The sequence below is a fragment of the Nicotiana tabacum genome, chromosome 11 (genome assembly GCF_000715075.1).
Source record: "Nicotiana tabacum cultivar K326 chromosome 11, ASM71507v2, whole genome shotgun sequence".
NCBI classification, from domain to species: domain Eukaryota; kingdom Viridiplantae; phylum Streptophyta; class Magnoliopsida; order Solanales; family Solanaceae; genus Nicotiana; species Nicotiana tabacum.
In genome coordinates this window covers 137,948,337-138,020,425 of record NC_134090.1, presented here as the reverse complement: position 1 = coordinate 138,020,425, position 72,089 = coordinate 137,948,337, and the positions used below count along the sequence as shown (strand labels likewise).

Here is a 72,089-nt window from a genome sequence, read left to right as displayed (position 1 = left end):
AGTGGAATTCCTATGCGTTATTTTGAGCTGCTCGCAGACATCTCCCATCAAGTGACTATTCAGGTTCGCTGCGTTATCTGTGATGATAGTTGTAGGAATACCGAAACGACAGATAAGATTTGAATGTACAAAATCCACTACAGCTTTTTTAGTGACCGACTTGAGAGTGACAGCCTCTACCCATTTTGTGAAGTAGTCGATAGCAACCAATATAAATCTGTGTCCGTTTGAGGCCTTCGGCTCGATCGGACCAATGACGTCCATACCCCAAGCAACGAATGGCCAAGGTGCAGACATGGGATGCAGTTCTGTGGGGGGCGCATGAATCAAATCACCGTGCACCTGACACTGATGACACTTTCGAACGAAGCTAAAACAGTCCTTTTCCATGGTCATCCAGTAATAACCTGCTCGAAGGATTTTCTTTGCCAAAACATACCCGTTCATGTGGGGCCCGCACACTCCTGCGTGTACTTCATGCATGATCCTTCTCGCCTCCTCGGCGTCAACACATCTTAGTAGATTGAGGTCCGGGGTCCTCTTATACAACAACTCGCCGCTCAAAAAGAAACCACTTGCATGCCGCCTAATGGTTCTCTTTTGATCTCCAGTAGCATGCTCGGGGTATTCTTGTGTCTTCAAGAACCTCTTGATATCATGGTACCATGGCTGTGTACACGATCCTGCCTCAATTACGTTACAGTAACCGTGTCTCTCCCTGATTTGGATTTCCAAGGGATCGACGTGGGCGTTGCCTTGGTAGGGTAGCATTGAAGCCAAGGTAGCAAGTGCATCCGCTAGTTCATTGTGACACCGCGGGATATACCTGAACTCTATTGATTTAAAACGCTTGCCGAGGTCCTCCACGTGCTGTCGGTAAGGAATAAGCTTGATATCCCGAGTTTCCCATTCACCTTGGGCTTGCCGGATAATCAGGTCGAAATCTCCCATAATCAATAAATCTTCGACATCCTGATCGATCGCCATATGCATGCCCATGATGCAGGCTTCATACTCAGTTGTATTGTTCATGCAAAAGAAACACAGTCTGGCTGTAGCAGGATAATGCTGACCAGAGGGCGAGATCAAAATTGCCCCGATTCCTACACCTTTGGCATTTACGGCCCCATCAAAGAACATCTTCCAAACATGAGCGTTTTCCGAGACTACTTCTACGGTGTTTATTTCTTCGTCCGAAAAATAAGTACTCAATGGTTGGTATTCTTCATCAACCGGGTTTTCGGCCAAATGATCGGCTAACGCCTGGGCTTTCATTGCCGTGCGGGTGACATAGACTATGTCAAATTCAGTAAGCAAGATTTGCCACTTGGCCAGTCTTCCAGTAGGCATTGGTTTCTGAAATATATACTTCAAAGGATCCAGCCTGCTTATGAGGTAAGTAGTGTGAGCTTGGAGATAATGTCTCAACTTTTGAGCAACCCACGTCAAAGCACAACACGTTCTTTCTAGCAGAGTGTACTTGGCCTCGTAGCTTGTGAATTTCTTGCTCAAGTAGTAGATCGCTTGTTCCTTCTTTCCGATTATGTCATGTTGCCCGAGGACGCAACCGAAAGAATTTTCCAAGACTGTCAGATACAAGAACAGTGGTCTCTCTGGCTCTGGCGGGACCAAAACTGGGGGATTTGAAAGATATTCTTTGATTTTGTCAAAAGCTTCTTGACACTCAGCCGTCTATTTGATCGTCGCGTCTTTCCTCAATAGCTTAAATATGGGCTCACACGTGCTCGTCAGCTGGGCAATGAATCGACTAATATAGTTTAACCTGCCCAACAAACTCATCACGTCTTTCTTCATTCTTGGGGGAGGTAGATCTCTGATGGATTTTATCTTTGTTGGATCTAATTCGATGCCTCTCCTGCTTACTATGAAGCCCAAAAGCTTACTTGATGGGACTCCGAAAGCGCATTTGGCTGGGTTTAGCTTCAAGTCGTACTTCCTCAGTCTCTCGAAGAACTTCCTCAAGTCTTGGATGTGATTATCCTGCGTCCTGGACTTGACTATCACGTCGTCCACATACACCTCTATTTCTTGATGCATCATGTCATAAAAAATGGCAGTCATGGCCCTCGTGTAAGTTGCCCCAGCATTCTTCAGACCAAATGGCATAACCCGATAATAGTAAGTGCCCCAAGGTGTAGTGAAGGCAGTCTTCTCGGCGTCTTCTTCATCCATCACACCTGATGATACCCAGCGTAACAATCTACGAAAGACTGTATCTCATGTTTGGCGCAATTATCAACAAGGATGTGGATGTTGAGCAATGGGAAATTGTCTTTGGGACTTGCCCTATTCAAGTCTCGATAATCCACACATACCCGAGTCTTTCCATCTTTTTTCGGCACTGGAACTACATTCGCCAACCATGTGGTATACTGGACTACCCGAATCACTCCCGTTTTTAGCTGCTTGGTGATCTCTTCTTTGATTTTGTCACTGACATCAGTTTTGAACTTTCTTTGCTTTTGTTGAACTGGAGGACAGTCAGGGTGAATTGACAATTTATGAACCACTAGATCAACACCTAGTCCTGGCATGTCATCGTATGACCAAGCAAACACATCTTTAAATTCAAAAAGGAGTTGAATTATCGCGTCTCGCGTTTTCTCGTCTGTGTGAATGCTTATTTTGGTCTCTCGGATTTCTTCAGGAGTTCCTAAATTAACCGGTTCGGTGTCATTCAGATTCGGATTAGGTTTATTCTCAAAGTGTTCCAATTCTCGATTTATTTCCCTAAAAGCCTCTTCTTCATCATATTCTGGTTCTTGGTTCATTATTTCACAATTGAATAGCTCGTTGTGATCTGGGCATGAAGTCCGCAAGCATGTCATATTATTTAAAGTCGCATTATTATAACTGAAAGAAAAGATAAAGGAAAAAAATAACAAAAATCAGAACAAAGGAAAAATGAGAAAACAATGATTTTTATTTTCTTGGAATTTGGAAGATAACAATGTTTATAACTCAGGAATTCAAAACAACAATTGAAGGGAAAAACATCCAAGTTATATCCTGGGGATAACTCGTGATGCAGGAAAGGTGGCAAGGCAGGTCTACCCGGACTCCTGTCTAGTCGGGAATGGCGTGGCCTCCCAGTTTCGAAGCTTGGCGTTTGGCCCCACATATAGCATCTCAGCGGTGTTTGTGCCTTATCCTGGTTGAACCATGTGAGCTTCGTAGAGCATTTCTCTCATTGCCCCACATATCTCCTCGATCTCTTTGGCCGTGAAAACCTCATCGTCTTCTTCTTCGGTGTATTTTGGTCCGACGAAAGTTTCATATAAATCTGACAATGGCCGAGGCAGTTTCCAACCCTCATTTTTCTTCTTCTTTGCCCACTCATCATCTTTTGGAGTGGGTTAAAAACCTATCCCAAAAAGTTTCTTGGTGGAAGGCAAGGTGATGGGTTCCGTTATTCCTTGCAGTGTTCGTCTGAGCCCTTCTCCTGGCCTGAATCCATGTCGGATCATTTCTTTAGCCACCATGATCGAAGCGTTAGACAAGAAAGGTTGGGGGCAAGGTCTTCCCTCTTCATACTGCTTTGCTAGCACAACTTCGAAAGCCTGATAAACTGTGTGCTCGCTCCCTTCCCTTGGTTCAAGATATGGGATGGATGGGTCCCGATAAATAGATTGTTCGTCTTCTCCATGGACTACAATTTCCCGGTCTTCGTACTCAAACTTCACCATTTGGTGAAGAGTGGAAGGTACAGCCCCTACCGCATGAATCCAAGGTCTGCCGAGGAGAAAATTGTAGGACGTATCCATGTCAAGCACCTGGAAAGTTATTTCAAACTCCACTGGTCCTATAGTCAACACCAAGTCTATTTCCCCGAGGGTGTCCCTCTTAACACCATCAAAAGCCCTTACGCAAACATTATTGGGGCGGATTCTTCCGGTCCCAATCTCCATTCTCTGTAGCGTAGAGAGCAGACAGATGTCAACACCTGAACCTCCATCCAACATTACCCGCTTGACGTAGTAGTCTTCGCATTTAACTGTCAGATGCAAGGCTTTGTTGTGAGCCGCTCCCTCTGGGGGTAAGTCGTTCTTGCTGAAAGAAACCTGGTTAACGGCGAAAAACCTCTCCATCATTCGTTCCAGTTGTTCGACTGAGGTTTCAACTGGTACGTATGCTTCGTTCAGGGTCTTGAGCAAGATCTTTTGGTGTTCGGCCGACCTCATCAGCAGAGATAGCATGGACACTTGCTCGGGGCACTTGCGTAGTTCATCTACCACTTCGTAGTCTGGCATTTTCATCCTTTGGAAGAAAACTTCCGCTTCTTCAACGCTTACAGGCTTCTTTGGTGGGAAGCGTCTCCGTGTGGCGTTGTTTAACTCTTGTGTGTTCGAATACCTTCCAATGAAAGTATTTTCCGGAAGTTCTCCCGATACTTCTCTACCTTTGTACGTAACCAACGTTCTTTGATAGTTCCACGACATTGTGGATGGGTTGGTCATCGGTTTCTGTGGCACACGTCCGATAACCACTGGCTCATTCAGCCGAGGTGATTGAATCGTTCCCCGGACCACATAGGCCCCTTTTGGTACGTACATTGGTTTTGCCCTTCTGACTTCGAAACTCTGCGGTTTCTCTGCTCTACCTCGTGGAACGTAAAGAACTTCATTCCTTACGGGCACCATCGTTACTGTCTTTTTCTCCACCTTTTCTTCGGGCTTTCCCTCGACAGTACTGACCTTCTTTTCCCCTTTCTCTAGCTTCGGGGTGGTTTTGGACCTTTTCCCTGCATCGACGATGGCGATTATAGCTTTTAAAGCAGGATCAAATTCTTTGTCCTTGTAGATCATTCCAATCAGCGGTCCGTTATTGTGAGCAGGCAACAGATTGTTAGTCACATTTGGGACCTCCTCGTCCCTTAGTACTATTTTCCCCTGCTCTATTAAATTCTCGACTACCCTTCTCAAAGCCCAGCAGTCATTTGTATCGTGCCCTTCCGCTCCTGAATGATAGGCGCATCTAACACCGGCTTTGTAAGTAGGTGATGCCGGATTGTGCCTTGTCTGAGGGACTGGCTGCAGGAAACCCAACTGGACTAGCTTCGGGAACAAAGTAGAGTATGGTTCACCGATGGGTGTGAAAGTCCGTCTTCTAGGTGGTTCTTGAGGGCGGAAGTTATTTTGAGGAGGCTGGGGATTATAGTGGTTGCGGTAGGGAGGCTGATTTCTGGGAGGTGGAGCTTGGCCTCGATTGGCTTGCTGCGGCGGATGAATATAAGGCTGGGTGTTCATGACCATGTAGGGTTGAGGAACATATGTCACATTTTTGTGGGGGTAGTAGTGTTGTGGGGTTCTTTCTGAAAAATGGGGCCTGGGATTACGATATTCCCTTGCTTCTGATGCTGCCATGGCCGTTTCTTCCTTTTTCTTTCCTCTTGCCATTCCTCCGGACCCGCTTTGGATGGCTTGGGAGATTGCCCTTATGGCTGCCTGACTTAAGATTCTACCCGTTTTCAAACCGTTCTCCACCATCTCCCCGATCTTGATTGCTTCTGCGAAAGGCTTTCCCATGGCTGACATCATATTCTGGAAATAGTCTGATTCTTGAGCCTGGAGAAAAGTAGTGACCATTTCTATCTCGTCCATGGGAGGTTTTACCCTCGATGCCTGCTCGCGCCACTTAATAGCATATTCTCTGAAGCTTTCTGAAGGTTTCTTCTTCAAGTTTGACAGAGAATTTCGGTCTGGTGCAATGTCGATGTTATACTGGAATTGTCTCACAAAATCTCTGGCGAGATCATCCCATATATGCCATCGAGATATATCTTGGTCCATATACCATTCTGAGGCTATTCCTACCAGACTTTCCCCGAAATATGCCATTAGCAATTCCTCTTTGCCGCCGGCTCCCGGCAGTTGGTTGCAATATTTCTTGAGATGAGCAATGGGGTCACCGTGCCCGTCGTACACCTACGGGTAGGTGCACGTGAGGGAACATGCATAGATCGGTATAGGAGATGCTCTTCTGTCCGCTCAAACCTTGCATGTTTTTCAAACTCTGCTCAAGGCTTCTCATTCTTTTGGCCATCTCATCTTGTTCAGCAATTTTGGGGTTCTGATCCTTCCCAGGTGCAAACTCGCATTGAGGCTGTGGAGGATGAGTGCTGGTGGCGAACCGAGTTGGTTCCAATGAGAAAGATGGTGCTTGGAATGTGAATGAGGATGAGCCAAAATTTGGCTTGTGTGTAGCGGGTTGTGCCACAATTGGATAGGGAGGTGCAGTAAAGATGTTTGTAGCTACATCTGTTGTTGACGTTCGGGGATAAGAATCAGAGGGCGATCCAGCGGAGAAGGCCGAAATGGCTGGGTACCCGAATGGGGCAGCCGGATAGCTTATGGGGACGTTAGAAGTCCCGCTTGTCCTGGAGAACAACTCAGGTAATCCAGGGATAACACTTGGTGGCTCTTTTCCATTATTCCAGTCATCCAGCATTTCCAACATGCGGAGCCGCAGGTATTTTCCTCTGCAGTTGTGGACTCGGGCGTGAGGACGGCCGAGATCGAACTCTCCTCGGAAACAGGAACTGTCGGCAAAGGAATTTCTGAAGACATTTCTATGCTTCCCTTTGATCTTGTGAAGTAAGTGTGAGTACCACCTCTTGACTTAACAACAGGTAATTGAACACTCCCTTTCGACCTCGTGAAGTATGAATGTGAGGCCAGACTTTCACCAAACCAACCGCCTTTTCTAAAACCTGGAAGGACTCAACGACAAACGAACGGTTAGTTCGAAACAAATAACAGATAGGCAATCATCACGTTGGGGCATGATACACCTACACAGTTAAGTGAATTCCTACATGTTTGCAACGAAAGCATGCGTCATTCCGGCTTCCTTTTAGGCTTCCCTTTTATTTTATTTTTTTTATATATTTTATTTTTTTTTCTTTTTATTACTGTCTTCAATTTTTGCAGTTAAAATGAGACCGGATCCGATGAGGATTGCCTACGTATCACGATGTTGCGTGAATCAGATCATTACGTAGTTCAAAACAGATGAGTGTAAAAGAAGCACACATTTTATTACTGAAACGATCTATTACAACCAACATTTTTGAAAAAGGAAAAACAAACCTTGAAAATAAACATAGACTCAAACAGACTAATGCACCCTGATGCGAAAAGACGGACAGAAGATGCTAAGATACAGACTCGACCTATGAATACATTAAGGTTTCGAAAATTGGTGCCCGCGGGGCATCGTTCGGCCTCGCCGCGGTCCTAGGTGTGAGATCCCTTTCAAGTTGTTCCAGCTCATGCATGGTCTGCTTGACATAACCCATCACTGCCGAGAGAACGGTAATGCTGGTCATGTTCTCACACCGTAGACACCGTCTGATGATGGCATGGGCAATGGTCCTGATCTTATCTCTGGTTTGCTTCTTCTCTATGAGCAGGTGTTTTATCTGATCATTGCACGTCTTTAAAACCTGAGAATCCTGCATATGCTGATTCTTCAGTTGCCGCACTTCTACCTTCATCTGGGCTAACAAGTCGTAACAGTATCTTCTCTCAATTTGGAAATCCTCGGCCTGATTAACTGCTTTAACCTCAAGTGTAGTCATCTCTCTCTTCATTTTGGCAAGAGTTTTCTCGTGGTCGCCTCTTAATTGATTCAAGTATCGGCGATGCTTATCTGCTCTTGTACCCCACTGTACCCTGAGCTCTGCCATGACGTTTTCAGACTTTTCTAAACCATCTCGCCATTCCCTGACTTCACTTTTCAGCCTTTTTATCAACTGCTCGTCTGATCGACTCCTTGGTTGTTTATCAGCATCTATCCTCATCTGTTTGATCTGGGCCCTGAGCATCTCGTTTTCCTGAGTCAACCTGTTTTGTTCTCCCAGATCGGTAGCAACTTGCACGTTGTGCTCATATTTCAGGCCTTCCACTTGTTGCTTCAACTTGCTGATTTCGGTACGATAGCCTCTTTCTTTTGCCAACCAATCCCACTGCTTTTGCGATGACTCGGTGAAATTCAGGATGTGGGGTCTTTTAGCCGGCCTTTCATGTTCGAGTTCTCTTCTGTACCATGCAAGGTAACCTGGTGCCATCTCACTTTTGGCCCGATCTTGCACGCAAGTATCTGCTTTCAAATATTGACATTCATTCCAGATCTAGCGGATTTTTGCTTCAGGAAATTGTTCGTCAGGGCTTATCTCAATTGTTTGAGCACTAAGATCCTCGTGTGGTACTATCTGGTATCTTCCGAGTTGTCTCAAGACTCGGCAGGGCGCGTAAGGTTGAATGCTCTTAAGTCCCATCAGTAGGAAATGAGTTTTAGTTGCTGGCATATATATGACCTCATCAACAGGCAGCCATCCCAGTGTCCACTGTATTTGGCTGGCAGTAAGAGCTTGAAAGAATGAGGTCCATGCCATAACTCCTTTGGGCAGACTGATCTCTTTGGTTCTCGTGTAAAATTCTTCTATGCAAGTTTTCTCCGAGGAACCATGGCTCAAAAGCTCGGAACGATGGCAGAGATGTTCAGTCATCCACATTTGTAGCAGCAAGTTACAACCTTCAAAGAAATTCCCCCCGGCTTTGCAAGCTGTGAGAGCTCGAAAGATATCGAATACCACCATAGGCGCGAGAGTACTATCATTTTGAGTGAGTAAAGTACTGACGACCCCGGATATCTTCAGATCAATATTTCCATCTTTCCTCGGAAATACCAGAAGGCCCAAAAACGTTATCATGAAAGCCACCCGTCTGTGCTTGTCCCACTTCTGACGACTACCTTTGCTGCACAGCTTGTTAATCGGATTGTTGAATCCTCCTACATGACCGTACCTATCGTATATGAAGCATGGAGTACAAAAACCGGCTGCCAAATCTGGGTTGTGGACCGTCCTGGTATTTTTAGTGAGTCTAGAAACCGATGCACCGTGACAGCCCTTGGGGCGACCAGGTATCTTTGCCTTAATGGAAGTTCAGCAATTCTGATGTACCCAGCCATTTCCTCCAGAGTCGGGGTGAGTTCAAAATCGGAAAAATGGAAAACATTGTGCGCTGGGTCCCAGTAGGTGACCAAAGCTCTTATGATATCTCCCCGAGGCTGGATTTCCAGTAAACCCGTGAGACCTTTCAGATATTTCTTGACCTCATCTTGCCCCTCAGCACCTAGATCATTCCACCATAGCCGTAACTTGACAGGGATTTTAGTCATTATCGAAAAGTGTTCATTTTGCATCGTGCTCATCCTGCACATTTATTAAGGTGACTTTAAAAAAAATATTTTGACTATTTTTCTAAAAAAAAAGAAGATCAGATTTTCGAACACAGCCTTTCAGCACTTCGGGGATGAAGATTTTAAGGTTGTGCGGGTCAACTGGACAAAAATCCTAAACATGACCCAAAAGGTGGCTGTTTATGCAAAGTCAGCCTTCCGGCGTCCCTTTCGGGAACATTCGGCTATTTATGATAAAACAGCATCACCTGACTTATTTATTAAAATTTGACATTTTGGCTATTTCTGAAAAAGGGGAGGTTGGACCCGATGAGGGTTGCCTACGTATCTCATACCCTGTGAGAATCAAACCGGCGTAGTTCGGGCCGATCAGGCGTAGAGGAAATAAACTAAACCCCTTCTGAATACAATCTTTTAAAGAAAAGGAGAAAATATTTTTTCTGGATTTTTATATTTTTTTTTGTTTTTTTTTATTTTTGAAAAGAGATGAAGACTAAAGAAATATTTTTTCTTTGAACCCTTTTTTTTTACTTTTTTTTTTTGAAATTTCGAAAAATCTTTTAAGGAAGTATTTGGACTATTAGTCTGAATTTATAAAAGAGATACTACAAAAGAAACAACATTTTTTGAATTTTGAATTTTCCCCCTTTTTTTACTTTTAAATAAATATATATTTTTTGGATTTTGAAAGTGAAATAAATCAAACTAAAAGACAAATTTTGTTTTCATTTTTTTTTCTTTTTTGTTTTTTTTAAAGAAAGTTCCCGCCAGATTTTGACACTACTTGGAAATTGGTTTTATTTTTCCAAAAATAAGTAATTATCTCCCTACGCTGCTATTTTTTTTTTTAAGTTTTTTTTTTTAGAAACCGGTCAGCATGCAGAACTGAAGCAAATAAATGCGCAAAACAAACGGGATGCAGCAGGATGGTCTTTTCATTTCAGGTTGTCTGTCCTAGACGGACCCAACCCCTGTGTTGAGTCCCCTATGTCAAATGCAACATGATGCAAATAAGCGTTCCTACTAGGGATCCGGCATGAGGTTTTGTTATACTAGGTTTATAACCTGGGTATATGTTCTAGACTGTGTACCCGAGCGGACAACTCGAGTCGAGGAGGGGGCTACGTACCGGGGACCCGCGAGATCGTCCGGTTTTGTAACTTGTCCGGCCTCTTTCTTATTTCAGGTATTGACACTAACAGAATAGGGAGTCTCGACCAGCGAGCTTCTCCCCGGAGGTAAGAAGAGAAAGGTTTCAGCACAGTTTATATACAGTTCAGATAATATCAAAGCGATAAAAGACAACATTTAGCACGTTATGCCAAAACATGTAATAAAGATCAGATAATAAAGCCAAATATAACAATTATTCTAAGCTCGAATTCTTGAACCCTGAACCAGAGGTTCTGGGTTGAGGTCCCCAGCAGAGTCGCCAGAGCTGTCACACCTCCTTTTTGTGCGCCCGGCCCCGAAGGGTTAAATGCGCGAGAGAGTTTTTCCAATTTAAGTGACAATATTCGAAATGAGATTATTTATTTAATTCAGAGTCGCCACTTAGGAAAGGTTTGGTTTTTGGTGTCCCAAGTCACCGGTTTATCTTGAATCCCAAATCGAGGAAATTTTAGACTTTCCCAAATGAAGTCTGCGAACCAGAAATTCTAAGTAAAGAATTCTGTTGACCCGAGGGAAGGTGTTAGGCACCCTCGAATCCCGTGGTTCTAGCACGGTCGCTTAAATTATTATAATGGCTAAATATCTGATTTAAATACATGTTATAACTTATGTGCTTTTATTAAATTTAAACCTCTTTTATTATTATCATTTATTTTTATAGAATCGCAACGTCGTGAAAATGCATCTCAAACCACGTCACAATCAATGCACCCGCAGTTGTTAACACATTTCGACTCCGTTGAGATTTGAAGTTGGGTCACATAAATGCGCACCCGAATTTAAGAAAGTAACATTATTAAAATGCGCCTAAAGAGACTATCACGTTATTTTGGGGAGGGTCATGAAATTCGCTAAATAACCCATCCCGGATTCTAAGTATTTAACATGTACATTTATGAGGGCCCCGCGGTTTGTGCATTTTATTTAGCGAGGCTCATCTCATTTATTTTGAAAGGTATCCTAAAAGACTACATTTCCATTAATTTTGTTTCTAAAAATAAGAGAGAGCGAAAGGAAGATCTTATTTGGTTACATGCTACAAGCACATCATTTTACATACTAGATTAAGACAAATGTTAACAGAAAAGAATATTACTTAAAATTTGGAATTATAAGTGAATACAAAATCGACAAAATAATATATTCAAAGAAGATTTTTATTCTATAACTAGATTAACTTCACATAATTATGTGGATAGACCAATAATTGTTTTCGACTAGTCAAAATAAACATCAACCTCGAGTCTTAGTGCTTATTCGAAAGTTTATTAGATCTAAATTTTAGCCATCTTGCTAGATTCACGCCTATTAGATTAAAACTCTTAACCCCGCACCATTGATTCATATTCCCTAATATGTAAAAACCTGCCGATTCTATAGAGTTAATAGCCGCTTTATTTACATGGTGAGCCGATGCTAACATTAATTATTAAACTAACACTATTAAACCTATATGGAAACAAGGAATTCAAACGAGAGAGTTGACATTAATGGTTAATCCATTGGCATTAACTAACGTGATATGAAATTTTCTTGACATATGCGCTGAAATCAAACCGAATCGGGCCATGGCAAAACAGTTCAAAGATCCAACGGGATACATACAAATGCCTGCTAACATTCTGTATTATGTTATCATCATCAACCAAACTAAATTGCTAAAATACATGGACATATGTCTAACCAATATAACAACATACTACTCAACAGTCCATATTGGTTCAAGTACACCCCCAATTTATACAAAAAATGCGATTAGAATGAGTCCAAGCAAATACGAACCAAATGAATCATTTTAATCCTATTACTACATTTGAAACACAGGTATTGTGAAAGTAGGTGAACGATTCATTTCTTTGTTTACTTCAACTCAACTTCCAATTCAAACGTACATCAATCCATAATTTCAGAAGCGTGTACCTGGATGTTGAATACAACAGAAGAAACAGAAGGCAAAGAAATCAGCAACAGCATCAAACAGGAAAGGCAACAACAACAATAAATACAGCAGCAGTGACAGTAACCAAGTGCACCAGGAACAACTCAAATGAAACCCGAAAGATTTGTGAAAAACCAGGTAGCAACAAACAGCATACAAAAACTCAAAATGGACTCGAACTCAAACCAAGGTTGGAGCAGTAGATTGCAGAGGAGGTTTCAACGAATTGGAGTCAAAACAAAAAAGAAACAGTATTAACTACTGAGATTTCAAACTAAACCAAAGCCTGATGGAATTATGTTACCAATCAAAAACTGAATTTCTCTCTTTTCAGGACTGTTTTTTATATCTGGAAAACCTCTTAATTCAGAACTGTTTTTCTGTCTAGTTTTTTAGCTTCTGTCTGTATATCCCTCACTAATGGAAAACTCTTCTCTTTTATATACTTCCCCCAGACCATCTATAGCCTGTTAAACCATTCAAAATCCCTCCCATCTCCTGCTGTTTTTCCACTCAACCATTTAAAAATAAAACCCCTCCCATGAGATTCCCCTGACAAACAAACTCTTTTCATTATTAAAGTGCTTTATCATTTTATTAAATTAAACCAAGCATGGGCAACAAGAATGTAATCTGACAGCACATGCTTTCTAATTATTCCAATCTCTAATTTCTAACCAAACACATGCTGCCCAGAGTCAAAAGTGAGCACTCATGCTATTAAATTGAACTACAATCTGTAATTCTTGCTAACACCAACAGCTAATCAATCCTTAGGTGATTTCTGATTCAAATAGACACACTAACAAGCAGCTATACTCAATTCTTTAATTGGATTCAAATAAAGCTTCAGCAGAAAATGAATAACATGAGTCAAATTATTACCATTCAAGGATGAGACTAATTAACGACATATATCGAATCGACTACGCGAATCACAACACATACAATCGAAACCAATGACCAAAATCCAACAGTATTGATCATGTGATTCAAATTGTACTGACCAAACAAAAGTTGCCTTGGAAACTAATTAATCGACCAAATTCAATTTCAGTCGATTGCATAGTTTATACACATATACACTATTAGTAAATGAAGAAGGACTTGACCAAATATAGAGGTCCGGGCAAGGTGGACAGAACAGTCGACAAAAATTCAAAAATAAATCAACTAAACATTTGGACATATGAACAGACATTTAACTATAACAAACAAAATGAACTGACAAAGAAAAGGAAAACAAAATACCTTAAAGTCTTGAAAAATCAGAAAACCCTAGCTCGGATTTGAATCGACCTTTCTTGGGGTTGAACGGACTTTAATCGAAGTGTTCTCAACTGAGAACACTTCGATTAAGTCCATTAGACCCTAATCTTCTGGTTCAAACGGACACAAATCGGACTCAGGACTTCTAGGGTTCCTAAGGGCAGATTTGGGATTCAGGTTGTCTTGATTGGATTCGGACCAAACCAAACCTGGTTTGGTCATGAGGGAGGTCAGGGGAGTGCCTGGCATGGATTTGGGGTGGTTTGGTGTAGGTCGAGGTCCGGCTCGAATCTTCAAATGAAGATTCGAGATGGTGGGGGAGGATTCGAGACCCACGGTTAGTGGATCTGTGTTCAGGGGGTCGAGGTGGTCCTAGGGTGTTAAGGTGGTGGTCGCCGACATCCTTGCCGCCGGGTTTATGGTGAGGGGAAAGGGGGCGGTGCTAGGGTTCCGTAGGGTTTGGGTCTGGTGAAGACGACCTAAGGGCAGGGGGGGTCTGGCTTGGGGGCGTGGGGTAAGAGGGATGGGCTTATATACGGGGTAGGTGAGTGGATCCAAGCCGTTGGATCTGATGAGATCAACGGTTTGGATTACTTTAACTATATGAAACGGGGTCGTTTGGTCTTATGTTGGAACGGATCGAACCGGGTTTCATTGGGTCGGGTTAAGTAATGGGTAAGGGAGATGGGACGAGGGCCGTCAGATCGACCTGGTTTGAACGGCTGAGATGGATTGTCCTTGAAACGACGTAGTTTTGGTGTCAAACTACGTCGTTTTGGTTGCCTGGGAGATGGGCTGCTTGGACCGGCTGCCTTGGGCTGCTTTTGGGCCTCAAATTTTAAAAAGAAAACAGGCCCAATCCGATTTTAAACCAATTTGCACTCTTTTCTTTTATTTTCTAATTTTAAAACACAAAACCTAATTAAAAATAAAATTAAACACCCATTAATTAGCACTTAACACAATTATCACACACATATTAAAATATTAAAATAGGTAAAATCACACCATGGCGACAAATAAAATAAAAGATGCAAATTTTTTGTGATTTTCCTTTTAATAACCGAATTATGGTTTAATTACACACGACATATATATTTTGTATTTTTTGTTTGATAAGACTAAATAAGAATGGACAGAACCACAAATAACTACCAAAAAATGTCACGTAAATTCCAAAAACTGTACGGCGAGACCATTTGTTATTATTTTGATTTCTTTTGGAGTGATTGTCGCGTAAACAAAAATCACGTGCTCACATCCACCCCTGAGCAGGGGCGGCCCAACGAATTTTGTTACGAGAGGCCTTAATTTTTTAATTTATTTATTATTTATTTGAAGTCTATTTTTTTTAGCTTTTCTTAGATCCAAAGTTGTTAATAATTTTTTTTATAATCAATAACTCCTAATAAGTAATTATCAATTGACAGTATAGCTAATCCATTTAACCTATCTTGTGACATTATTGACTTTAGGTAAAATTTTATCAATTTTAATTTTTAAAACTTCTTTCAGCTGTAGCAACGATAACACAAATTATTAACATTATTCCATAAGCAATTTAGACATTTGAAAAAGAATTAAATCTTTTTATTTTGTTAAGTGTATAAATTAAACTGCTATCTTCTAATTGTACTATTTTCATTAATACTTTTCTCTGAAAATAAATCTAAACCATTAAATACGAATTGATTATTATGCTTTAAGGAACATTCAAGATTAAGGCAATATTTTTTCATATTTTTAATATCTAGTGATTTTAGTTTCTACCGCTAAATAGAAAACCAAAAATATTTTGAAGTGAAAAAAATAGCCTTGTCTATTATGTATAAAAGTAATCAACTCTAAAGTACTCTTCGAAAGATTTTGAGATTTCATTATCAACATTCGCATCAAATTGTTACTTCCTATATGTCATACGTTTCTTACGAAATTCGGGCTCGATATTCATTTCAAGTGAAATTTGCTTGGTAGAAATCATAGCAGTTGCAAATCCTTCTTATCTATATTTGTTAAAGAAAGAAATCAAACTTTTTCACTTTACATAACTTTTTTTAAAAGTTATACATAGTTTATTAGGTGTAACAAAAAATGGGGCCCCAAAAAATATGGGGCCTAAAGCGGTTGCTTACTTGCTTTATGGAAGGGCCGCCCCTGCCCCTAAGAAACAATAGTATGTATGTTAATAGTATTTGTTATATGATGATAGACTATAATTGCGTATTTTAGTTGCTTATTACACTCTAATTTACTGCACTTTAATTGAGTTTGAGTTTTAATCGCTAGTGTTTTGCACTAATTATGTGTTTTATGCTTTGAAGGAGTGATTCCGAGCTATGTAGATGTCATGGAATGAATTCAAGTGATTTGGTGTTTTGAAGTCTGAGTAAAAGCCCAAGGAATCAAGTCAGGATCTTGTTCGAGGATCGACGAATGATAGTTAAGAATGAAATGAAGAATCGAGTGGGCATACGGTGCATTGTCTAGTAAAATGCACATACATTTTCACTCAAAACTCCGTTTGGGCTCCACAATATATCGTTCGAAAGCTATTTGAAAGGGATACAACTTTCATGTTTTGCATTTTCTCAAATTTCCACTACCGCGACGCGTGATGCGCCACGCCTGTGTAAATTTTCTGCAGCCTGTCAGAATCAGCAATCTGAGCTTTTTCATTGCCGCCCCGTATGGCACGTCGCCCCATGCGGTGCGATAGTGCAAATTTTACAGAGTGAGTGTCCTATTTCGCGCGGGAGAAGTTATTTTCGTCTGGGCCTGACCCTACTTGGTATAAATACATGTAAAAATGCTATTTTGAGGAGGGGGACATGCTTTTGACACACTTTTGACATAATTTAGACCTAAGGAGGCTAAGGAGACCAAGGATTCGACCTAAGGAGTCAAGAACACACTAGGAGCAAGGCGGAGACGAGTTTTTGACTTCCTTCTTACTATTTTCATTATTGGTTATGAATTCTAGTATTGTAGTTATGCATACTATTATGAATAGCTAATTTGTTATCTAGGGTTTTGATGGAACCTATTGCAGGATGATTTTTATGTTACATTAATATAGATTTGTTGTAGCTTTTTCTCTATTTGTTCAACTACGTTTATATTGTGGTTGGTTGAAGAGCTCTCAATCGACTGTGCCTATTTAGTGTGTATTACTCGGGAGTGCATATTTAGGTAGTTGTTGAACAACATCACTCCTAACGTATATGAGGGATCAATACGGAGGGTTTAAAGGTGGGATTAGGGATAACGAAACTTTGGGTGTGATCCGAGTGAGCCATACTTAATGCCAGCTAGCATAATTCGGGAGAATATACCTAGTAAATTGTGGTAATTACTCGGGAGAGAGTTACGACAGTCAGAGTGCTCATGATCGGTAGAGAATACTTAGGCGAATTTATAGAAAACGTAGCGGGAAGGATTCCGACAATAGGGGAAATCATAACTCTAGACCTCCTTACGCTTGTCTCTAACCCTTAGTATCTTTAGTTATTAGTTTACTATTTTAATTTGTTAGTTAATTAGTTAAACACAAGAATCTTAATATCTATAAGTTAGGAATTGTTCAAGCTTGTCTTCTTGGTGATAGTGAACAGGTGTAGCTAAGCCTTAGTTCTCTGTGGGATTCGACTCCGGACTTGTAAACCGGATTATATTTGCAACGATCAGTTAGTCTTTTTTATAAGGCGTAGTTGGGCGTGATCAATGTTATACTTTATCGAAATTTCTTCAAAAAGTGTGAAAAAATTAGTTGAAGAAAAGTTAACAATGATAAACACAAGAAACTAATTTTTGAAAAACAAAAAAAACAAAATTATCTAGGCAGCCACCTACCTCCTCTTGACTCGATCTCGACACGTCCTATTTTTCACTAATTAACTCAAATAATAGCAAAAAGATGGTCTCAAAGAAGAGAGCAAGAGACTCCAAGAAAGCAAACTAAATTATAGATACGAAAGTTTCTCTACATAGGGTCTAGCTTCAACAACCCATAAGGGACGGCTTGCCAAGCTACACAAACAGTTAATTTGTTTATAGTCGCAAAAGTTTTCCTACAAAGGGGTTGGCTTCAACAACCCATAAGGGATGTTTTGCCAAGCTACACAACTCAGAAAACTTTTGTACTATAACCAACGTTAGCTGTTTATAACTCAGAAAACTTTCGTACTACAATAAGCGAACTTTCAAAGAGTATTCTTACTCTATTTTCATACATGGATTGGCCTTTCCATCCATTCGAAAGAAAGAACAAGAGGGAAATTTAGAAAGCACTCATTTGTAATATATCACAAAAGATTTACAAAGGTTACAAGATGATCTTCCAACTACTACAAGGCCTCCTTTATATAGGACTAGGAGGTTATTACAAGACAAACTTACATAATAAAATAAACCTATCTTACATGGCAAACTTATCTACATGTGGTTCCTTCTTGGCATGTAAAGGACTTTAGGAAAAACAACTAAAAAGCTCCTGAAAATATGTGAAAGGGGTGAAATATACATGGTGTAGCATGTGAAAGTATGAGGGAGCATGTGACTACATGTGAAAGTAGGGTGTTGCATGTGACGAAGCATGTGGAAGCATGTGAAAACAAGTGGAAGTGGGGCCCGGATAGTATGGAAAGATGTGGAAATTTGTCTTTGCATGGGTAGATGATTTTTGAGGGTTTTTTGGTGGGTAGTGTAGGATTATGGTGGGATTAGTAAGGATTTAGATAGTTATCCTTCATTGATTCTAGGGTTGTCTTCTAGGCATCTTTTCAAAGAACTTGTGTAGTAATGCCTGGAACTTGACGGTCCTTCTCCACTGTGTTCTTTCTCCTTTGGATTGAGAGATGTAATCCGCAAATTTGATTTGGAAATGTCGTGAGTGATCTTTTCTCGGATGACTTTGTATGGGGTTTGATACTATTTTGCTACTTCTCGGACTCTTTCCCAATGAGGATGAGTGTTAGTATAATTCCAACTTGCCCAATCTTTTGGCCATATCTCTCTCGGGATGCACCTATTTTGCTGGAAAAGGATTCTTTGTGCCTCGCTATATTCTTCCTCCATTGATAAAATAGACACGGAAAATTTCCACCAGAATGATGCCTCTGGTTGGGCCTGGACTTTTCCATTAATATCTTCACTGGCCTATGGAACATGAATACCTTTGCTGTTAGGAATCGTTGAAACATTTTATCCAATATCTTCTAGGTTTGAATCATAGAAAAAATACTTTAAGAGATGGTGCAATGTTATCAAAATCCTTGAAGACGTTGCATTTGAATTCTATGAAAATATAATACTGATAGCATAGGTACCAGAAAAACCATAATAGTTCTTGTGGAAAATCCTTGGATTGAGCTATGAATATATGGCAGAACGAATATTCTGGATTGACCCCATATGGCTTAAGAATGGATCCTCCATGTTGCCGGAAAACTTGGAGCTCATAATAAGTTCTTCTTTCCATAATAATTGACGGATCAAAGGGATCCATGAGGTTGAACAACTCCGGTGGATGATCTGTTGGCTTTAATGAACTTGTTCCTGGTATATTTGAAAGCATGAAGATGTGACTAATTAGCTTTTGCTTTGACTTTAGTTTTGCTGGGGAAAATCTTTTTGAGAAATCTTCTGGTCGAGATAGAAAATCCGCGAGAATATTATCCTTTCCTTTCAGGTGCTTGACTTGAAATTTGTATGGAGAGAACCATTGAGCCCATCTGAGAAGCTGAGGATTGGGAATAATTTTTGCATTTATCTGAATCATCTTTGGGAAGGCCTTCATATCCATCTCTATTAGAAATTATGTATGAATAAGGAAGAAATTGAATTTCTTGATTCCATTCTTTACTGCAAGAATTTCCTTGAAAGTGGAGTGATAATGTTGCTCGGCATCTTTGAACTTTTCACTGGCGTATCCACATATTTTCCTCTGGCCATCTTTTTCTTCAAATAGAACAACACTCCAATATTCATTACTGGCATCAGTTTGCAGTATCTTCTTTCCATCTGAAGGGATGTAGAGGGACTTGACATTTTTAGATATCTCCTTTATTTTTTTGACTGCTTATCCTGTTTCTCTCCCCATGATGGAACATTTTTCTTGAGCATTTCTATGAGCGGTGAAATGTATGTAGAGATATTTGGGGTAAAATCTCTTACATAATTTATTACACCCAAGAACTGTTGGATCTACTTTGTTGTAAGGTTGGTATCTGGAAATTTGAGTAATTCCTGACATATATGTGGTCCTGGACTGTATTCACCTTGGATAAAATACATTCCGAGAAAATCGATCTCCTTTTGAGCAAGAACCATCTTTTTTGCAGATAGCATAATCCCGTACTGTGTAACCAATGCCTCAAATTGACGAAGCAAGTTGACATGTTCTTCCAATGTATCACTAAATAACAAGATGTCATCAATGTAAACTAAGTAGGTATGGAGGATGGGTTGGAAGATTTTTGTCATGGCTTTTTGAAATAAAAAGGGTGCAGTTTTTAATCCGAAGGGCATGACTTTCCATTGGAAGTGATGATCGGGAATGCAAAATTCCCGTTTTGGGTCTTTCTTCAGGGTGGATTCCCAATTGCCAAAATCCAGATTTTAGATCAAACTTGGAAAAATATTTGGCCTTGGCTAAGTGGGAGAAAAGAGTGAGTTTATTTGGGATGGGGAATTTATCATCTTTGAGGAAGTGGTTGAGTGGATGGTAGTTAATACCTAACCTGAGTTTTCCTCTTTTCTGCTCAGCTCTTTTGTTGACATAAAATGCTTCGCATGCCCATTGTGAATCCGACGGCTCTATTAGATCAAATTCCAAAAGTTCTTCGCATTCTTTCTTTGCAAGCTGAAGATGATCTGGATTCATGCCTGAATGAATGGCTTTTGTTGGATTGATGTTTTCATTTTTCTTGAAAGGGAGCTTGATAAAAAGCTCTTTGTTTTTCCATAACAGGCTTTTCCCTTTCTTCATGAAATCCTTGTGGGATTCAGCACATGAATGTTCAATGAGATTTTGTTCAATCTCTTTGATTTGTTCGCCATTGGTGATTCGAAATAGCCTTGGAATCTCAGAGTAAGGTTTGAACTGCCTTTTAAAAGCTATCCCGTTAGCCTTGATCTGGAGTTGATCTTTAAGTTGTCTGTAAATGTCGAATCCAACAATAAGATCTTTTCCTGGTACATCTGACCCGATCAGCTTGGTTCTGTACTTCAATCATGGAAAGAACTCAATTATGACCAGATGCTTTGTGATGATGGTGGTAGTCCGGATTCCATTTGATGCAGTGTTAAAATCCTTAAAGTGCGGCACCCATTGATCTTCAGGGAGAACAACAAGATTTATGAGTGAGGAAGCAGCTCCGGTGTCGATGAAAGCAATAACTCGAGTTGGTTTATCCCATTTGGATGAATATACCTTGAGTTCTACTTGAGGAACTACTACGAGAGCATTGATCTCCTCATTGCCTTGATCTTCATAGACATCAAGAGAGAATAAAGTTTCTTCAATAGGTTCATCATCCACAGAGAATATGGATTCAAGGTCCTCCTCTTTTCCGAGATGTATGCCAGTGTAATCTTCAATCTCTTCAAGGAGTTTGACAGATCTTCTCGATTGGGGACAGTTTTTAGCGAAATGTCCAATCTTGTGGCAAATAAAACATCTATTTTTCTTGTGAAAATTTCCTGGCCTTCTATGTCTGAAATATTTTGTGCGTCTCCTTGATTTCCCGTCTGGAATTCTTGGCCATCTGAACTTCCTGAATTCTCTCCGTCTCCTAGATGTGTGGCAGGAACATCCTGATCCAGTGATTAGATCAGATTTGCGGCATGCTTTGTCAAGCGCTAGATAATTTATTTTAGAGCAGAGCGTTTCGTACAAATGTCATCCAATGCGACGAACATATAGATACCACGGCTTGCCAAACTTTTACTAAGTATATGTCTGAGTCATTTCTATCATCCTCTTCTCAAGTATAGAAGTCATTATTTTCAAGAAATTTTCTAAGACATTAAATAAGTTTTATTGTGTCCATACTTGTGCAATATTGTTTGAGTGGTCAAATTATAGTTAAAATTCGAGCCTCGTGAATTAATTGGATTAGTGAATTCTAAAAACTCTAGGTGCATGCTTGAAGCGTACACACACAAAAAGTGAATTACTTATGCTGTAAAAGAGACAAAAATCTATTTGTAAGTCATATATTCTACCAAATTTAAAAGTAAGGCACTTGGACATGATTTGATTCCATATAGTACTTTTGCACATAAACTTCTAAGAGAATGTGCATGTGGTTGGCGTATTGTCATAATTAAGGATCAGTCACAAACTCGTTTATTCAGAAGATATAATCTTAACATTTCCAATATATATTTTGAATTAGAAAAATAAGTAAATTAAGAAAGAAATTCACAAGATATATTTGTAAGGAAAATGAGTAGATAATATTGATTAAGAACAAAAAGGAATAAAGACTACAACTTATCAAAAATACTGTGTCGTGGCATGCCACTGCCTTGAAAGAGATTTCAGCCCGACTGGATGCAAATCGTTAAGATCGGTCGCTCCCCAAGGTTCCACATCACCTCCAAACACGTGCACTCGTGGCTGGAAGTTTAGATGAAGGTATTTTATGTGTTGGATAATTCACAAAGAATACTAGGAAGAAAGTAACGATTAGCTAGATGAATTCTTGGTTAAGAATTGAGTGATTATGATGGCTAATCCATAATCTATTTATAGGCAATTAAGGAGGTTGCATGTATGACAAGTGTCGAGAGACTTTTTACACATGTCCCATTATATTAGTCCACTTGGCTCCAATATTGACAAGTGTATCTTGTCTTCCATGCATGAAGACATATGGTAGATTTGCATAGCCATTTGTCAAAGCCATTCAACACTTGGTTTTAAGGCTTCATGCAAGAGTCCACTTGGAAATAGATAGGACATAAATAAAAAAACTCATGGCTATTAGTTGTAAATGAAATTTCAAAAAGAAATTTTTGACTTTGCATTATGAATAATTCCAACAATCCCCCACTAATGCAAAGATAAAAATAGAACAATTCTGGGCAAAGGAAAGAACATGTATTTAAGTGTCAATATCTTTCGATTTGAATTGACACGTAGTGAAATGAGGCAACAACTAACATCCACAAAGTGAAGTACTCTTGAACTGAATGAACATTAATTGAGACCTCCACAATACATACTATATCCTTAATTTTATGCAAACTCTGTGATACTAACAAAGTGCTTTTATGGTCATGTACATACCTTGGGTCTCATGAGTGCTCTAGAAAGACACCCCAAGTCTTTCATAAAAGGCGGCCGCACCTTTATACTCACGTAGGTGATTCCATAAAGTCTATCTACACAAAGACTACCTTAAGGCTATGGAATCATTAAGAGCAAAATAAGCTCAACCTTATAAAGCACTACCCCACGCCAAAGGGATAGGAAATATAGTGCATATTGAGATCTCATATGGCTTCGTTTGACCACAAACGGGTATCCACCATACTTGCTCAATCCATGGGCTTTAGCCCCATCCCCCTCGACGTTTCAAGGATAACTCTCCTTGCCAAACCCTTGGTTAAAGGTTTCAACAACTATTTTACTGCACCATATCTAATATGGATATATCTTATTTTTCCATTGTACACACTATTTTTAGCAATTCCAATTGCCGCCTGTGAGTTACAATGTAGAGAAACTGGTGAAGCTTGTCTTCCCCACAAAGGCACGTTTGCCAATAAGTTTCTCAACCACTCGGCTTCTTGCCCTGCCAACTCAAGAGCAATGAATTCAGACTCCATAGTAGATCGTGCTATACAAGTCTGTTTTGAAGCCTTCCATGAAATAGCACCTGCACCCAAAGTAAACACGTAGCCACTGGTGGATCTAACTTCATTATTGTCAGTAACCCAGTTTGCATCACAAAATTCTTCTAAAACAGCAGGAAATTTATTAAATGCAAACACCAATCCATAGTACCTCTCAAATACCTTAGAAAACGATAAAGAGCATTCCAGTATTCACTACTAGGGTTGTGAGTATATCTACTCAATCTACTAACATCATAAGCAATATCAGGTCGTATATAATTCATGAGAAACATTACACTACCAATTATCTTAGCATACTCAGTTTGAGAAATACTAGAGTCCTTATTCCTTTTCAAGTGTATGCTAGGATCATAAAGAGTTCTCACAGGTGCTACATCAAAATAATTAAACCTTTTCAATATTTTCTCAATATAATGAGACTGAGACAATAAAAACCCATTAGAAGTCCTTTTGATTTTAACCCCTAAAATCACATCTGCTTCTCCAAGATCTTTTATTTCAAATTTAGTAGATTAAAAATTCTTAGTCTCATTAACGACATTCACATTAGGGCCAAAGATTAACATGTAATCCACATACAAACATATAATAACACAATCTGATCCTATCATATTGGAATAAACACAAGTATCAGATACATTAACAATAAAACTATTATCCACTAATGTGCTATTAAACTTTTTGTACCATTGCTTAGGTGTCTGCTTTAGACCATACAAAGCCTTTCTCAATTTGCATAGTTTATTCTCCTGTCCTTGGATCATAAATCCCTCAGGTTGAGACATATAGATCTCTTCCACTAAATCACCATTTAGGAAAGCCGTTTTAACATCCATTTGATGTATTACTAAATTATGAATAGCGACTACAGCAACAAGAGTTCTAATAGTCGCTATCTTAGTCACAGGAGAATAAGTGTCAAAGTAATTAATGTCTTTCTTTTGATTAAAACCCGTAATAACAAGTCTAACCTTATATTTCTCAATTGTACCGTCAGGTCTCAATTCCTTCTTAAATATCCACTTGCTACTTATGAGTTTACAACCTTTAGGCAAATCAGACAAGTCCCAAGTGTGATTAGAAACTATAGAGTCTAATTCACTTTTAATTGCCTCTTTCCAAAACTTAGCATCTATTGACCTCATTGCTTCATTGTATGTCTTAGGGTTTTCTTCTATTAAATAGATTGACACTAATTCATCACTCAAAATATCAAGATCAATATTTTCAGTCAAGAGAGTGGTAATAAAGTCAGGACCAAAGCTAGCTTCAATTCTACGCCTCTTACTTCTTCTAAGTTTATTTTCATGCTCATTAGTAGTAACACTAAAAGAAGGTACAATATGAGAGTTAATAGACATAGATGTAGAAGTATTATTTGGCACATCACAAGGCACATTATTTTTCAATGGAAAAACATGCTCGAAAAATTCTGCATCTCTGGATTCACAAATAAAATTATCATTCAAAGACATAAATCTATATGCAGCGCTATTTTGAGCATAACCAATGAAAATAGCATCAAAAGTTTTGGGTCCAACAGTTACTTGTTTAAAATCAGGTGCACCAACCTTAGCCAAACACCCCCACACTTTCAAAAATTTTATGTTAGGGGCAAACCATTTCCATAACTCATATGGAGTTTTATCTAACTTCTTATGAGGGACTTTATTAAGAACATAGCATGCAGATAAAACAGCTCCCCCCCCCCACATATTATCAGATAAACCCGAACTCAAAAGCATGAAATTCATCATTTCCTTAAGGGTTCTATTTTTCCGTTCGGCTACACCATTTTGTTGGGGAGTATAGGGAGCACTAATCTCATGTATAATACCATTTTTCTCACAAAAGTCTTCTAGAGTATTAGTACTATATTCACCACCCCTGTCAGACCTAAGCCTCTTGGTTTTTCTGCCTAATTGATTCTCTACTTCTGCCTTGTATTTTAAAAACATGCTTTCAACGTCATCTTTTGACTTAAGAAGATATACCTTAGTGTATCTAGAAAAGTCATCTACAAAGGCGATGTAGTATTTCTTTCCACCCTTACTAACAATATTCTTGAAATCTGCCAAGTCTGAATGTACTAGTTCAAGCAATTCTATTTTTTTACTAGTTACATTCTTAAAAGGCTTTTTGGTATGTTTTGCTCGTACACAAACAGGACACTTAGAAAAATAATCAACATTAACTGCAGGAATTCATTCCATTTTTCTAAGTCTTTTAATAGAAGCAATATTAACATAACCTAGTCTACCATGCCACAAATCAATAGGCTCAGCAATATAAGCAGGATTGAAAGTACTAGCATCATCAACAATCTTTTGAGCGATATTCAGTACAAATAAACCCCCACTAAGGTAACTTGTCACAACCCCAATTACTAGTCGTGATGGAGCCTATCACATCACTAGGCAAGCCAACCCAACCATTTAATCACAACCCATTTTTGTTAATAAGCCATTTTCTAACACGGGTTTAAATACCAAAATTTTTATAATAAGTGTTTAAAACAACAAAATATATACGAAAGTCAATAAAACATAAAACTACACAGCCCCAAATATCTGGTGTCACAAGTCTAGAGCCTCTAAATACATAACCGACGGTCTAATATATCAATAGTTTAAAAATGCGGAAAAAGAACAGATAGGAAGGAGGAAGTAGGGTTGCGGATGCCAAGCAGCTACCTTGCAATCTCCGACAAGCTCTGGATAAGCTAAGGACCCTCACTCTGCCGCTTGGGCACCTAGATCTGCACACAAGGTGCAGGGAGTAACGTGAGTACGCCAACTCAGTAAGTAACTAAAGTAAATAAAGTCTGAAAGCAGTGACAAGCAGTTAAAAATCATATAAATAAATAAACAACAGGATAACAGATCAAATTCCACAGTTCAAAACCAGTTCCATCATAAAATCATCAGTTTCAGTTTAAATATTTGAAATCATATACTTAGCAATTTCTCAACAGAGGCTTATTTTTAAAAGAAGAGTGAAATCAATGAAATGTCATAACTGGGCCCTTCGGGCAAGGTATCACTCAGAATATGGCCTCTCGGGCTGCCTCTCAGTCATTCGTGACTCAACTCTCGTCACTCAGTACTCACTCTCAGCACTCAGACTCATTAATATCTCATAGTAATAGAAATCATAGTAACCGTTGTGGCGTGCTGCCCGATCCATAGTTTATAGTCGACTACGCTCATTGGGGGTGTACAGACTCCAGAGGGGATCCTACAGAACAAACGTCATATCACTGCGGTGCGTAGCCCGATCCAATATATATATATATATATATATCACTGCGGCGTGCAACTCGATCCATATAAGTATCACTGCAGTGTGCAGCCCGATCCATAACTCATACATATATAAATATCCTCACTATTAGGTTCTCAACCTCTCTTAGTCATTAACCTCACAGCCTCTCGGGCACAATAGTAGAAATTATGGAACTCAGTACAAACAGTCCTCACATTTAGAAGCAGAGTGATAAAACCAGTTTTAAACAATAAACAGGTAAAACATGACTAAGGATATGCCTTCAAACAAATAGAGTGAGGAAAACAGTAAAAATGCCCTTAAGGGTCTTAACAGGTCGGTTCAAGGCCCAAACATGGCATACAACCCATAATACAGGATAAATGACTAAAGTACGAAATATCATAAGGTTCCAAATCAAATACGCGGCTTAATAGTCGCTACGGGACGGATCAAGTCACAATCCCTATTGGTGCACGCCCACACGCTCATCATCTAGCATGTGCATCACCGCATTCATCAAAACAAGTCAAATGCCGGAGTTTTGTACCCTCAATTCCAGATTTATAATAGTTACTTACCTCAAACCGATGAAAATACTACTTCGCGATGCCTTTTCCCCTCGAATCGGCCTCCACTCGCGTCAAATCTATCCAAAATCAGAATCACGACGTCAAAATATACTAAGGGAACGAAGCCCAAGCGAAAATAATCAAATTATACCAAAAATCTCGACATTGGCCAAACCTGACCCCCGGGCCTACGTCTCGAAACTCGATAAAAATCACATAAACGAAATCCTTATCCTCCCACGAGTCCATACATACCAAGAATACTAAAATTAGAGTCCAAATGACCCTTCAAACTCTCATTTTAAAGTCTCTTAATCTCAAGCCCTAATTCTTCAATTTTAGGCCTAAATTCCATGATTAATTAGGTACATTTCACATTAGAATCGAGTTTTTGTCCAAAATTCTTACCTCCAAGTGATTCCCCTTGAATCCCTCTTCAATCTCCTTCAAAAAGCTCCAAAAACGACCAACAATGGAAGAAATAAACCCCAAATTCGCGGACAAGATGATTATTTAAACCTTCTGCCCAGGCCTGAAATCCTTCTTCACGAATGCGGTCAAAGACTCGTGTTCGTGAAGCACAAAAGTTCCATTGACCAAAACTCTCCTTCGCGAACGCGATCGCACCATCGTGAATGTGATGCCTCAGTTTCATCAACCTTCGCGAACGCGGTAGGGCCTCTCGCGAACGCGATGCTTACCATTCTGGCCCTTCGCGAACGCGAGACTCCCCCTAGAGAATGCGATGGCCAATCATGATGCCTCCCTTCCTGACCCTTCGCGAACACGAGGGTCCACTCGCGAATGCGAAGAACAAAATACCTGCAACAGCTGAAACCAAAATCTGCAACTTTTCTTTAACTTAAAATGGTCCGTTCAACCCTCCGAACTCCTTCGAGGCCTTCGAAACCCCAATAGAACATTCCAACATATCCCATAACCTCATTCAAACTTGTTCCAACCTTCGGAATGCTCAAAACAATATCAAAACACCAAAATTACATCGGATTCAAGCCTAAGAATTCCAAAAACTTCTAAATTCCACTTTTGATCAAAAACCCAACCAAACCATGTTCGAATGACCTGAAATTTTGCAAACACATCCCAAATGACACAACGGAACTACTGAAACTCTCAGAATTTTATTCCGACCCCTATATCAAAATCTCACCTACCAGCCGAAAATGCCAAAATATCCAATTTCGCCAATTCAAGCCTAAATCTACTCCGAACCTCCAAAACTCATTCTGATCATGCTCCTAAGTCCCAAATAACCTCCCGAAGCTAACCGAACAATCGAAACTCACATTTGAACCCTCTAACACATAAGTCAACATCCGATTGACTTTTTCCAACTTAAGCTTCTCAAAAGAGACTAAGTGTCTCAAACCTTACCAAATATTTTTCGAACTCGAACCAATCAACCCGATCACATATAGAACCATTAGACAAGGCAATAAGAAGAATAAATGGGAGAACCGCAGCGGTAACTCATGAGACGATTGGTCGGGTCATCACATATCCCTTCCCAACAAAGTCTCCCCCACGAGAAATAACAACTTTATCAGATTCAAAAACAAGTTTAAGACCTACCTTGTTGAGAAGCGCACCAGAAACTAAGTTTCTACGAAGGGAGGGTACATACAGAACATTGTTCAAAGCTAAAGTTTTTTCAGAAGTTAATTTAAGAAGAGTTTTTCCTTTACCCATAACTCCAGCTGTAGTGGAGTTACCCATGTAGACACCCTCGCCATCAGTAGATTCCTCAAAGTTGTGAAACAGCTCTTTGTTGGCGCAAAGATGCCTTGAAGCGCCTGTGTCCAGTATCCAGTCAGTCTTGTTAGCCACCATGTTTGCCTCAACAACCATAGCAACAATGATATCACCACCTTCAGTCAGGTTGGCTTGGACTGGAACTTTCCTCCATTCTTTGAGCTTTGTCCTTGTCTCTGGTTGCACTGAAAAACCTTGTGACCAATTTTGCAGCAGACATAGCAAGGTCCTTTTGACTTTTGAATATGGTCCTCCGGCTTATTGAAGTAATTCTGCTTCTTCACATGTCCTTTCTTCTGGCCTTTCTTCTGTTTTTCTTTAAACCTGTCTTTCACAAAAGTACTAGAGGATTCCACAAGGTTAGCTTTAGAAGAATTAAGAGAGAGAGAGAGATTTCATCTTATCCTTAAGCCGTTCAGACTCCTCATCTTTGAGACGGTTTGCTTCCTTAGTACTCATGTTCCTGATTAGTTCTTGAAGAGTTAAGTTTTTCTTCTTGTGTTTTAGTTGATTCCTGTAATCACTCCAGGAAGGTGGAATTTTTCAAGCAAAACATTAGGCCGAAGAATCTCACACATCTCCATACCCTCGTTCAAAACATCACCAGTTAAGTTCTCATACTCGTGAACATGTTCCATGATTGGCTTATCATCAACCATCTGAAACTTGAACCACTTTCCAACGACATACTTCTTTTTTCCTGCATCATCAGCACCATATTTCTTCTCCAAACTGTCCCATATGACTTTAGCAGATTTATAATTTATAAACAAATCAAATAGAGAGTTAGTCATATGGTTAAGCAGATGCCCCCTCACTGTTTTATTATCCTTTTCAAATTTATTCTTAGCAGCAGCATCAACAACAACAGTATTAGCAGCATTAGAACTGTTAGCAACAATATCAGCAGGAGGATCGTTAAACAAAACATAATCAACTTCTAATTGTTCAAAGAAAATTAAAAGTTTTTGGGACCAACACTTATAATTATTTCCATCTTAAGGCTCAAGCTTTGAGAGATCAGGAAGTGTTTTGTTCAAAGTGGTAGCCATTAGTCAATATTATATGCGAAATCGCTTTCAAATTGTAAGGAAAATGAGTAGATAATGTTGATTAAGAACAAAAAGGAATAAAGACTACAACTTATCAAAAATACTGTGTTGTGGCAAGCCACTGCCTTGAAAGAGATTTCAGCCCGACTGGATGCAAATCGTTAAGATCGGTCGCTCCCCAAGGTTCCACAGCACCTCCAAACACGTGCACTCGTGGCTGGAAGTTTAGATGAAGGTATTTTATGTGTTGGATAATTCACAAAGAATACTAGGAAGAAAGTAATGATTAACTAGATGAATTCTTGGTTAAGAATTGAGTGATTATGATGGCTAATCCATAACCTATTTATAGGCAATTAAGGAGGTTGCATGTATGACAAGTGTCGAGAGACGTTTGACACTTGTCCCATTATATTAGTCCACTTGGCCCCAATATTGACAAGTGTATCTTGTCTTCCATGCATGAAGACATATGGCAGATTTGCATAGTCATTCAACACTTGGCTTTAAGGCTTCATGCAAGAGGCCACTTGGAAATAGATAGGACAAATAAAAAACTCATCGCTATTGGTTGTAAATGGAATTTCAAAAAGAAAATTTTGACTTTGCATTATGAATAATTCCAACAATATTAAGCTCTATAATATAGGGATAGCCACAGAAATTCCATACCTAATCATTTCTTATTCATTTTATAAAGAAGTCATAGTACAAGGTTATGTGAAATGAACCTTATTAATTTGCAGTAATGTAGTACTATTTGATATGGACGTCTAATACTTAAGGCTTCTCATATTATAAAATGGAGGCGAACTTATTATTTAAATATTAACAATTTGCTCTTGACGTTGGTGTCCTTTTTAAATCTTTATTTATTGGAATTAAAAATGTAGAATATTGGGTATAAATTTAGGAGACAGCTCTTTCTTCAAACTACCTTCTTCACTTCTTCCGTAGTTCATGCATAGCTAGCTCTCGTGTTAGTCTCTCTCTCTCTCATTATTTTCTTTTTATTTCTCGTAGTATTTGATAACAATATTCTTAAATCACTTCAAGGATGTTATTATAGAAGTATATGATTAGCTCATCTGAAAAGGTTAATGTGTTAGAAAGAACATATATTTTTATTTATTTAATTAAGTCTCAACATGTCCCCTAGTCTGATATTTTTTTCATGGGTCAAGCACGCGAATTTTTTTTATAATAAGTAGCGGTGAAACTCAAACACTTGACCTTTTTATGCTATGATAATGTTGAATTGTAAGACCATCTTATCTACAAGGTTAAGTTAATAAAAAAATATATTTTTATTTAACTTAATTATGTCTTCAATAACTAGAATAATGAGAACCATGGCGTGCTTGCTAGAATATACATACTAGTCAATAGACAAAAGCTTCAACTGCTTAAAATATGCTAGTATCATTTATTAGTTAATTTATTGTGAAGATACGAAAACGTCAAGCGGCAAATCTTGTAATCAGACAAAAAAAAATGATGCTATCTATTTCTCTTAATTTTAAAACTTAATTATATTCCCCTTAATTTTGCAGGAAGCAGTAGAAAATTATGAAACTAAAGGGGCAAAAAGATCTTCGTTGACATTCTTCCTAGTTGATCAAATAAAGAACAGAATAGAAAGTCTATGTAACTTCTATAAGTACTTAATTGGAAGAAAAAATCTTGTGATTTAACAAGTGCAGAAATAAATTAATCAAAAAGCAATATAAAAGGAAAAAAATGTGGAAACTTAAACTCTCAGAGGGAAACGAACCGTGGGTTACAAGTTTGAACAATCACGTTGGTAGGCAATATTGGGAATTCGATAAAAATGGTGGTACGCTTGAAGAACGATGTCATGTTGAAAATATTCGTCAACATTTTTATGAGAATCGGTTTCATGTCAAACACAGTTCTGATCTCCTATTGAGACTTCAGGTAATCAACAATATAATTTAGTTCGTCAAAAATCCATGCATTTTCATAAGATATATTGCTAATATATTTTCTTCTTTGCACTTATTTTAAGTTTGAAAAAGAGAAGAAAGTTGATATGAAGTTGGGAAAAGTGAAAATAGAGAGTGAAGAAGAAATAAGTGAAGAGGCAGTGAAGACAACATTGAGAAGGGCATTAAGATTCTATTCAACACTTCAGGCTGAGGATGGACATTGGCCTGCTGATTATGGTGGTCCTTTGTTCCTTTTGCCTGGCTTGGTATGACTCTATATATTCTTTTCCTTTTTCATTCCATGAATCCCAAACAAGGATAAAATAAAATCGTTTAGTATAATTATATATATTAATGGTATATAGTACTAATTAATTAGTTTAAGATTTGACAGATATTCGAGAACTATCAAACTTTATCCATTATAATAGTAAAAGTCACGATACTATTTTTTGTTCTACAAAATTTTACTTAGTATAACAATAAAATTACTAAACTTTATCCATTATAATGACAAAATTAATTCCTCAAGATGATTTTAATATTATAGTGGATAAAATGTACTCCTATAACTTTACTATTATAATGGGTAAAGTTCAATTACTTTGATAGGAAAAAAAATTATTCCATGACTTTGTGTTATAGTAGGTATAGTCAAGTTACTTTAATGTGACAAAATATTATTTTTTGCCTTTTTATAATAGGTAAATTTTAATGGTCATACATCAAATTAACTAATATTTTTGAGGATAAATGTTATATTTTCTACACAACCAACAGAGTTTTAAGTTCCTGTCTTATTATAATCCGCACGTCTTTAAGAGTGGTATTTTTAAATTCATAAGAAATAAACTTTTATTTATTACGAATATGGGTAACAACTGGACTGGTCAAGTGTTAATTAATATTAAATTTGCAGGTTATATGTTTATACATAATGGGAGTGGTGAATGCAGTGTTATCAGAAGAGCATCAAAAGGAAATACTTCGTTACTTATATAATCATCAGGTGCTTTTATAATAATATTGTGGGAAACTTTTTCTGTTCCAACTATAATATTAAAATTCTAACTCCGACTCTGATTAAAACGCAGAACGTAGATGGAGGGTGGGGGTTGCATATAGAAGGACATAGCACCATGTTTTGCACTGCTCTCAACTATGTGACTTTAAGACTACTTGGAGAAGATATAAATGATGAAGCTATGGAGAAAGCAAGAAAATGGATTCTTGAACATGGTGGTCTCACCTTTATTCCTTCTTGGGGAAAACTCTGGCTCTCTGTAAGTTAGGGGGTTTATTTTCAGTTTATTTCCTCTTCTTTTTTTTTTTTTTAATTTGGTGTCTTCCTTTTAATTTACTAAATATGAAATTTCGGCATGTGCAAGAATATTTCTAACTTAAGTAGGAATGCTTGTCCAAGGTCGACATTAACATATCAAATATTTATTTTATCTGTTAATTTGTAAGTTATATATATTGAAACAGTTATCTTGATATTTACCCTTGATATTGTATTTTTAAGGAAAAATGACATTGTATAACCGGTTTTAAAATAATAACCGAAAATATATATATATATATATATATATATATATATATATATATATATATATATATTTGTGTGTGTGTGTGTGTTTTGTATGCTATATACAAAAATTATATAAATTTTATATACTTTTTCGGCTACTAAATATAAATAAATTTTTGTGCGCGCTAAAAGTGAAAAAAGCTCTAGTTTTAATACTGGATCTTCAAACATTTACCCTTGATATTTACTTTTTCCGTTGAACACCTCATGTATCGAGAACTTAACAAAATACTCCATTTTTCTTTGGGGACTTTGTTGTACTTGACAGGCACTAGGGGTATACGAATGGAGTGGCAATAATCCATTACCACCAGAACTATGGCTTCTCCCCTACTTTCTTCCTATACATCCAGGTCCTTTATTAATTCATCTTCTCCTAATAATTTAATACGTAATTATTAGTAATTTTTATTTATCATTTTATTTTATAATGCTATATAGGTCGAATGTGGTGTCACTGTCGAATGGTGTATTTAGCAATGTCATACTTGTATGGGACAAGATATGTAGGTCCTATTAATTCCACTATTTTATCACTCAGAAGAGAGCTCTATACATGTCCCTATCACCACATTGATTGGGACTTGGCCAGAAACCAATGCGCTAAGGTCTGTTTCGTTCTCTTTCCTCTCTTTTTTCATCTCTTAGAAGAATTAACATAAATAGCCCCTCACTTAACCGGTTAAATTAAGATGTGTGTAACTGTATGTCTTGTATATATTATATGCATACTGATTAAAAAAAATATACTAAATTATACCGGCTATTTGTATAAAGATCCCTTTTTCTAATTTCTTCCGTTTTAAATTTTTTTCTAAGTCGAGGAAATAACATGGTGAAACTAGTAAATTAAGTTACCATGAATATTTGCTAATTAATCAAAGTGATATATGTATGGTGTTTTCAGGAAGATTTGTACTACCCTCATCCTCTAGTACAAGACATTCTTTGGGAAGGTCTTCACAAATTTGCAGAACCACTTCTCATGCAATGGCCATTCTCCAAGCTAAGAAAAAGGGCACTCAGCATTGTGATGGAACATATTCATTTTGAGGATGAAAATACCAACTATATTTGTATTGGACCTGTCAATAAGGTAGTGTTACTTCTTAACTTAAGTGAATAATATATAATTATATATTTTATTTAGGTTTTTTAATCAGATAAATGCATTTTCTATCTCTAGTGTAAATTTGGAAATATGATCATGATAATAACTTATCGTTAGAATTTCTAAACTATAACATGGTCAATGTTAACATCACCAGATTCCATTGATGAACAAAAGAGATTGAAGAAAACCATAAGGTTTCTGAAGTAGAGAGAGAAGAGAGAGAAGGTCGGTCAGTCTCTAGAACATTCAACTGACTTTGTGTAATATTATTCTACTCCTTAGTCTATATATAATTATACACGTGTATATGATATATAATGTACAACTAAAAAATAGAGCTACAAATAGAGAGCTACAAAATTATTAGGTTGATGTTCTAATGGGGCTGTGTTAGTGGGTTGTGCAGCTTCGGCTTCTATTGTTGGGCCTAATCTGTAGTATTAGTGTTAACACCCCCTCAAGCTGGAGGGTGAGAACACACCAAGCTTGTAAAAAATATCATAGTGAGGTTGGCCAGGCAATGCTTTAGTCATGATGTTAGGTAGCTGTGCAGAACTGGGAACAAAATGCAAGGAAATAAGGCCAGAATTCAAACATTCACGCACATAGTGACAATCAATTTCTATGTGTTTGGTGTATTCATGGAAGACAGGGTTCTTGGCTATATGTAAGGTAGCCTGACCATCACAGTAAGTAGGAATCGGGATGCAAATGTGCAAGCCAAGCTCACCCAGAAGGCGAACCAACTAAGAAACTTCAGCAACAGTCTTCATCAAGGCCTTGTACTTAGCTTCAGCTGAAGACAAGGAGATAGTGGGTTGCTTCTTGCTTTTCCATGAGACAGGGCTGCTACCAAGAGTGATATAGAAGCCAGAAATAGATTTGCGAGAGACAACACAAGCTGTCCGGTCAAAATCAGAATATCCAAGAAGGGAGAAATTAGAACTGTTGGAAAGAAGAATACCCTGGGCTGGATCATTCAGAAGATACCTCAGAATATGTAAAGCATACTGCATATGGGGAACTTGAGGCTTCTAAATAAATTGACTTAAGAATTACACAAAGAAGAAAATATCTGGTCTGGTATGTTGCAAGAAGTTGTGCTTGCCTACCAATCTTCTGTAGGTGCTGGGATCAATAATTGGCTATCCTATGTCCAATACCAACTTGGATAAAGAGTCCAAAGGAGTCAGAACAGGTGTGAAAAGAACATAGTTAACCTCAGCAAGGAGATCAATGGTATACTTGTGTTGAATCATAAGATAACCTTAAGGGTGTTGGGAAACTTCCAAACCCAAAAAATAATAAATTGTACCCAAATCTTTGATCTTGAACTGGAAATTCAAAAAGGGTTTCCAAGATTCAACTCAGAGACATCATCCCCAACTAAGATTATGTCATCTACATAAATAGGTAGGACCATCAGAGAACCATAAGATGACTTGGTGAAGAGAGAATAATCATTGAGGCTGTAAATTTAGCCCAGAGAGCAAAGCTTCAGACAGTTTTGAAAACCACTGTATAGAAGCCTGCCTGAGGCCATAGAGAAACTTCTTGAGCCTACAAACCAATGGTGAAGAGGTGGAGAAAGAAAAGATATCAAGTGTAGACCTTCTCACTTAGGTCACCATAGAAGAAGGCATTGTTCACATCAAGCTGAAAAACAGTCCAACCTCTCTTGACAGCCAAGGTCAACAAATATTTAATAGTGGTCAACTTGACCACAGGAGAAAAAGTTTCAGTGAAGTCAATATCTTTCCTTTGGGCATCACCCCTAATAACCAGCCTTGCTTTATACCTTTCAACAAATCCATCAGCCCTTTGTTTGATCTTATAGACCCACTTAGGAATGGCTTTCTTGTTAGGTGGTAGAGGAATAATGTCCCAGGTCTGATTTGCTTTAAGAGCCCTAAATTCTTGTAGCATAGCCTTCTGCCAAGCAGTATTGATACTACCTGCTGGTAGAACTAGGGTTCATGCATATGAGAATCACTAGGAGAAACCATGAAACGATCATGGGGAGGAGCGGGAAGTAGAGCAAAGTTGCAACCATAGTCATTTAGGTAGGTAGGCTTGGCAACAGTTCTAAGGGACTTCCTGAGGATAGGAGAAGTAGGAGGAGCAGGAGAAGGAACGTAAGAACAAGAAGGGCTAGGAGAAGGCAGATTGGATGGGATAGGACTAAGAGGAGAAGGAGAATATGCTAAAGGAGACACATGAAGGCTGGGAATAGGTACATGAATATATCCAGGAACAAGAGGAGTAGTAGTAATAGGAGATGGGGAATCCACAAATGGTTTCCCAAAAGAGTGAAAGGAAGAAGAAGAAGAAGAAGAAGAAGAAGAAGAAGAAGAAGAAGAAGAAGAAGAAGAAGCAGAAGAAGAAGAAGAAGAAGAAGAAGAAGAAGAAGAAGAAGAAGAAGAAGAAGAAGAAGAAGAAGAAGAAGAAGAAGAAGAAGAAGAAGAAGAAGAAGAAGGCGAAGAGTTGTAAGAAAAACATGCTCATGAAACATCACATCTTTAGAGACAAAAACAGAAAAATTAGAAAGATTTAGTAGTTTGTAACCCCTCTTACCACAGAGGTAATCCAAAAATAGACAAGAGATGGCTCTTGATTGAAATTTGTCCCTACCAACTTTAGGAGATGTGGCAAAGCAAAAACAGCCAAAAGATTTTAAGTGTTCATAGGTGGGTGGATTGCCATGCAATTTTTCACAAGGAGAGAGGTTGATAAGAGAGGTGAAGGCATTCTATTAATAAGGTAAGTAACAATGAGGACACATTCACCCCAAAATTTAAGAGGAAGCTTAGATTGAAACATAAGGGCCCTGGAAACTTTCAAAAGGTGTTTGTCTTTTCTCTCCACAATACCATTCTGTTGTGGAGTGTGAGGATTAGTGGTTTGATAAAGAATACTCTCATCCTAAAGAAAGTAGTAGCCTCACCACTACTACCTAATTCAAAAGCATTATCTGACCTAAAGGTATGAACAGAGGATTGTAAATGAACCTTGATCATGGATGTAAAAGCTTTAAGAACAGAGAGGCATTACTCTTACAAGAGAGGAGATGTGTCCAAGTCACTCTAGTATAATCATCAACTAGAGTGAGGAAATACCTGAATCCATTATAGGTCTTAGTATTATAGGGTCCCCAAATGTCAATGTGAACTAGTTGAAAAGGAGTAGTAGAATGTATCGAACAATCATGAAAGGGTAACTTTTGTTGTCTAGCCATTAGGGAAATTTGGAAAAGAAAAGATTGTTTAGAAGGAACTTTATCAGATAATTAAGAAATAGAATTTATTTTATGAAAAGGCATATGACCTAATCTTTGATGTCAAAATAAGTCCATTTTATTAATGATGGATGTCTGATTACAAGTAGTCAATAGCAGCAGAAGGTTGATTGCAACAAGAAGTAAATGAACTTGATTTATTACAAGGTATTGAACTAGATTGAACCATAAAAGTACTAAATGAAGATAGAAACAGTTCAGCATCTGGATGTAGATAGTATAATCTTCCAAAAACCTTACCAATTACTCGTAGCCTCTTTAGTGAAGGGCCCTGTTAAAGATAATTTATTTTGATAAGTATTGCTATACAATCCAACTGTGTAATAAGTTGATGAATGAAAATTAAATTGAAGTAGAAAGAAGGCACAAGAATAAAATTGAGTAATATTATATCGTGTCTAAGGTATAAAGACCCAGTTGATATAACTTTTACTTTATAACCATTAGGTAAAGTAACAAGGAATGGTTTAGGTAAAAGTGTAAGGTTATGAAGTAAGTGTTTATGTAGAGTCATATGGTTAGTGGCTCCTGAATCCAAAATCTAAGATTGTACACCTAGATGTGAAGATGCACATGTATGAGAAACAGGGGAATCAACAGCATAAGTATTGAACAAACCTATAAAGTGAGCAAATGTCGAGTCTTCTGTGGAGGAAACAACAGGAGGCATTCCAGTAGAGAGTCAAACTTGTTGAAACAGGCTTAGAAAATATTGATATTGCTCCTTGGTGAAACCATGAGCTGATTTATCGGAGGAAGCAACAAAAGAGGAAGGAGTAGAGGCATATAGAATCTCAGTCTAGACACAAGAAACTTATTTCTTGTTCTTAGTAAATTTAAAATCAGCAAAGAATCCATGTAGCCTATAACATTTGTCCACAGTATGTCCAATCTTCTTGCAAGACACAAAATTGACATTCTTTTTGGAGCCTAAGTTGACTCTTTGAGTGAAGTTCCTGTTGTTGTTGTTGAAAGAAGTAGGAGAAACCAGAAAAGATGCAGAATTACTAGAAAAACTAGGAGCATGTGGTGCTTCTCTCTAGCTCTCATATTGTTGTAGGATAGAATAAACTTTACTTATGGGTGGTAAGGGACTCATCATTATGATAGTGCTTTTGACAGTGGAATAGGATTCAATTAGCCTAAGGAACTGAAACAACTGTTGATCTTCTATGAACTTGGGAAGAGCTCTGCATAAACAAATAAGTCCCACATAGGAAGAATTCAACTCATCCCCAAAGTGTTCTAAGTTTAGTGAAGTAATTAGCTATGTTTGAAGAACCCTAGATAGTTGTACTTATCTCTCTCTGAATTTGTAGATATTTTGACCCATTAAACTGCCTAAACCTCTCATTAATATCTTTCTAGACCTCTTTGGCAATTTTAAAACACATTACACTAGTGGCAATTTCTCTAGATACGAAATTTATGATCCAAAACTTGACCATATCATTACATCTTTCCCAATAGAGATAATAAGATGAGTCTGGACTAGGTTGAGATATTTTTCCATCTAGGATCCCTAGTTTTTTCTTGGCAGATAAAGAAGTAAGCATGTTACTTCTCCAAAGAACAAATTCAGAGCCATTAAAAGGTATCGAAACCAATTGGCTACCAGGGCTGTTCAAAGGGTGGACATACAGGGGATGAGAGGGATCTAAGGAGAAAGATACAAAACCTCCAGTGTTGGAGGCCGTGGTATCGTGAATACTACCCATAGTAACAAGCTTAGTCAAACCACACAATTACACATATATAGTCACCGAAGTGGAGTCCAGTTAATGAGAATAATAATGTCTACACATACAATATACAAACCACAGAATATGTCAAGTTGTAGATAGGAAGAATAATCCTGGCCTTCTGAAATAGAGAAGTAAATTCTGAGTAGGCAAAACCCTAGGACGAAGCTTGCATGAAGTAAAAGAAGTAGATAACCCTTGGATTTTAACAACACATGACCAGGAGAGTCGATTCCAGCACAAAATAGAAGAAATCCTCAATTTTCCTTCGAGAAAATCACGCTCCAAACGAAAACCCCAAATCACCAAACCATACAGAAAAGGCGAAAACTCTGGTCAAGAGTAACATCGGAGTGAAGCTTAGGCCGAGATGAAACCGAATCCCTGCTCTGATACCATGTTAACGTCACCAAATTCCATTGATAGAACAAAACAGATTGAAGAAAACCCTAAGGTTTCTAAAGTATAGAGAGAAGAGAGAGAAGGTCAGTCAGTCTCTAGAATATTTAACAGACTTGTGTAATATTCACTACTAGAAATTCGGTAAAAAGCGATCACAAAAAGCGACCAAAGTTGGTCGCTTATAGGTCAAAAAACGACCAAAAAGCGTCCAAACAAGCCTGGTCGCTATATTGCTGGTCCCTTTATCTTAGGAACCAAAGTTGGTCGCTAACTAGCGACCAACTTTGGTCTCTAAGGTAAAAGGACCAAATATTCCGGGTAAAGAAAAAAGCGACCAACTTTGGTCGCTTTAATATTTTAATAATATAATTTTACAGACCAAAGTTGGTCTCTACATATAAATTACGTTTTTTTATTTATTATTAATCAAAATATAACTACCAACTTTGGTCTCTAAACCAAATATTATATTTTAAAATCTGGAAAATAGAGACCAAAGTTGGTTGCTTTTTTATTAATTTTTTTTTAAAATAAGAGACCAAAATTGGTCGTTAATTTCAAGAATTTAATTATTTTTTAAAGATAAGCGAACACAATTGGTCGCTATATTTCCAGATTTTTTTTTAATGGAATAGCGACCAAAGTTGGTCGCTTTTTAAGAAATCTGGGTTAATTAGCGACCAACTTTGGTCGCTATTGCCTAGAAAATAATTTTTTTAATAGAAAAGCGACAACCTTTGGTCGCTTTTCTGGGTATTATTTTGGCAGAAACTGCCTGTTTTGGCAGCTACACCACCTGCCAGCATACCAAATCCCTATTACAAGCAAAAACAACAACAACACCAACAACAACACAACAACAACACAATAACAACACAAAAACAACAACACAAAAACAACATTAAAACGAAAAAAGTTTAAAGTTCAATAGATCTACCACATTAAGCTAACCAAACTAAGTTAACTCTTATTACAAGCCCATTCGAAAACCGATTCTATTTGTTTAGTTCAAAGTGTATAAAAGTCAATGACTATATTATCATCACCGTCTGATGAACTTTCATCACCATGACGGTATCCAGAAGGGTCTACTTATCGAGGACGGGAAGAACGATCACGGGGAGGATGGGAGGAATGAGCACTTGGAGGACGGGAGAAACGAGCACGGGGAAGGCGAGCCTCTGGCGATGACTCACGAGACCGGGGAATCGAAAAACATCCAGAAGCTAGGAGAGATTTGAGCTACTCTTGCATGCCCTGGTACTGAGCTTGCATGCCAATGTATTGAGCATCTCTAAGCTTTTCTCTTTCATTGGCCGCTTCTAGCTCGAATGTGAGCTTTGTCACAGTCTCCCGCATAGCAGAGAGGCTCTCCCCATCAAGTTGCTCTGCTTTCAAGGAAGTTCCTATTCCTTGCATTCCACACTTATAGCGATGGAATTTCTTAGTAGGAAGCCCGTATACCTTCCCTTATTTTGGACCGCCTGCAGCCTCCGTCTACATTCTTTCAGCATCCTCGTCTGAAGGTTGGATTAGCTCGCCTGACTCATTAGGTGGCTAACTGCGTATGAATTCCTCCACTTCAGCTGTGAAGCGACCCTATAAGAAAAATTACATTGAATTAGTATTTCAAAATTTATATAAAAGTAAATCAAAATATTTAATGAAAAGTGAAAACTTACATGTACAGTCGAGGCTCGTCCCTCGACCCACCTTTCTTAATTCGTCTCTTTCTTCTTCTTCACAATATGAGTCTCCTTGAATAGCTCATCTTGGTTCATCGGATGCCCCAACTTCTTTTCCTGAAAACTCATAAATTTTAGTTAATAAATATACTTTGAAAATTAAAATAAATTAAGCAATTACATACCATTTTTCTTTTTATTGTCCCTAGGCTGATCGCACCTCTAGTGTGCAAGGATCCTCCCTTCTCAGATGCGCGAGATTTCATTCCTTTTTCGCTCTTCTCTACGAACTTTGCAGTAAGCCATTGCCTTTGCAAATCCTCCCATAAATTCTGAAGCAACTAGTCAAGCTTCTGGTTCAACTTTCTAGCTTTGGAGAAAGTATGTGACAACCGCTTGCGAGCTTTGAGATGAAAATTTGCAGCTACGTCCGCGCTATAACGGTGTTCCCATACACACTTTCTCTTTATTTCAAAAGTTAAATATTATATGGAAATATCATAAATATAAATAATTATACTGCTTAAAAGAACATTTATACCTTAAATTCATTGAAAATTTACTCCTTCAACGAGAATGGAAATTCACTCCAAGACGTATAAGGGCCATCATAAAGCTTTCTGGTTGCTTTGGTGATTATCCTCGTAGTAATATTGCTCGGGATGAACCTGCAATTTAATAAAAAAATACCTTAATATCTTAGTAAAAACTGTACAAAACAATAAACGTAAAAATAACAAATAACTCTTACCCATCACCCTTAGGGACTATGATGATCCTGCCATATGGATCATAATGCACCTCCTCGTCAGTATCAACATCACCATCCGAAACATGTATATCAGAGGCATGTGTGGAAGGTGTAGGAGGGTCAGAGCTAGTATCTCGCAGGCAAAGTCCTGAAATAGATGGAGTCCCTAATGAAGATGGATGCGATCCCCGTGACTGCGACATAGCTGGATGGACCGCAAGTGGCTGTGATACTAATTGCTGTGACCCGAGTGGCTATGACACTGGTGGCTGTGATCCTTGTGGATGTGACATGGATCGATGCGATCCATGTGATGTTGATGGGTGTGATCCACGTGGTCGTGAGGCAGGTGGACTGTATGTCGGACGTATAGTCCTATGGCCCTGTGACGAAAGACCTGCTATCTGCACGAAGGTGTAGGGCACGTGATGTTGTGGCAGCTCAAAATAGCCCTGGGGTAGAGGCAAAGACATAGGCATAGGCACATCTGAAGAGAGTGGTAAAGATTGAGTATTATTTTCTACCCTCCTCTTTGGTTTCCTAGCCTTTTCTCCAACCCGAGAACCACTAGGGTCATTGTTACCTCGACCCTTGCCTGTCATCTGCATAATATAATACATATTTAGATTGAAACATATAAAGAAACTAGCTATAAACGAAAGTTATTAAAGAAACCAATTTTTTAAAGCTCATCGACGTATTGTTCCTCGTCAGAGAATTCTTCTTCCTCACTAGTTTAAGCTTCATCAGTTGATTCTTCTTCTTCATTTTCTATAATTCTTACTTCATTTATATCAACTTCTTCCAATATGTGTTTAGGATGTTCCAAATCATTTTCTAAAAGTTTGTCCACTATTTGGTGAACACTGGAGATATCATTTTGATATGCAACATCTAACACATTCTCGACTTCCACCCTACCTACAGGCTTAGTTTTGATTACAACCCACCAATAGGACTTATTCCGCCGCAATGGATAAGGAGCATAATACACTTACCTAACATTATGGGCAATTATGAAAGGATCATAGCGATCATACTCCCTCGTATGATTAACTTCTTATGTTGTATTGATTGTGTACTCTTGTACCTCTTGTTGGATTTGGGTCAAACCACTTGCATCTAAAGAGTATCAATTTCTTAAATGGCCAACCTGTATATTCTAGTTCTATTATTTCTTTGAGCACACCATAATAATAAATATCTCCAACTTGGTTGCCATTACCACCTTGAACCTACACCCCATTGTTGTTGCTATTTTTATTTTTAGAGCAATCCTCTGTATGAAACTTATAACCATTCATAACATACTTAGACATTGTTATGACCTGAAGCCCAGGTCCCCAAGATATATCTTTCAAAAATTGATTTACACCATTATTTGGATCATTTACCTACATATTATTAAAAGAAATTCATAAGTTAGCATAACTTCCAAATATTGTTTACCTACATAGTGTTAGAATATTTTAAGGATAAACTTACAAATTGTTTGAACCACGTATCAAATGTCGTATATACAGCATCATGGCCAAATTGACCCACGAAGTGAATGTGACACATCAAATATTTTTAGTAGTTGCATTGAGATGTAATCACAGTAAATTTTATATTTTGATAACTACTAAATCAATACTTACTTGAGAAATGGTACAACTTCGGGACAATTTAGCAACACATGAAGTGTAGCTGACTTGTACTCCATATCACTCAAACTTCTCTTTCTAACATCCTTAGAACATCGGCCTGGTTGATTGAATATGGACATAGGCAGATATAATGGATCATTCACACATTCGACCGTGTGACTATTGGGCCTATTCCTAGCACATGGCACATTACTCCCAAAATAATAAGAACAAAAATGAGCAGTTTCCTTTGCAAGATAAGCTTCGCATATATATCCTTCAATCATATTCCTCTGCTTAACAAATTGTATGTATTTGCCAATTGTCCTACATAATTTCAGGTTAGCCAAGAACATTCAAATAAAACAGAAAATTACAGCAAACTTATAATATTACCTCTCAAAGGGATACATCCATTTGCATTGAACAGGCCCTCCAAGTCGTGCCTCGTGTACAAGATGGATTGAAAGATGTTCCATCACATCAAAAAACCCACATGGAAATATCTTTTCCATCTTACTAGAAGTTACACGAATGTTCTGATCCATCCGGAGTAGGTTTTCTTCCCTTAATGTGGAAGAATACAAGTCTTTGAAAAACAAACTAATCTCTGCGATGGGTTTCCAGATTCTTTCAGGCAAACCACAAAATGCAATAGGCACTAAGGTCTCCATGAAAACATGACAGTCATGACTTTTCAAATGGCTCAACTTTCCTACCTCCATATCAACTTTTTTCCAAGATTCGACACATAACCCTCAGGCATCTTCAATTTTGTTACCCAATCACAAATTTGCCGTCTTTCCTCCAAAGTGAATGTGTAACTTGCTTTGGGCTTGAATATATTACTATTGTTTGTTGTCTGCAAGTATAATTCAGGCCGCCTGCAATATTCTTGTAAGTCCATTCTAGCCTTCGGGTTATCCTTTGTCTTACTTTTAACATCCATCACTGTGTTGAACAAATTGTCAAAATAATTCTTCTCAATATGCATGACATCAAGGTTGTGATAGAGAAGATTATCCTTCCAATAAGGCAACTCCCAAAATATACTCTGTTTCGTCCAATTATAAGTAATACCGTATCCAGGGAATCTATAAGGTGGAGCTTCAGTAACTATACTGAAGTTCTGGACCCTCTCCCAAATTTCCTCACCTGAAAGTATCGGAGATAGAGAATCATATTCCATTTTATTCTTTTTGAATGCATTTTTCATCCTTCTAAACTCATGATCAGGGGGCAAGAATTGATGATGACAATCAAACCATGATTGCTTTCGGCCATGTTTCAAAGTGAACGTTTTACTATTTTCCATGCAGTAAGGACAAGCTAGCTTCCCAGCAGTCATCCACCTAGATAACATTCCATGCATAGGGAAATCGTTAATTGTCCACATTAAACTAGACGCAAATTGAAATTCTGCTTGGTTAATATGTCATATATTTCAACACCATCGTACCACAATTGTTTCAGCTCATCAATCAAAGGTTGCAAATATACATCTATCAAACTTTTCAGATTACGTGGACCGGGGATAATACAATTTAAGAATATATATGGACTAGTCATGGACAACTCGGGTGGTAGATTATAAGGTGTAAGAAAGACAGGCCAATATGAATACGGTGTCGCTGATACAGAAAAAGGCGTGAAGCCATCCGCACACAGACCTAACTGAATGTTCCTTGGTTCACTAGCAAAATCTGGATATGTCCTATCAAAGTGCTTCCAAGCTTCTCCATCTGAAGGATGACACACAACACCAGGTGGTCTTCTATTTTCAAAGTGCCATCTCATATGAGGAGCAGAACTCATCTACGCATATAACTTCTTTAACCTAGGTATAAGAGGTAAATAATGGATCGCCTTGATAGCAACCATATTCCCACTGGAAAGCCTCTTGAAACGAGGCTTTTCACAAAATTTACAACTGCTTAAATTTGTATCATCTTTATAATATAACATGCAACCATCTTCACAACAATCAATTCTCATTGACGAAAGTCCTAACTTAGAAACTAGTTTCTTTGCCTTATAGAAATCAGCAGGTAATTTGTTATTAGATTCAACTAGTTCACTCATAAGGTCAATGAAAGTGTCCATGGCTGCTTGAGAAATATTCCAATCAGATTTGATACTTAGTAATCTAACTGCAACAGACAACTCAGAGTGCGGACTTCCATTACGTAATGGACTACTAGCTACCTCTAACTGTTCATAAAAACGTTTTGCGTCATCATTAGGAGTTTGTTCAACATTTTCATTGGGCTCACCCCCTAAGTGCATCCCAAAAGCATCCGCAACCATATCATGAATTCTAGAATCACAATTTGTATTCTCCACCGACCTACTACTTTCACCCACAACCATGTTATGAAATATCCCATGGTTACCATCGATCTCTCCATGATTAGTCCACACAAAGTAATTTGCTATAAACCCCTTCATATAAAGATGATGCTTAACTTCCGCCGGTTTTTCAAACTTCATACAGTCGCACCTAACACAAGGGCACCTAATTACTCCTTCACTTAGGTATGGTGGAAGTGACATTGCATGTCTAATAAAGTCATCCACCCCTTCTACAAAATCCTCCCGCAATCCCTGCCGATTAGGATAATTGCTATTATACCTCCAAGTACGATGTTCCATCTATACAAATAAAACAAAAACAAATTAATTTAGTTAAATCATATCCTAATATTTTTTTAGTTAACTAAAAGTCCAATTCATATCCTAAAAGTCCAATATGACCTTAAGTTCATAATTTATACATTAATAAACTCCTCCCTTTAATTCTTTTTCTTTCTTCATTGGATTAGAATCTATAGCAGCCCTCGATGTTTTTTTATTTTATAAATGTATAATGTATAGTTTAAAGTATGAATTTAGTCAAATTAATTTTAGTCCTATATATTTCATTGTTATCTCAAATAAAGAACAATATTAAGACAGAAAATCCAACATATATGAATTATATTTCACAATTGAACTCAATATAAATTAATACAAGAACTAAAAGTTCATAATTTCTACCTTAAGTTCATAAATCTAATGTAATTCAAACCAAAACCTTAATACTAAATAGACAAATATTCTTATTTAGGTATTGCTAATGTTATCTCCAAATTAGTAGGTAAAACTAAATATTTTAGCTACTAATAATTATCATAGATTTAATTTAGCTAAGAACAATTAATTTTTACAAATCAAACTAGGAGGAATTAAACAAAATCAATGTATTTTGGAAAAAAACAAAGGAAGGAGAGGAAACCTACCTGGAAACTGGAGGGTCGCCGTTGATGGAGCTGTTGCCGTCGGTGGCGTTGCTGCTGCTCGGAGACAGAGAGGGGAGGTTTGAGTGTGAGAGAGAAAAGAGAGAGTTTGGGAATTTTTTTTGAAGAAAATAAGAGAATGGGAGGGGAAACCCGATTTTGACTCTGGAATTAGAAATAGCGACCAACTTTGGTCGCTTTTTTGGTAGCTAATTAAATTTTGACTGTTTGACAAAAATAGCGACCAAAGTTGGTCGCTATTTTATGACCGTTTGACCAAAATAGCGACCAAACCAAAGTTGGTCGCTATTTCTACAAAAAAATGAATTTACTTTTTTTTTCTATTTTGATTTTTTTAAATATATATTCGATATTAAATATTGAATATTAAAATTTAGGATTTTAATTCAATTTAAAATTATGTACATATGTAGTATATATAGTATAGTATATATATATATATATATATATATATATATATATATATATATATATATATATATATATATATATATAGAGAGAGAGAGAGAGAGAGAGAGAGAGTATTGATTAAAAATAAAACGTCTCGACTTATATCAATTAATATGTTATAATTGATTCATCGACTTATTGTAACAGAGTTAATGAATTACATTCATTCATCACTAGGTTATAAGTCGATAAATCAATTATAACAGATTAATTGATATAAGTCGAGATATTTTATTTTTAATATATATACATGCATCTAAGTAGGTTATAAGTCGATGAATCAATTTACAAGTGTATCAATACCTAAAAGAACCCGACCCTGTGTTCCAAGTGCTTCATGTTGTTATATATATATATATACACACACACACATACACAGACACTTCACTGTAATACTATAACGTATATATAACTTGTTATAGTATATGTTAGTGTGTGTATATATATAACACACACACTTCGTGCTACTTTAACTACATATATAGCATGTTATAGTACATGATATTGTATTCATTATTTGTATTGTAACAGAGTTAATGAATTACATTCATTCATCACTAGGTTATAAGTCGATGAATCAATTATAACATATTAATTGATATAAGTCGAGACGTTTTGTTTTTAATATATATACATGCATCTGAGTAGGTTATAAGTCGATGAATCAATTTACAAGTGTATCAATACTTAAAAGAACCCGGTCCCTGTGTTCCGAGCGCTTCATGTTCTTATATATATATATATATATATATATATATATATATATATATATATATATATATATATATAATAAAATAAAACAAATTCGAAAATATTTTCCTTCTTCTTTAAAAATTGAAATATCAATTTTAAGGTGACGAGAATTTAAAGAAAGATTATAGTACTCTTTTTTGTTTTCACTACTGAAAATTTCTTTTGTCTTTTTGTCTTCTTGAGCCGAGGGTCTTTCGGAAACAACCTCTCTATTCCTTCGGGGTAGGGGTAAGGTCTGCATACACACTACCCTCCCCAGACCCCACTAGTGGAATTTCACTGGGTCGTTGTTGTTATTGTTGTAGTTCTGAAAATTGAAGCATAATTACAGGCAGAGCTGAATGTTAGCTTACTTTAGGGGTGTTTGGTTTTGAAGACAAGTTATGCTTGAATTAGTTATACTGGAATTAATTATGATGAGATTAGTTATCCTGGTATTATTTTTTATTGGTTGTTTGATATATTGTATTAATCCTGAGAATGTCAAATCCTACTTTATTAGGTATAAGTTATCCCCGTACTATTTATAACTTATTCCAACCAAACAAAAGATATGGTCCCACTGTGTTCAACTTAACTCAATATCTTTTAGATGCTAAACCAATTAAAATTTAGATCCCCCTCTAATTATAGGGATATAATGGGAGTCAACTGTGGGATGTTAGTTTTGGCGTACAAGCGATACTATCTACAAACCTTCCTGAAGAATACAGTTTGATGCTTAAGAATGCACATCACTTCATTAAAGCCTCACAGGTTAGTTCATACTTGTCTTGTTCTTTCTCTAAATTTCTCTTTTCTCTTTTCTTGTAAATCCTGCATTTTATTATTAATATTAAGGTTAGAGAAGACAGTAGTGGAGACCTTACGAAATGGTATAGGCAGAGTTGTAGAGGTGGATGGCCCTTCTCCACTGTCGACAATGGTTGGATTGTATCAGATTGCACTGCTGAAGCCCTTAAGGTATTGTTCTTAATTTTAATCAGTTATTTTTGGCTTTTGGCTAATTTATTGCATGTCTGTAGTACGTTAGCATTGTCCTATTTTTAATTATTTCGGTTTTACTACAGACAGCAGTTTTGCTATCTCAGATGCCATCTGGCATTGTTGGAGAAGCAATAGCACCTCACAAGCTATGGGATGCTGTTGATTTGCTTCTTTCTCTTCAGGTTTAGTTTAATTATAAATTAATTTATTTCTCCGCACTTTTGTCATTTTAATTTGCTTTTTAAGATGAATAAAAACTAAACTTTACTTCTTATTCTTAATCAACACTCTAATTAAATCTTGTCAAATGGGATCGTGTATACCTGTATATCTTTCATTTCGAAAAGAAAAAAAACATAATAATTTCAAATAAATATAGAACTCGGCAAAGATTGATTTGGAGAATTAACTTGAATATAGTTATATGGTTTAATTCAAGCAGCGGAAATATCTTTTTTCCATTTTTTATATATTATTTTCAGAATAGCAATGGCGGGTTTGCTTCGTATGAGCTAACAAGATCTTATGCATGGCTTGAGGTAAGATATTATTTAAGGGTTAAATCGTGCAAATAATTTCCTTTAAGTATCATTATATTTCAAAATACGTCACTTTAGGATGAAAAGAAAGGAGTATAAAATTAATGAAAATATTAATGTGCGTATGAATTTATAAGGTATGGCTCGTGGGGAGTGTGCTACACATATGGAACATGGTTTGGGATAAGTGGGCTAATTGCTGGTGGCAAGACTTACGAAAGCTGCCAAAGCATCAGAAAGGCTTGTCATTTTCTATTATCTAAACAACTTCAACCTTCTGGTGGTTGGGGTGAAAGCTATCTCTCATCTCAGCACAAGGTAATAATTAAGCATTATGTCTTCAATTATAGCCTCCGCTGAATTAAGCACATAGACCGTAACTACGTTGTTTGAACTCTCCAAAAATATTATTGTACCCGTATCAAAATTCTCTAAAAATACACTTACTATATTTTTAAAGAGTCCGAGCAACATAGCCTCTATACACATATACCATATCATAATTTCTTTATTATAATTATTTTTTAATTGCATATTAACCCTCGATTACATTAATTCAATGTTTCAGATGCTTTTACTAATTTCTTAAATCTTACATTTACGGAATGACCAGGTTTATACGAACATTGATGGGAACAAATCACACATTGTAAACACCGCATGGGCCATGTTGGCTCTTATTGAAGCTGGCCAGGTATTTTAAACCGCACTAATTCTTTTACTAACGAATCAATACAAAGTTAATTTAGCAAAAATGCCCTATTACGTACTGTGTAAATCTGAATACTTTCATTAAACGATTTTTATTTTTTCATAAAATGCAGCTAATACATGTACTTTAAATTTTTTTGAATTGCCTCAAATGTTTGAAAGACGAAATTGTATTTGGAATATGTGAAATTGACACATGAAAGTTTATTAGGGGAAAAGAGATCCTACTCCACTCCAACAAGCTGCTAAAGTGCTGATAAATTCTCAAATGGAAAATGGAGATTTTCCACAACAGGTTTTTTTTTTTTTTTTTTTTTTTTTTTAACTTGTATAGTATATCATTTGTTATTCCATATTTAAATATTCAAGAATGTATTTTAAACTTTTTTTCAGGAAATAATAGGAGTATTCAACAAGAACTGTATGATAAGCTACTCAGCCTACAGAAACATTTTCCCCATATGGGCACTTGGAGCTTATCTCAATCAAGTACTACTATCCCCTAAAGAGCACCATGAAATAGCCAACACTTCGAATTAATCGTCAAGCTAAGATTTTCTACAGTTTTTGTGCATAACAAGGGTAATCACACCACCCTTTAGTTCTATGTCACCAATAGGCTCTATGTTATGTTTAAAGGTTATGAAAGATTATTTTATGTCATATTCATAGTTTACCATGAATATTAATATTAGTGATTCGCTTGACGGAAGGTTAATTTAAGGTATAGTGCCGATCGTGTTCCTCTAAATTTGTGGCATGATAGAGGAGAGTGAAGAGATGATCTCCAAAAAGATCTTTTTCGATGGGTATTGAGTTTCCAACAAAGTCATGGTGTGTTGGTGGTGATGATTGTAAAAAGGAGTGGTGGTGGAAGTAGCCTTTGAAGATGAAGAAGATGGTGTAGTATTTTCTTCTTCTTCTTCTTCTTTTTTTTTTTTTTTTTTTTAAAGTTAATGACATATTTCACGGCATCATTAATACGTGACATATGCTTATTGGTAGGGGTGTACAAAGGAAACCGTCAAACCGCACCAAACCGATAATCCGAACGAAACCGAGAAAAAAACCCGACTATGGTTTGGTTTGATTTGGTTTGGCGTTAGAAAAGAAAACCCGACCATAATTGGTTTGGTTTGGTTTTAACTAAAAAAAATCAAACCGAAACCAAACCAACCCGACATTACATGTATACAAGTTTTAAAAAAATTTATACATAAAAATAATTATTGTAATGTAATTCATAAATATAATTTAAACTCTTTAATAGTTTTCTCTTTTAATGTATTATTTTATGCTTGGACTTAGAGGGTGTTTGGCTATAAGCTGGTCAAACTAGCTTATAAGCACTTTTCGGCTTATATACGTGTTTGGTAAAGTTAAAAGTGCTTATAAGTCAAAAATAAGCCAAAAGCCATCAGCTTATGAATTTTTAACTTATAAGCACCTTAAGTTTGACCAATATTTTTACTATTTTATCCTTAAAATATTCCTTTTTAGAATAAAACTCCTACGTCGATACTCACTGTCTCAAGTATTCAACCTAAACCCCCCCTCCCTCCACCTCTTCAAGTCTGCAATTCTCATTGACTATTTAAGATAAGCAAATTCTCTATTCATTTGCATACTTATATTTATGTGATTGTGTATTAATCTTTGAACTGTATGTAATAAATTAGGAAATATCAAATTTTTGGTGTATTGCTTTCTAAGTGTAATAGTGACGAAGAAAATGTTTGTTTCTCTTCAAATATTTTGCCCTATTTAGGTTTATTTTTTAATGAGAAACTTTTGTCAATTTATTAATTATTATAACTTATGATTATATGCGTATCATAAAATAAATTATATTTATCATAAAAATAATATTATCTAAGCACAGTTGTATTTAAAATAAAATGACAAATAGAGTATTTTTGTATTTGAATCGATCTGGAATCCAAAACTTTGAAAAAATTACGCCCTTATAAGTGTAAACAATTCTAAGGTTATTTAAGTCATTTTAACATAAAAAGAGCCTATTAGCACTTTTTTTATCAAATACTGCAACAACTTATTATTGATTTAAGCACTTGTACCTAAACACGTAACTATTTATTTATTAAATCAGTTTCAGCCCTTAAAAGTGTTTTTCAGCACCTAATGCTTATCAGCTAGTTCAAATCAGCTAATCCAAACGGGCTCTTAGAACTTTTGAATGGTCAAATATGTTTTATAGCCCATAAAAGTTAGTAACTCAAATAAAGCCCAAAGCAAAATCAAATTAACACTAATGCTAACAAAAAAATTCAATTCAATACTAGAAATGGCAATAGTATTGGATATTTTTTTTAATTTTGCATTGATTTAGATAGTTAAAATGCATAACTCACTTTTAATATTATTTAGTCATGTAATTAATACTTGGTACTTATTAGTCATACTTATTTTAACATGACTTAGTACTTTTAGATTATGTTTATTTTTATTATGGCTTATTAATTAGCAATATTTATCTTATGCAATTTGTTGAGTATTTTAGTATAATCATGACTCATCACCTATTATTTTGTATTATTTTATTGGGTAATATCTTATATAGTTTTATCCTACAAGGACCTAAGAAATATTAGAATACAAATTATAAATTTTATGCTATGAAGATTTTGTCGGAAAAAATCCCGAAAAACCCGAGAAAAATCGTGATTGAAAAATCCGACTTTTGTTGGTTTGATTTGGTTTATAAATTTAAAAATTCGAGACAATTGATTTGGTTTAGCAATTGAAAAATTCGAACCAACCCGGCCTATGTACACCCTTACTTATTGGGAATAAGTGGTTCAAATACTAAAGAGGTGGTTAAAAGCTACCATTGTAAAAAGATGTGATGTATAAGAAATTCTCAGTGAAAATTGAGGGTCTTAAAAGAATTTTGGTACAAATTGGGAGATAATTTGCATTGTCCATCTCATATACAATATCATGATTTGATTCTATCTTCTCAAGACATAATATTCGAGAAGATGTAAAATAGGAAACGAAATAAAATTATAGTATATTTATTCACCAATATAAGTATACTACTTAATTGCTCGAGATAGTGCTAGAGATCGTTTTGTTAAAGTATGACGTGTTTTGACCCTTATACTTCAAATTAATTCAAGTGGACGCTCAACGAGTTGACACGTGGAATTGAAGACAGGTATGCTATAAGTCAGCAAATAGGTGGTACCGGATACAAACATGTGACTCGTAGTGAATAAATTCCGAAGGCATTAGACATAGAACGAAGATTTGAAAGGAGGACATCGATTGGAAAAGACAACATTTAATGAGCAGTCGTTACAAAATTTTGTATTAATGATCAATCATACACAACCATCAAAGGGGATTTTATTCTCATTAAATGAGAGCTTGCTTTGAGGATCTTGTCTCTCTGAATAAAGCTACAAATAGGAGAATTTGTATTCATAGTTGGACACGAAACATTCTGTACACACAAGCTAAATCTATTCTTATTCTATCAATCTACTTTCTTTCTTTTGTACTTGATATTGTTCTTACCATCGCTTCTGGAGAAGCTATATCCATAAGCAGGCTTATATTTTTCTTTAAGTTATTTTGATAATATTAATTATGTTCTTATTTTTCTATATTCTTGGATCAAATTAATTTACGTGTCTACAAATCACGCTATAAATTCAACTGTACTGCTTTACGGGTAAACAGTTTGGTACCCAACGTGGGGCATAGACAATTGTATAATTACTTTGATCCATTTGTGCAACGAAGGAGATGAAATAACTCAGTTTCATGAAGAACAAAATCCTCGGCATGTGAGAAGTCTAACTCCTAATGATGCGGATGATGAACATGTTGTTGAAACAGTAAAAAACATGAGAGAGAAACAAAGAGAAATTATGAAATATCTCTCAAGGCAAGATCGGGTGATGACGGAATTGAGACAGGTGCTTTTGGTTGCTTCCTGTAAGCACGTGATTTTTGACCTATATGAGAATTACTCCCAAAAATTCAAAAAAATAAAATGATTTTTCTTTGGTGTGCAATTTTGTGATATTTTAAATAATTATTTGTAGTTGTCTGTGCGTGTTTATTTGCTAAATTAATAAAAAATACAAAAATATATCGCATTTTGCATGTAGGATTTAATTCTATAATTGTTAGTAATTAAATTTGTTTTACAAAAATTAAAAAATTACAAAAATAAGCATCGTTTGCATTTTTAGCATTTAATGTCCAAATATACAATTTTATGCTTAATTAATACTTAATTGTGCGTTAATTGTTATTGGGAGTTAATTTGTGCTTTTATAACTTAATTTAATTCTTAATAATAGTTTAAGTATTTTTATAATTTAGTTTTAGAGAAATAAAAGAAGAAAAGAAAGCAAAAATATAAAGAAAGTCGGAATTGGGCATCTTCTTCAATTTCAAGCCACAGGCCCAAAAAATGGCCCAACCTTCCCTACGACCCAGTCCATTTCGAACTGGATCGACCCAGTCCATAACCCAACACCCCTATTATTTTACAAACAAAATAAAACAAAAAAAAAAGAAAGAAAAAACCCTAAAAATGCCTAAGCATCCGCCCCCCCCCCCCCCATTTCTCCTTCTTCTTCCTCAAGCTCCCCTCCCAAGCCATCAATGGCTTCCCTCACCGACGTCGACCACCCTCCACCACGACCACCCCATCACACTCACACACACACACACCAAAAACTCCATAGTTGCCTTCCTCCATCGAGCTTCGTCATCCATGGCAAGCTCAAAGCTCATCCATGGCTTCCCCTACTACGTCGACCGCTTCTTATTCTTCTTCTCCACTGTTGTTACTACCATGGTTGCATCACTGCTGCCAGCTTCACGTCGCCATGGCTGCTGCCAGTTTCTTCTTCGTCCTAGCTCACCCTAAGTCGCCGGAAAACTCGCCATGCCCGCGACCGCTTCTGCCTCATCACCATGGCTGCACGTTTCTACTTCACACTGCTTCTTCTTCCCGCAGACGACGCCATGGCAGCTGTCACTGCTGCTCCGCGATGCTACAGCTCGCCGTGGCCAGCTTCTTCGGCTTTCTTCTTCGTCATCCAAACAAATCCCATTGCAGCTGCTTCAGTCCAGTCGAGTCCGCATACTTGATTGAGTTTTGGTCGATGTCGTCGATCACTGTTCGAGTTCGTCGTTGGTTGGTCGTTGTTCGTCGTTTCATTTCCGGTTAGTTGGTTTTTTTTTTTAATCTCATTTATCGTCCATATTTTGTTTGGTATTTTTCGGATCAAAAATCGATAAATGATTAAATTCTTGTTTGGTTTGTTCTTCGTTGAAATAATTTTCAAGTTTGTTCATATGTTTTGATTGAATTAATTTTCAGATTTCAAATGAAAAGTTAATTAGTGGTTTTTTTCATGTTTATTTCATGTTTGTTTTATTGTTAGAATAAATATTTGTTAGTTTGATGTTTGTTAGATTCAAATTGAAATTTAATTGATTATTTCTTCAATTTGTTTCATGTGTTTATGTATTTTTAGAAATTGTTAATATTGTTAAGTTCAAGTTGAAGTTCATAATAGTTTCTAACAACAAATCTTGTTATTTGTCTAAAAAATTTTAGTTGTGTTGAAGGAAATATATTGATTTAATCGTTTGAATCCGTCATGCTTGTTGTTTAATATAGATTTAATTCATGTTCATACTTTGTTTGGATGATCTTGAATCCAAATTTTGTATAGTTTGATTTCTTGTTTACCATTTATGATTATTTCTTGAATTGTTCTCATAATCTTGTTTAAAGTTTAATATAAGAATTGTTTGTTGTAATGTTGTTAGAGTTGATTTTAAGTTCAATATGATTGAGTTTAGAAATCTTCATACTTTGTTTGTTGTTGGTGTTGAATCCGAAAATAGGATTGTTTGTTGCTAAAATATTGTTCAATCAAATTTTAGTTGTTCTTGGTTGTTCAATTTGTGTTCATGTGATTTGTTGTTGAAATGTTGTTAAAATCATGTTCATGTGATATTGTTGTTATGATGTTCATCCCTTTTCATATTGTTGTTTGAACATTGTTAAAAATTGATCATATTGTCTATATTTTGGTTAAGTTTGATTAATTGATGTGTTATAGCTGATGGGTAGTTTGGTAAATTTGTAATACGTTTAGGGGTAGTTTGGTAATTTCAGTAAGGTCGGAAGGGGTAGTTTAGGAATTGTACAATTTGTAATTATTTATTTGAAGCATGGGGGACAAAATGAAATGGGGTGGGTTGTGATATTATTATTTAATATAAAGGGGGGACAAGATTTAATTTAAAGGGGAATCTTGCATTATTTTAAAAGAAGCATGGGGGACAAAATGAAATGGGGTGGTGTGATATATTTATTTAATGTAATGGGGATGAGTGGGAAGATAATGGGTTTGGTAGAGAAAGGGATTGATTTTAATTGATTAAAGGGTGAGGATTATATATATAGAGGTCTGGAAATCAGATAGAGAAGGACACAAACAGAAAAAAAAAAGAGATTAAAAAAAAAGAGCTGAACATTTATTCCGAAAAAAAATATTGAAACTCTCAAGAAAAGAAAAACATACAAAGAAAGAAATAAAAAAAAAGTTGAAAATTAGAAGAGAAAGTAGTACACACCTGATAAATATTCTGGTATACAGGTGTAGAAATTAAGGGTTGAAGATTAACTAACCTTTCAAAAATCTGAAAATCTCCCTTGGTTTCTGTCCGTTATTTTTGGCATTCCTGGATTTTATTTTGAATTTTTCAAAGCTGTCACTGGGATTTTCGTTGACTGGTTATTGCTGGTTATTGTTGCTGTTGCTGTGTTACGTATTACGTTGCTGACTTTCTTCTTCTTATATTGACAATATCAGGTACACAACTGTAATTTTGGCATTTTGTAAGCTGAAATGAAGAATGGAGTGTTAAATTTTTAATTTAGTTTAATTTAGTCTTTGTATTGTATTTAGGTTATTCATGTATTATTATTCTGTAAATCACAGTCATTTGGCATAACTAGGCATATTATAGCGACATATTAAATAACGCCTTAACCAGATTATTAGGAAATATATTTAAGCCTGATTATTAATTAAAACTGTTTAATAAAAAAAATATAGAAGAAATAACGTAAAAAATGGCGTTATTGAATCAGTTTGGCAAAAGTTAACTAAGTTCCTTATTCATAAGGTTTTTCGTCAACGATAAGTTAATCGGAATCATGTAGTCAATTTCAGTTAAAACATGAATTAGTTTGCGAACAAGTATTAGGACATGATGTGAATTAAAACAAAGTTAGTTAAGGTTAAATTGTTTAAATTTTTTAGAAATATGGCTTAGTAATCAAGTTTTTTTATTCTTTCTTTCAATTTTCAGTATTTATAAATAATTAGTTTCAATAAGCTTAAGTCTTACTAACAATTTAAATTTTAATCAAACTATGGGATAATTAGTTTTTTTTATTTTTATTTTTATTTTTATTTTTCGATAATTCCATGTTGTATTTATGATTATAATTTTTATTACTTTCTGTTAATATTTGTTTTTCTCTTCTATTTAATATGTTATTTTCAAGAATGTAGATATTGATTTTTTATTTATAGACAAACTTAGTAATAATAAAAAGGTAGTCATTAAAGGATTTTCTTAAAATAAGGAAGGATTTCGCTAAAAATAAATAGATGCAAATAATACAAATTTACATAATTCTCTAATCTCATTTATTTATTTAATTATTTTTAAAAAAAATATTACTTAGAATTTGGGATGGATTGTTTAGTGAATTTCACTTCCTTCCCCAAAGATAATGACGCGCTAGACTCTTTAGGCGCGATTTAATTAATTTTACCTTCTTAAACTCGGATGCGCATTTCATGCGACCCAAATCTAAATCCTAAAATATCAAATAAAATATGTTCCGGATTGCGGGTGTATTTCATGTGACGTAATCCAAAGACATGTTTTAAACGATGTTCACAATTTTTAATTTTTTTTTTTAAAAAAATAATAATTATAATAATAAAGTGGTAAAAAGTTAAGATTGGCACATCAGTTCACAATTGTATTAAAATCAGATAAATAAGTTAAATATGACAATTGAGCGACCGTGCTAGAACCACGGAACTCGGGAATGCCTAACACCTTCTCCCGGGTTAACAGAATTCCTTATCCGGATTTCTGGTACGCAGACTGTAATATGGAGTCATTCTTCTCCTCGATTCGGGATTAAAATTGGTGACTTGGGACACCCTAAATCTCCCAAGTGGCGACTCTGAAATAAATAAATAAATCCCGTTTCGATTGTCCTTTAATTGGAAAAACTCCCTTGTACCCTCGCGGGGTTGGAAAAAGGAGGTGTGACAGCTCTGGCGACTCTGCTGGGGATAACAACCCAGAACCAGTGGTTCAGGGTTAGAAATTCGAGCTCATATAAATTGTCATATTTGGTTTTATCTGATTTTTACATGTTTGAGCCTAATGTGCTAAATGCTGCTTTTACCGCTTTGATATTACGTGAACTGTGTATAAACTGTGCCGAAACCCATCTCCTCTCTGAGTCTTCTAAATCATGAAGAAGGGTGCACTTCGTGTGACTTCTTTTCTGTATAGTGTCTAAATTCCCTATTTAGAACGAGGTTGGATAAGTTGCAAAGCCGGTGAAACTTCTGTATTCCCGGTACGCTGCCTCCCCCTCGGCTCGAGCTGTCCGCTCGGGTAAGCCAGGTCTAGAACAAACACCCAAGTTCTGAACCTAGAATAACTCAGCCACATGCCGGATCCCTAGTAGGAACGTTTGTTTGCATCACGTGCATCTGACTTTGGAGGCTCAACACAGGGGTTGGGTCTGTCTAGGATAGGTGCACCAAAAATGAAAATGACCATCCTGATGCATCTTATTTGTTTTATGTGCATTTATTTGCTCGGTCTTGCATGTTGAGCGGCTTTTGAGTCTCGGGAGTGTAAAGAATAAAATAAAATAAAAATAGCAAGTGGAAAGTTAGATGATTAATTTAGAAAAATCAGTGTCCAAGTACTGTCGAAATACTGACGAATTTTTTTTTAAAAAAAACATATATATTTTTACTTTTAGAATTGTTTGTTTGCCTAGAAAGCAGAAAGTGTGTAGGAATAAGTCTTTTATTTTAATTTGCTTTATTTTCAAAAAAAAAATGAAAAAGGAAAACAGTTTTTTTGCTATAAAAGAAAAAGGAAAAAATTTGTTTGCTTTCAAAAATTAGTTAGTTTATAGCCTAAACTACGCGGGTCTGATTCTCACCGGATGTGAGATCAGAGGCAAACCTCTTTGGTTTCGGCTCACCGTATTCAAAAAAAAATCCAAAAATATTTAACATTACTCACTTCTTTAGAAAGTTTTTCTTTTAGACCTCAATTTTTTTTAAAAAAAAAAAATATATTTCCTTTTAATCTCAAAATCAATTTTTTAAAAAAAAAAAAAATATATATATATATATTTCCTTTTAATCTCAAAATCCCAATTATTTGTTTAAAAGATATTCAAAATAAAATTCAAAAATATTTTTTTTCTGTAGTATTTCTTTCATAAATTTAGAATATTAGTTCAAAAATATTTCCTTTCTCCTTAAAAGTTTTTTCAAAAAAAAAAAAAAAAATTTAAAATCCAAAAAATATTTCTTTAGAATATAGATAGTTTTTAAGTCAAATAAAAGTTTTTCCTTCTTTAATCACTATAATAAATGTGCAGGATGAGCACAAGTCAAAATGAACCATTCTCAGTGTGTAGCGAGGTCCCTTTGCAACTCCACATGTGGTGGAATGATATGGGAAAGGATAGTATAAAGATAGTGGAAAGAGTTTTGGGAGGTTTTGTCGATCTGTTGAAAATCAAGCCAAGGACAGATATCATCGAGGCTCTAATACCGTTCTGGGACCCAACCCGCAACGTGTTCCGTTTTGCTGACTTTGAACTTTCACCTACACTAGAGGAAGTCGCCGGATATGCGGGGTTGAATGGGAAACTAAGAGGGCAGTATTTACTTTCACCAAGACCAGTATCTCCGCACGCGTTCTTGGATTTGCTAAGCATTAGTCGGAAGGTGCAGAATGATGATTTGTCGAAGGGATGTTGTACTCTCCAATTCTTGTATCAACGGTACGGAATTCCTCAGGGTTTGGAAGAACCAAACCTCGGATTAATTCACACTGGGAACAGAATCAAGTGGGAAGCAAGACGTACTTTGGCATTTATCACAGCATTTCTGGGAGTTGTGGTCTGTCCCCGCAAAGATAAAAAAATAGAGATAGGCCTTGTAGGGATGGCCGATATTGCAATCAAAAGAACCGACAGTACTGTGGTTCCTTTGATTTTGTCCGAAATCTACCGAGCTTTAACTATATGCCGAGAAGGAGGCAAGTTCTTTCAGGGATGCAATCTGTTACTCCAGCTGTGGATGCAAGAACACCTCCATCACCGAGTGGGATACATGAACCACGGGTTGACTGAGAGAAACTGCATTAGCGGCTTTGAGAAACGAATGACAGGCGTCATATTTCCCGAAGGCGTCGAAGCATGGCTTGCACAATTGAGGTCAACAACAGCCGACCAAGTTGAATGGGCATTTGGGTGGTTGAATGATACTGAGGTAATATACATGGCGGCCGAGGAATGTCATGTTCTTTTTATGGGACTTCGTAGCATCCAGCCATATGCTCCTCATCGGGTACTGCGCCAACTAGGAAGATTTCAGGTAATTCCCACTGATGAGGATCTAAGCAAGCACGCCATTGAGTTGAGTCCAGGAGTCGTGTTCCCCGAAGGAAAAATTAGAAAGCTGTGGCACGAATGTAGATTCCTTGAACCCAAGACTATGGTTCGAGAGCTGGCTAAGGGTGAGGTAGACCCAAAATACGATGTTTGGTTCGGGAAAAGGTTCCAGATTCGTCAGAGTCCTGCCAAAAGAGCTCACGTCCAACAATTTACGGATGATTCGCAGGAACAGTGGGGCTGGTTAGTGAGAGAGGAAGGCTATCGGGTTGAAATCGGGAAGCTGAAGCGACAAATTGAAAGGCTTCTGTTTGAAAACAACGTTCAAATAGCCTCAGAGCAGGGTGAGAAGAACAAATTAGCCAAAGAAAACCAGGCACTGAAAGCCCGAATTCGCCAAGTCAGTAAGAGTGATAGCGACCGACAGAAACGTCGCTCTGATGAAAGGTTGATAGCGGAATTGAGAAATCAAGTCAGCCAAAGCCGAGAAGACTTGGAGAGATCCCAGGCTTGTATAACAAGAATGCGGGTCAGGTGGGCCACAGTTACAACATCACGGAGAGAGCACCTATGGCAAGTAAAAAGGGACTACGAAATGAGTGTTGCGACATTGAGAGAGATAAACTCCATTCTCAATAATCGGGTCCTCAAACAAGCCCAGGATGCTAGAACAGATAGAGAACGCTGCTATGAGTCGATAGCCCGGATGGAAGAACAAATGGAGAGGTTCCAAGAGCAGCTCATTGACAATACTCGAATATTGGGACTAAAGAATCAACGGATAGAACAGCTGTGCATAGAGAGGGATAGAATCAGGGGTAGGATCAATGATATAGGGCGCTATATCACCACGAAGTGCCTAACATGTGAAGAGATGCCTCGTGATATCCTTTTTGCCTCAATCATGGGTTATGTCCATCAGATTATGGAGGAACTAAAAAGCTTGCAAAGAAGCCTGGCTCCCAAGCCCGCGGAAAGGCCGAATGATGCCTCGCGGGCACCAAAATTCAAAGCTTTAATGTATCCCTAGTTCAATCTTGCACTTGTTTATTTTTCGAGTCTGTTGTCTACCCATATGTTTTTTTTTCTTTTTCTTCAAACATTCTCAAAATATATATATATATATATATATATATATATATATAAAGTCTGTATTTTTTGTTTTTTGTGATGGCTTGTAATAGCATTATTTTTGAAAAAAAAAAAGTAAATTTGGTCTTATGGCACGAACTACGCTTGGTCTGATTCGTGCGGGGTCACGATACGTAGGCAATCTCTATAGGATTCGACCGTAATTATAAAAAAAAAAAGAAGAATATATATTTGTCAGAGCCAAAAATAAGCCGGGATGATGCATGCGGTCAGAGCAAAAGCATGTTAGAAATGATTAACTGCCTAGGAGCATTGCATCCCCCTAACGTGCAATTACAATATCTGTTAAGACTCTAACACTGACAAGTTTGTTGTTTTTCCAATCAATATCAGTTAGTTGTTAGAGCGTACTGGCACCGTACCATTATCAAACAAGATCAAAAGGTCCTATACCAGAAAGCATGACTGGGTCAGACAACAGCGTTGAGTCAGAAAAAACGGCCAATCAGATGCTGAAGGAAGCCCTGGAGAAAATGGAAAAAATGAGGCTAGAAATGAATGAAATGCAGATAGCCTTAGCTAGAGCCCAGAAGGGGCAAGAACTACCCGTTACTCCTACCCTCCAACCAGTACACACGCCGGAATACCCCTCTCCCGGTCCTTCAACAAGTTTCCCAAGCCATCACTATTATCAGGGAAGAGAGGCTTATGATTCCCAAGCTCCACCACCCACTCAAAACCCTCCTCCACCAAATGTTCCCGTCTTTGTGGCACCTCCCCCAGCCCCATTGCACAGATCATCTAGTGAGCCACTGTTTCAGGCTCACGATACACAATATTACCCCCTGAACTCACATTCAAAGCACCCGAGCCACATACCTATAATCCCCACTTTGAGGTCCCGGCGGAGATTGAAAAGCCGGCTAAGAGCCCAGAGCAGGACGAGGTGATGCGGAAATTTAAAAGCCTGGAGCAATCCTTCAGGAACATACACGGGTTAGGTAACCAGGTCAGCGTGGCTTACAAGGATCTATGCCCTTTCCCTGACGTTCAATTACCAGCAGGGTTCAAGATGCCCAAGTTTGATTTATACGAAGGGCATGGTGATCCTATGGCACATCTACGGGGTTTTTGTAGCAAAATGAGGGGAGCAGGGGGCAAAGATGAGCTATTAATAGCTTACTTTAGCCAGAGTTTGAGCGGGTCGGCATTAGAGTGGTATACAAGATAAGATCCGAGCAGGTGGTACACCTGGGATGACTTGGCACAGGCTTTCGCAGGACATTTCCAATACAACCTTGAGATAGTCCCAGACCGTCTCACATTGCTAAAGCTCGAGAAGAAACCCGGAAAGAGCTTCCGGGAATTTGGGTTCCGATGGAGAGAACAGGCAGCCAGAGTTGATCCCCCAATGAGAGAAGGAGAAATGGTGGATTACTTCTTACAAACTCTCGAGCCAACTTACTTTGGTCACTTGGTGACGTCAGTTGGCAAATCATTTAATGAAGTTGTGAAAATGGGAGGTATGATAGAAGAGGGACTTAAGTCCAATAAGATCCTGAGTTATTCGGCAATTAAGGCAACAACTCAGGCCATTCAGAGCGGCACGGGAGGTGCGCTAGGGAAGAAAAGGAGAGAGGAGGTCACGACATTAGAGGCCGACAATTGGTCCAGATCTAGAGGTCCTTCCCCTCATTACCAACCCAGACCCCATCGTCTAAACTACCCACACATTCCAAATTACCCTCCACAACCCTACTACCAACCACAAGAACAACATTTCACCGTCCATCAAGCCCAGACATACACCCAACCTCCGGTTCGCCCACAATGGCGTGCGCCGGTTCCCCACAATACATACCCACCTCCACATAACACATACCCACCACCACAAAACACCTATCCACCACCAAGAGCCTACAGGAACCCTCCAGGGATGGGTTTCAGGGAAATCCGGCCGCCAGAAATGAAAGATTGCAGAGGCAAAGAACTTTTACTGAGTTGGGGGAAACTTATATTGCCTTGTTCCACAAATTGAGGCAGTTGGGTTTATTAAATCCTGTTGAGCCTAGATTACCAAATCCCTTACCCCAAAATATGGATCACTCGGTAAGATGTGAATATTGTTCGGGAGCTCCCGGACATAATACCGAGAAATGTTGGAGGCTGAAACATGCAATACAAGATCTTATTGATACCAACAAGATCGAGGTACAGGCACCGGAGGCACCCAACATTAACCAGAACCCATTGCCAAAGCACCCTGAAGCCCACATGATCGAGCTTGTGCACGAAGGAGGGGAGCCGAAGAAACCCTCACAGACAGTGATGATGATCCGTGCCACTCCGAAAGAAAAATCGATCAATGAGGAAGCAGGGGTACAGTTGAAGGGGGAAGATGTCAAGCCAGTGGTGATATTGGGGAAGAATCCATCTGCCACTACAAGGAAACCAGAACAAGCCAAGTTGGTAATAACGGGAGCATCATCTACCCCCGTGGTTGTTGTGAAGGGGGTCTGCAGGGAACCGGTCATCATAAAACCAGTAGTCCAAACACCAGTGATTGATAGCAAGACTGTGCCTTGGAAGTATGAGAAGGCAGTGGTGATGTACAAGGGACAACAAGTGGAGGAGAATAGTTGTGAGGCGCAGGGACTGACTCGATCAGGACGGTGTTTTGCTCCGGCGGAGTTGAGAAGACCCAATCCAGCTGCAACAAAGAAACCTGTGTCAGAAGAAGAAGCTGAGGATTTCTTAAAGAAGATGAAAGTGCAGGATTACTCCGTGGTCGAACAGTTGAAGAAAACACCGGCCCAGATCTCACTGCTATCATTATTAATCCATTCGGATGAACATCGTCGGGCCCTGATGAAGATACTGAATGAAGCTCATGTGCCCAATGAGATTTCTGTAAATCACCTGGAAACGATTGCCAACAAAATTTTCGAGGTGAACAGGGTAACATTTTCAGATGATGATCTGCCAGTGGAGGGCACGGAACATAATAAAGCTCTCTACCTAACTGTCAAATGTGAAGATTCGGCAGTTACTCGGGCATTGGTGGATAACGGCTCAAGTGCCAATATTTATCCATTATCCACCCTGAACCAATTGAAGATCGACCACGGAAGAATCCACAAAAATAGCATTTGCGTCCGAGGATTTGACGGAAATGGAACAGCCACCGTGGGGGATATTGTACTTGAGTTGACCATCGGTCCAGTCCAGTTTACCATGGAATTCCAGGTATTAGATGCTACGGTATCTTATAACCTTCTGTTGGGACGACCGTGGATCCATGCAGCCAAAGCAGTGCCATCCACCTTGCATCAGATGGTCAAGTTCGAGTGGGATAGACAAGAGGTCGTGTTGCACGGCGAGGACACTGCGTGCACCGTAGGAGGCACCATTGTACCCTTCATAGAGACCAATGATGACAAAGGTCCCTGGGTCTACCAGATTTTTGATGCAGTGTCGGCAAACAAGATCCCCGAGGGTGAAATCATTCAGCATCCTAGGATAGCTTCCGCAACGGTTATGATGGTTTCAGAAATGCTGGGTAATGGGTTTATGCCAGGAAAAGGCTTGGGAGCTGAACTTCAGGGAATTGTTCAACCTGTTTCCTTGCCCAAGAATTTGGAGACCTTTGGGTTGGGGTTCAAACCGACTGCGGCAGATGTAAAACGAGCGCGGAAAATGAAGAAGAAAGTTTGGTTTCTTCCCAAACCTATGCCACGTCTCTCAAGATCTTTTGTTAGAGCAAGCGCCAAGGGGTCACCGGTCCCGAAAGTTCTCGGGCCATTGATTGGGATTGACGGGGATCTGAATCAGAGCTTCGAAAGATTGTTCACTGATGTCAATATGATAGAAGTTGGAGAGGGTTCCAGCGGAACAAACATACAGTTTATGGGGCCTGAGGCCAAAACCAACAATTGGACGGTTACTCTTCTTCCTACTCGGGGAGAGTCCTGGTAGTAGGCTTTGATTTTTGCTTTCTTATTTTTCGGATTATTCAGGGTGTAATCCAAATCTTATTTTTATCTTGTAAAAGTGTGAACCCTGTTATCCCGCATTTTAATAAAATTCTGTTCTTGTCTCATTTTAATTTTGTTTTATTCTTTTCTCTTTCTGAACAGTTCTCTTTTTACTGGTTCTAATGACATGGCATGCACGACGGATCTTCGACCTAGTCTAATAAATCAATCTGACTCTGATTTAATGATACAAGAGATCGATTATGACGATGAGTCTGAATATGATGAGGATAAAGCCTTCGAAGAAATAAATCGAGAACTATGCCAATTTGAAGAGAAACCCAAGCCTAATCTGAATGACACCGAGGCTGTAAATCTAGGGGATGCGGATAATGTCCGAGAAACCAAAATCAGCATCCACATTGAGCCTAGCATCAGGGAAGAATTAATCAAAGCACTCATTGAGTTTAAAGATGTTTTTGCATGGTCGTATGACGACATGCCGGGTTTAAGCACCAAGCTAGTGGTTCACAAATTGCCCATTGACCCGGCATGCCTTCCCGTCAAGCAGAAACTGAGGAAGTTCAAGACAGATATGAGTGTGAAGATTAAAGAAGAAGTAACCAAGCAGCTGCAAGCAAAGGTTATTCGGGTCTCTCGATATCCTGATTGGTTGGCTAATGTGGTGCCAGTACCAAAGAAAGATGGGAAGATCAGGGTATGCGTCGACTACCGTAATCTGAACAGGGCAAGCCCAAAGGATAACTTTCCATTGCCCAATATCCATATCTTGATCGACAATTGCGTCGGGCGAGAAATCGGCTCCTTTGTGGATTGCTACGCTGGGTATCATCAGATTTTGATGGATGAAGAAGATGCAGAGAAAACAGCTTTCATTACGCCATGGGGGACTTATTGTTATCGGGTAATGCCATTCGGTTTGAAGAACGCTGGGGCAACGTACATGAGAGCAATGACTACTGTGTTCCATGATATGATACACAAAGAGATCGAAGTGTACGTAGATGATGTGATCATCAAATCCAAGCGTCAGGAAGACCACGTAGCAGACCTTAGGAAGTTTTTCCAAAGACTTCGAAGGTACGACATTAAGCTCAACCCAGCCAAATGTGCATTTGGTGTTCCATCTGGAAAGCTGTTAGGATTTATCGTCAGTCGGCGAGGCATTGAGTTGGATCTGTCAAAGATCAAATCCATCCAGGAATTGCCGCCACCGAGGAACAAAACAGAAGTAATGAGTCTGTTGGGAAGGTTGAACTATATCAGCAGATTCATCACTCAGCTCACAACAACTTGTGAACCCATATTTCGATTGCTGAGGAAAGATGCCGCGATAGAATGGACGGCAGAATGTCAGGAGGCATTTGACCAGATCAAAGGTTATTTATCCAATCCACCTGTATTGGTTCCACCTGAGTCGGGGAGGCCATTAATCCTTTATCTAACGGTCCTGGATCATTCGTTTGGTTGCGTGTTGGATCAACACGACATCACAGGAAGAAAAGAGCAAGCCATCTATTATCTCAGCAAGAAGTTTACAGTCTATGAGAATAAATACACTCAACTTGAGAAGACATGTTGTGCTCTAACTTGGGTAGCACAGAAGTTTAAGCATTATCTGTCGTCACATACTACTTACCTTATTTCACGTCTGGATCCATTAAAGTATATTTTCCAGAAGCCTATGCCCACAGGAAGATTGGCAAACTGGCAGATATTACTCACAGAGTTCGACATTGTCTATGTGACGAGGACGGCCATGAAAGCTCAAGCATTGGCCGATCACTTGGCTGAGAATCCTATTGATGAAGAATACGAGCCTTTGAGGACGTATTTTCCAGATGAAGAAGTGATACATATAGAGGAGTTAGAACTGAATGAGGAACCAGGGTGGAAGCTTTTCTTTGACGGGGCTGCTAATGCAAAAGGAGTTGGAGTAGGAGCAGTACTTATTTCAGAAACAGGACATCACTATCCTGTTACAGCTCAGCTACGTTTCTATTGTACCAATAACATGGCTGAATATGAGGCATGTATTTTGGGCCTACGATTGGCTGCAGACATGGATGTTCAGGACGTCTTGGTCTTGGGAGACTCGGACCTCCTAGTACATCAGATCCAGGGTGAATGGGAAACACGGGATTTGAAGCTTATACCATATCGACAATGTTTGCACGATCTGAGCAAGCGATTTCGATTAGTGGAGTTCAGACACATCCCGAGAGTTCACAATGAGGTTGCCGATGCTTTGGCCACTTTAGCATCGATGTTGCACCATCCAGACAAAATCCATGTTGACCCATTGTATATTCAGGTTCGTGATCAGCATGCCTACTGCAACATAATAGAAGAAGAAATGGATGGCGAGCCATGGTTTTATGATATCAAGGAATACCTCAGGATGGGGATATACCCGGAACAGGCAACCGGAGATCAAAAGAGAGCCATTCGACGACTGGCAAATGGATTTTTCCTCAGTGGAGGAATGTTGTACAAAAGAACCCCAGATCTGGGATTGCTGAGATGTATTGATGCAGGTCAAGCCACGATAGTGATGACAGAGGTACATGCTGGAGTCTGTGGGCCCCATATGAGCGGATATGTGTTGGCAAAGAAGATTCTGCGAGCGGGATATTATTGGCTCACTATGGAGCATGATTGTATCAGTTTCGTACGAAAATGTCATCAGTGTCAGATACACGGAGATCTGATTCATTCTCCACCAACGGAATTGCACACAATGTCCGCACCATGGCCATTTGTGGCATGGGGCATGGATGTCATTGGGCCTATCGAGCCGGCAGCTTCGAACGGTCACAGGTTCATTCTGGTAGCCATCGATTATTTCACTAAGTGGGTTGAAGCCAAAACTTTCAAGTCTGTAACCAAGAAGGCAGTGGTGGATTTCGTCCATTCCCATATCATTTGTAGATTTGGGATCCCAAAAATAATAATCACGGACAATGGTGCTAATCTTAACAGCAACTTGATGAGAGAAGTATGTGAACAGTTTAAGATTACACACCGTAATTCCACCCCGTATCGGCCCAAGGCGAATGGAGCAGTTGAGGCAGCCAACAAAAATATAAAGAAGATATTGAGGAAAATGATTGAAGGATCCAGACAATGGCATGAAAAGCTACCATTTGCGTTGTTAGGATACCACACTACTGTTCGTACTTCAATAGGTGTGACTCCTTATTTGTTGGTATACGGAACTGAAGCAGTAATACCAGCAGAAGTTGAAATTCCTTCCCTTCGAATTATCGCTGAGGCCGGGATTGACGATGATGAATGGGTCAAAGCCCGACTAGAGCAGCTGAGTTTAATGGATGAAAAAATATTGGCAGCAATATGTCATGGCCAGTTATATCAGAAGAGAATGGCAAGAGCATACAATAAGAAGGTGCGCCCCAGGAAATTCGAAGTAGGGCAACAAGTATTGAAATGGATCCTCCCACATCAGATTGAGGCAAAAGGCAAGTTCGCCCCGAATTGGCAAGGGCCATATATTGTGACCAGAGTATTATCCAACGGCGCTTTACGTCTGACAGATGTTGAAGGAAGATGCATCGACATGGTTATCAATTCTGATGCAGTCAAAAGATATTATGTGTAATTTCTTTTGTTGTTTATTTGTTTGTTTGTACTTAGTGCTTATCGGATAATGAAATGACGGAGGCAATTCTTTCTTCTATCCAAACACTTTTAATCTTTGCTTTACCCCTTTGAGCCATACTTATCTTTTTATACCCCTCTCTTGGAATCATTAATGAAAAATGTATGAAAAAAAAAACTTTTTGAAGGTCGCAAGAAAACAAAGGAGCCAGTGAACTACGTTCGACCTGATTCCTCAAAGAGGATACGTAGGCGCCTCACGGCTCGGTCATAAGGTAACAAAAAAAAAAAAAAATCCCCAAGTAAGAAAACTGGGGCAGAAATTATGTTTCTAAATTTTGAAAAAAAAAAAGTTTGATTCCAAGAGTTGTAATACTTTACCCATCAAAGTTATTTTGAATTTTATATCCTTTTCTTCTAAAACCTATATTGATATCCAAAAAAAAGACCTCCCGATCAGTATCCGAGAGGTGTTAAGATAGGCAAATGAAAACCAAGAATAAAACGTCGGTCCCTGACTGAATGAGGATCATGAATTGAAAGAATTGATAGCCAAAAGAATTTCCGGCAGAGAAAAATCTTATCGACAACACTCCAATCCCAAGCTGAGAAAATAAGATGAGAGAGTCTTATCGGCGAAAACCTTCACAGGCGCCATAAGGCGACGTAAGCTGAGAAATACAAAATGAGAGAGTCTTATCGGTGAAAACCTTCACAGGCACCATAAGGCGACGGGAGTTGTGAGAAATGAGAGAGCCTTGTTAGTGAAAACCCCGCGAAGGGCACTATAAGGCGACAAGATAGATTGACGGAAAAGATCCGTATTTTGCGAAGAATTGGGCACCTATTTATCCCCACCAAGTGAAGACATCAGAAAGTTTGATCGACACAAATAGACTGGGTTGATTAATCCGGAATGCACAACATGATCATTGGAATCGGTTGTATCACCCAGATAAGTTCATTTTTTTCCATCATTTGTTCAGAAAGATTTTCTCATTTTTCTATCTTTTCATTCTTTGTTTAAAAGAATTTTTCTAGAAATTTATGTTTTAAGGAAGGTCTTTCATAGCTTACTACCAGTTGCCAAAATGGTACAACATAAAATGTGAAAAGGGCAATCCAGAGACAAGGCAATAAGACAAAAGACGTTGATTGCCAGGCCGAATAATATTGTCCTAAAATGGCAAGGAAAGTACGGGGAAGAGCCGGAAAAAAAAACATGTTGAGGAAATTGTGGGCCAAGTTCCAAGACGATCCCCAGAGGACTCCGACCGAATATCGACCAAGCTCCGAGGTGGTCGGACAACACAAAATGGGAAGGGAAGAAAGGAAAATCCATCTTCGGCAAAATAACCTCCTGAAATTTTTGAGATACAAAATGGTGAAGGGATAAATGGAAAAACCATCCCCAGCAGAATGTTATCCCCAGCAGATAACATCATCCCCAACAAGTTTTGAGAATGCCGAACAGGAATAAGGGAAAGGGAACAATCATCCCCATCAGGAGTGACATGACCACTCGCCATATTTCAAAAAAAAAAAAAACTAACTAAATTTTCTTTGATTTTGAACAGGAAAATAAAGTGTTGATGATGGCCTAAAGATACGCCATA

General features: G+C 37.8%; 1 protein-coding gene across 1 annotated transcript; it reads left to right on the top strand.

Annotated features, from left to right (window-relative positions):
* Positions 1–31,066: 31,066 nt before the first annotated feature.
* LOC107791205 (cycloartenol synthase-like) lies at positions 31,067–51,320 on the top strand. The gene is made up of 15 exons (XM_075225493.1): positions 31,067–31,110; positions 31,685–32,069; positions 32,161–32,346; positions 33,000–33,089; positions 33,175–33,363; positions 33,940–34,024; positions 34,113–34,279; positions 34,579–34,767; positions 49,421–49,543; positions 49,628–49,750; positions 49,858–49,956; positions 50,257–50,313; positions 50,451–50,631; positions 50,927–51,007; positions 51,236–51,320. Exons 2-13 carry the CDS (start codon positions 31,872–31,874, stop codon positions 50,574–50,576), a joined length of 1,632 nt encoding a protein of 543 aa, XP_075081594.1. The 5' UTR covers positions 31,067–31,110; positions 31,685–31,871; the 3' UTR covers positions 50,577–50,631; positions 50,927–51,007; positions 51,236–51,320.
* The last annotated feature ends 20,769 nt before the right edge of the window (positions 51,321–72,089 follow it).

Excerpts from the sequence above, each read along its gene's own strand:
- LOC107791205 (XM_075225493.1), top strand. The coding sequence starts at position 31,872 with ATGTGGAAACTTAAACTCTCAGAGGGAAACGAACCGTGGGTTACAAGT. Across the intron at positions 32,347-32,999 it reads TGTTCCTTTTGCCTGGCTTG|GTTATATGTTTATACATAAT; the intron begins GTATGACTCTAT and ends TTAAATTTGCAG. Across the intron at positions 49,751-49,857 it reads GCACTGCTGAAGCCCTTAAG|ACAGCAGTTTTGCTATCTCA; the intron begins GTATTGTTCTTA and ends GTTTTACTACAG.